The sequence below is a fragment of the Cynara cardunculus genome (genome assembly GCF_001531365.2).
Source record: "Cynara cardunculus var. scolymus isolate 2C chromosome LG 4, CcrdV1, whole genome shotgun sequence".
Classification (NCBI taxonomy): Eukaryota; Viridiplantae; Streptophyta; class Magnoliopsida; order Asterales; family Asteraceae; genus Cynara; species Cynara cardunculus.
In genome coordinates this window covers 11,636,458-11,708,546 of record NC_037531.1, presented here as the reverse complement: position 1 = coordinate 11,708,546, position 72,089 = coordinate 11,636,458, and the positions used below count along the sequence as shown (strand labels likewise).

Sequence of the window (72,089 nt, the reverse complement as noted above, 5' to 3'; positions counted from 1 at the left end):
TAATTAAGTATTCTGTTATAACTCAATAATTATCCTAATTATATTTAAAATGAGATGTTTATCCTGTATTTTATTATGTTTATCTGCAGTTAGTTACACGAATTTAGATATGGAGCTTTAAAAAGTTGTACTTACGCACAATCTACTTGTAATCTTGAGTTTTAAGTAACATGCATTAATAAACAGTATTTTATGTATAAAAAATGGGTTTTAAGAGTTTTTGTCAAATGCTTTATTATATAGTATAGATATTTATAAACTTGATTTGGTGATTTTCACCCTGTAATTGCATAAAGGGGATTTCTCACTAGACCTCAAGGTCTGACCCTCATTTTGGTGTTTTAAAATGTGCATTACGAGTCAGGCAACCAGTTGTTAAGGGGAGAGGGAAATTTATGAAGAAATATATGATTACCTGCATATGGATTTTGGGATAATGTGATGTTACTTGTACCTGCATGTTGTTTATGAGTACAAGTTTTGTATAGAGATTTTGTGGAAAAAATTTGGTAGCTACTATGTAGCTTTTGTATATTGGGACCGAAGTGTAAATTTGTATTTCTTGATATTTGAAATACCTGGTTATATGCAAATGTGGATCTTGGGGTGTTACATCCTATGTACTTTAAACATAAAGTGTCATAGGTACTACTACATACTCAACCTAAAAAACTTAAGAAGCAAATTAAGGAAGAGCAGTACAAGATTATCAGTTCTCATGAATAAAGCAAAAGCTAAATAATTCATAAGATAGTTAATTACATAATAAAACACAGCCAACTGTTAGTTTTAATAACACTTTCCAGACAACCAATAAAAGACAGAAGGCTTTTGCAATTCTAAGCAATAAACACAGCACAACTGTTGTTTTTAATTACTCTTTTTTGCCAACAACCAGAAAAAGACAAGACTTTAGCATTTCTATGTCACTTCAATGATAAGATGAACGTCCAAAACACATGGTGGCAGCCAGAAAAGTACATTCAGATGCGACCTAACTAGCCAAATGCCAGAATTAACCAGTATTATGCCAAGAAAAATAAGAGAGCTCGTGCAAGATACAAAGATTCTATAAAGTAACCTGCTTGGGAAATTTGATCTGAAAGTTTACAAAATGCAAATCACCTTAGCAATGAAGTAGGTTGATTAAAACTTACATTGCTAAGTGCTAACCCTCCTCAATTTCCCCTCTTTCCAAAAAAAATATTTGAAATCGGCCTCCTTAAAATCAAGCTATAACACTGGATTTATATAACCATTCTCAATCTCTCTACAAGTTTCCTAATTAGTAACCTAAAAAAAATCTAAATGTCTGAATGTGGGCCTATTTTTACCACAAACAGTGACTGAGGTACACCTAAATACCCCCAATATATGCACCACCAACTAAGCAACTTAAGCAAGAAAAATTTCTCTCACTTTCACCTGTTAAACTTCAATTCTAGCACCAACCCTCCAAACCAATCCAATTCAATGTAAAAAGAAAATCAAAGTGGGAATTCGAGGTGGAGTTGACTTACATCCTGCGAACCTTCTCACTCATGCGTCTCCTCTTAGCTGACAAACCGTAATCGACTTCGGACATGGATGGCTTTAAGATTGTTGGAGATATTAACAGAAAAACGATCACCGATGTCCAACAACTTCTGCGACGAATCATTGCTCTATTGATCTTACTGATTCGGAGAGAAGCATGTGATTTCGCTCCGAACCAAAAGATCGAGGTGAGGGAGAATCGTGTTGTTCGATGAGGAAACCTTTGGGGCTAAATTTAAGTTGGGATGATACCCATCTTCAAATCTTGTTTTACCGTTGAGTTGGCAGACGTTGATGTTTTCTTGACCAATAATAAGCAGCCAGATGTGTAGGCGATGTGGTCCAATCAGAACAAAACACGTCATATAAATAAGAGAGTAAACACAATTTTGGTCCCTGTGGTTTATCACCAACTACGAACAATGTTCTTAAACCCCAGTAAGTATAGTAAGAGGTTGTTTATTAACCTTTAATAAAAATTTTTTGTCTTTTGATGGTTTTAAATATTTCTGAATGATTTTGTATCATGGATCTTCTTTAATCATTCAAGGTCTTAATTTCATTGTAAACAATTATATTTCATTTTGCACTATATCATGAGAGACTCTTAATTATTATGACAATTTAATCATTTTGTATTAAAATATTCAGCAACTACCAATCAGTCCCTAAATACCACCATGATTTGCATTTTACTTTAAAACCTTCCCTGATACTAACTCTGTTAGTCAAAAGATGGTTACTTGAAAGGTATTTAAGGGGCTGTTTGTTTGGCTCTTAATGTCACCTCTTAATCGGTAAGTGGTAATGGTTGTTTGGCAAAAAAAAATGTCTCTTAATGATTACATTACCCTCTTAACCATTTTGCATCCAAGGCTTACCTAAACTATTCAGACTTCTATTTTTCCAAGTTTGCCCTCTCTACTCTCTACACTAGCGTTCCTCACACCATGGCTGGTCTTCAAATCGCTCCCCCCCCACAGGATCGACGGTCAAATCGCTCCCCCCACACACGATCGTCGGTGTTCTTCTTCCAGCAGGTCACACGGTCGCTGTCTCACGTCGCATTCTTCTAGCAGGTCTCCGGTCGCCTTCTTCCAGGTCTCCGGTCGCCTTCTTCCAACAAATCTCCGGTCGTCTTCTTCCACAGCCATCGTCGGTCGCCATTGTCGGTCCCCTCCACAGCTTCGCCGGTCTGCTCCTCCGGTCGCCGGCCCTACTGCTTCCTATACCTTCCTTTTCCGGTATTTCATCGCCTCCCCTACTGCTTCCCTCTACCAGATTAATTAAGGCTATTTGTTAATTAGGGCTCGTAATTAGGGCTATTTGTAGGATGCGTTTTAAATGGGTATATGCATAGGTCTGTTTGTTGATAAATGGGTATATGCATCATGATTTTGCTGTATATACATCATGATTTTGTTACATCCTAACATGGTAAGCTTGTTCATAACTTGGTGATACATCATGGGTATATGCATAGGTCTGTTTGTTGTGAAATCATAATGATACATCCTAACATGGTAAGATTGTTGATAAATGGGTATTTGCATCACGATTTTGCTGTATATGCATAACTTGGTTGTGAAATCGTGATGATACATCCTAACATGGTAAAATGGTAATATGTAGTTATATTTGTAAAATAATTGTTTTATTCAGATGTCTGTCAAACAGCTCTATTTCATTCAGTACTAAATCATTCAGAGGGTTAAAATGGTAATTTATCGTCATTTAGAGAACAGTTACCAAACAACATTATTTCATCCAGCACTTAACCATTATGACTCTCTTAACCATTCTAACCTCTTAACTATTCTGCACTAAATCATTCAGCAACTGCCAAACAGCCCCTATTGCTTTTTCACTTAAAATAGTATATTCATATAATATGTTAATATTATTACATACCGGGGAAAATTAATCAAAACGAAACCAAATTTCACCTTATTTTTATTTTTGGAACCAACTTTCAATATTATCATTTCAGAATTTGAACCAAACTTTACATGCATTTAAGGATCTATGTATATTTAAGGGTATAGTTGACTTTTTTACGTGATAAAAATGGCATTATTCAAGTTAGTATCAACTAATATATCGTGTTATATTTAAAATTCAAATACAAATCTGAAATAACTAGTTGTGTACCCGCACAATGCTGCGGAAGTCGTGAATTTTAACGATTTTGAAGTTTCACTGGTTTTATTAGAGAAAATTTAACGATAATATAAGTTACACTTGATTTTTACATATTGGGAAAATTGCACCAAAATAAAACCAACTTTCACCTTATTCCTATTTTGGGGAACCAACTTTCAAAATCGTCATTTTTATTTAAGGGTCTGGTTGATCTGTTGAACAGGTAACATGTAATTTAAGGGTCTCTATCAAACTTTTTGTTTGATTTGCCAAATTTGATTTAAACTTTAATATTGATACGGATTGATTAGATATAAAAATATTGAATGTGATATTTAATATTTATTTTTTATTGCATCAATTAATTTTTTTCTATTAAATTGATTTTTTGTTGCATTAGTAAAAAACAATTTTTTATTGTGGTAATTTGCATTTTTTTTTGGAAAAAACTTCAATTTGATATCTGAATTTTAAAAAAACGAGATTTGAAATGAAAAATAGATTTTATTGCATTAATTTTTGAAAAAAAATGAATTTTAGTTATTTTTCTATAATTATTTTGCAAATTGGTTCCCCAAAATATGAATTAGGTGCAAGTTAGCTCTCCAAAATGACGATTTTGAGAGTTGGTTATCCAAAATAGGAATCAGGTGAAAGTTGGTTCCATTTTGGTGCAATTTTCCCTTACATATTAATATAATTTGGATAAATAAAAGTTATGGTTTCAATTACAGTCTATTGATGAAAAAAATTGTATGACAGTTTAAAATTCAATATATTTAGAATCCAATATATTTAGAATCCAATATATTTAAACGACTCCATATATGTGTTCGATATACACCAAGAGCAGGTGGTCACCCTGAGATTAGTCGGCTAGCATAGCGAGTTGGATATCCAGGTTAATTAAAAAAAAGAATTAAGAGATCGAGACCGAGAGTTTTAGAGCAACTGAATTGGAGATGAATGATATAACTTTTAATAACTCATAGTGAATGTTAGTCTGAATCTCACTTTTGGGGGATGGGGATGAGAGGGTGAAAGCATAAATGAAAGGTGTTAAAAGTATCTTAGGAACATGAAAAGAAAAGACAATAATGTGCATTGTGACTTGTACTATATGTTATTTTAATTGTAGATTAAAAGATTTTAAGATTAATTGCATAAAGTATTAGTATTTAATACATTATGAGTTGTTTTTAAGACTTTATGCATAAATGTATAATACTTTACGTATTAAAAATTGTGTCATTTAATACTATGACATGCTACACAATTTTCTATTTGACAATTAAACTTTAATGTTAAATTATAAAATAATTAATATTAAAAAAAATGTTCTTTTAAACCAAAAAATAATTTATCTACTCATCATTTTCATATATTTTTAATTCAATAAGAAATTAATACACTTAAAAAACTTTTTCTATTATATAGTTTTGAAAGTTAAAGACTGTCATGTAACAATTTATGACATTTAGATTGTTTATTCAGCACAACAAGCAAACAATAATTTATCTGTTATCACACAGACAACTTTATCCATACCGGTCTTAACAGAAAACGAACCAAACAACCCCTTGGTATACATATCTTTATAATATGCATAAAAATAAGATTAAAAAACTAAACAACTAAAGAATAAAAATTGAACAAAAAACCTTCAACTAAAACAACACCCACAAAAGCTAAGCTCGTCGCCCCCTAAAAAGAAAGTCCACAGCTCCAACCCCTCTCCAACTACGACGAATCTACAAAGTTGCATCTACGACATAACTACACCTATATCGTCTCCCTTCTCCATCATCTCTATAACTAAACCTTCAATGGCTCCAGCAAACCAACCGGCGTAGGGGACTATCTCTGCACAAAATCTTTGTGGCTCCTTCATCGTGTATACAAGATGAAACCAATCTTGAGGAAGCAATGGTGCAACGAGGACAGTGACAAGATGGCGACTAGAAAGGAGGAGCGTGATGGGGATGGGAGTGGAGGAGACTTAGGAGAGAACAAAGTGGACGTTTGGTTTTAATTTATCTGTCCAATATGTTACGTGTTTGTTTTTTTTTATTTAATGATGTGGCCTTAATATTTTTTTAATTAATAATGCCACATCATACTAAGGTAACTGATTACCTGCTACATGTAAATCGGCCCTCAAATACATGTACAATTTGGTTCAGACCCTAAAATAACACTTTTTAAAGTTGGTTCCTGGAAACAGGAATCAAGTGAAAGTTGGTTCACATATTCGTGCACTTTTCTCTATTTACTGATATAATGTATTATATAAATATAAAGAGAGTTGGTTTCATTTACAAACTCAACAACTAGAACAAACCATATAAATCAATCTCAAAACACAAAAGTCCATTGATTTTTTTTTTTTGGACTTTTCCCTTAATTAAAAAGATGTAATAATTACATATATTTTTAAACTGTATGCTATTTTTATCATGAAATATATGGAATACTTAAAATTGTTTCGCTGACTGGGTAAGCACTTAACGTCATTTACCTTACCGGTTGAATCTAATAAGGATAAAGAATCTTAAGGGTGTTTGGTTCATGGATTTTGAAGGAATTGATAGGGATAATTCATTTGACCAAATTCCAAATCTTATGTTTGGTTCACATCATGAAAATATAGAATCCTTTTAATTCCACAAAATAATGAATTCATCATTCCTTGACCAAATTCCAAATCTACTGTCGTCATCGCAATTGTCCACCCCACCCACCCTACCTACCCCCATCTCCGACCACTAATATAAGCATGCCATTAATATCGTTGTCATAAACTCACAACTGCCACCCTCTCACTCATGCCACTACTATCATTGTCACAACTACCACCCCACCCTCCCTCCAAACAAAGGTCGGAGATTCCAATTCCTCATATTCCATTTCAATTCCTACCAATCAAAAGTGTGGCAAAATTCCATTTCATTTTTTCAAAGTCAAATTCCTTTAATGGATTTCTATTCAACCTAATTCCATCATGCTAACTAAAATCCCCTTACTCTATAAGAGAGTTTGCAAGGACCGAAAATATTACCGGATAAATAAAGAAGAACATTGTTATCTAATAAACGCTTAACTAGTAAAAGACTTGTTTACCTCTTCGTAGTTTCATTAAGAGACAACATCTGAATTGTTAAGAAGTGAATCTTGTTTGGCAAAAAAAAAAGTCTGGCTCTTAATGGTTCTAAAATCATCTGAATGATTTTGTATCATCGACCTCCCTTGACCATTAAGAGCCTTAATTCCATTGTAAACAATTACTAAACAATTATATTTCATTTTGCATTATATCATGAGAAACCTCTTAATCATTTTGACCACTTAAGGCTGTTTACTTGGCCCTTATTACCTCTTACCCAATAAAAAGCTCTTACCTAATTAAGAGGTTGGTTGTTTACTTATCTCCTTTTTCATTAAGTAGGTCTGATCGTGCCTCTTTCCAGGCTTGATTCGGTCAGCCCCAAAGTCAACGCCGATCACAATCAGCATATCCTTTCCTTGATTTTTTCCGATTTTATCCTCACCCCTTCCTATTTCTATCACTTTCCTCCTTCTTCGCCTTACCTACAGTCATCGCCTTCCCTACAGTAATCGACCTACAGCCATTGCCTCACCCCTCCCGATTTCATCCTCACCCCTCCCTATTTCTGTCGATTTCATCCTTGTTGCGGTCGATTTCATCCCTTGTTGCAGTCAATTTCAGGTATCGATTTATCTCTTGTTGGTATTGATTTATCTCTTGTTGGGCCAACATCGATTGACGGAACACCAAACACATCAGAGAGATTTAGGCACCTCAAAAAAATATTTCCGGTATGATTTATGTTATTGATTTGATAATTTCTAAATGTTTTTGATATTTTTTTACATTTTTCTTATAGTTGATGTTTTTTAAAGGAGGCTATAGGTGTAATAGATGGAACCCTGATACATGCAGTTATGCTAGTGATCAACAAACAAGATATAGAGGAAGATGAAGAGGAGAATGCTACCAAAATGTTCTAGCCATTTGTGATTTTAATATGATATTCACGTTTGTATGGGCCGGATGAGAAGATATTGCACATGATTCTAGAGTTTTGAGGGAAGTTGCATTTAACCCAACTTCAGGATTTCCGTTTCCTTCGTCAAGTAAGTATAATTTTCTTAGCATTAAAAGGTTATTAATCCATATTTTTTAAGTTGTAGGTGTAATTATAGATAAATATTGTCTTTGTAATGTCGCATATACTTGTACCCATGGATTTATGACTCCGTATCGCAATATGAGGTATTGGTTAGCAGATTTTCGACGTAGACATGCATTAACAAAAGAAGAAATGTTCAATCATGCTCATGCACAACTTAGAAATGTAATCGAGTGTGCGTATGTTGTCTTAAAAGCAAGATTTCCAATCCTAAAACAAATGACTCATCATTTTCCAATACAAAAGGATGTGGTGATTGTTTGTTTTGTGATTCATAACTTTATAAGAAAATGCAATATTCAAGACCAATTATTCATGGAACACGATGAGAACACCATGTTTACCGTTGTTGAAGAACAACATAAAGTAAGCAATGAAATAGAAGTCGATGAAATGCAGTGGAGTTCTTAAGACAGTGAATATATGACGAGTGTGCGTGATCAGTTTGCAAATCAATTATTGTTTGATATTTTAAATTAAGATATGTTCGACAATTATTATGTTTAAATTCATTTTATTTTCCTGTCTAAATATATTTCAATTATAAAATTTGTATTTTTGCCATGTCAACAATTATTCATGCATAATATTTGGTAGATAGTTGCATTAGCTTAACCACTTCATCACATATAGGATTATAATGGTCATTTTTTATTAGTCAGCACCAAATCCAGAATACTTGATAAGTTTTTTTACAAACCCTTACCCCAGTCAGAGATGCTTACTGTAATCAGACCTCTTATTTCAAACAATGCTTACCGGTACTTGTTGATAAACAACCTCTTAATGATTCTGCATAAAACCATTCAATAACTGTCATACAACCCAACCTTCGAGAATATTGTTGTGCAGTGACTCGCAGGAAAGAAGTGTCATTGCAGTGAATGCTCTTGGGTCCAAAACCACTTCATTTTTGGGCTTTCATCGTTGCTATGAGCCCAGCGCATCCGGAGGACAATTATCATCGCCGTGCAACGAATTCGCCTCTTCCTTCCCTCCCTCCCTCCTCTCACACCTACAGTCCACAGACTAGTGTCGCCGGGGACATGGAAGACATCGAGGATTTGTTGGTCGGTGGTGGCGCAGCTCCACCAGGTTTCCGACTACCCATTACAGCCGCCGTTGGAATAAATCCAATGAAGAAGAAGAAAAGTAATAAACTAGAGCCATCATCTTTGCTTCAAAACTCCTCGACATGTCAAGTCCCTGGCACCCAGGTTGGATTTCTTTCTGTATTCATATTCTGAGCCATGGTTTCTTTCATTCTCCCATCTGCTCTAACTGATTTTACTTTTTTTATTTGCTATCTCCTAATCTTGCAGACGATTTTTTTGAAGACATTTGGGTGCTCGCATAACCAGGTTCAATTTTTAGTCTTATGTTTATCCTTTTCCATGGCACGTATTAGTTGGTTCGTTGCCCACTGATAATTTACAATGATCAAGGATAGATGCTGCACATGTTAGAAAAAGAGTCAAGAAAGAGAAATGCATTTGCAGTATTTGATGTTAAACCTAGGACTTCTTTTCTGATACCAAGTTCATAAGGATTATATTACTACTATACGACCAATGTCTTTCTGTATATGTAGTACTTGCTATAAAGTTTAATGTAATTGTCATTTCTTTTACAAAATGGTTAGAACCCACAAAAGTTTCACACCTGAAAATTTTACCATTTGATCAAGCTGACTATGAAATTGATTTATGCGCATATGTGTGTACATATGGAATAGAGGTACTTGTTGTTAGTGAAAGAGATGCAAAATTTGGTTAAGTTATTTGCCACTAAAATGGAATCTTTCTTAAAAACTATTTTCTCATACAATATGAAGCATAATCTAACATGTGAAATGAAGAGTTTTCATTTCCTAGATTTGTAGGTAGCGTTGAGCATTTGGTATAAAGGTTTGCAGTTTTGGTCAAGCATTCATAATTTGCTGATGACAGATGACAGAAAAAATGTTGTGCCAATTTACCACATTGCATGCTTCTATCTGCTATAAGAATGTGGAACTAAGTTACAAGCACATTTTGTAAAAGTTTGGTGTGTGCAAATTGAACTAATTTTGCGGAAACCATGTTCATCTCTTGTGTGTTTTGTTTTGCATGAATCATGTTGAGGCTATTCTTCGATTCATGTATAAGATGGTCCTGTAAGTGGTAAATATGAATATGAAACTCTTTTTCTTGCAGAACTTTTTGTAGTTTCTGATAGCGTTGCCATTGTTGGTTAAACCAATTGGATTTTCAGTGCTCTAAGTAAGGTTTCCATTATTGTTTTTATGGCAAGTATTGTAGTTATTAGGTGTCAACTCCATTTGTAGTCTGAAAATGTTTGTATCAAACTACCTTTTCTATTTTATATCGAGTTTCTACTGTAAAGTAAAAGTACATTGTGAAGATTATTTCCTCCCCATCATCCTCTTGAGCAGTTTGTTTGTGTTTGTCAGAGTGATAGTGAGTACATGGCCGGCCAACTTTCAGCATTTGGCTATGCTATCAGTGACAATGCAGAAGGAGCAGATCTTTGGCTGATAAATACGTGAGTTTTCTTTCTATGTTATCTCCTATAATTTGCATGCTTCTTAAATGATATAGGAAAACTGTATAAAAGAATATAAGAATGAGAAAAAATAACTTCAATACTTCTTTTTCTCTCAAGATATAGCTTTGTTGATGATCGGTACATTTTTATGAGCACCAATAATTCAAGTCTACTACTAGGAGTTGAATGTTTTAATTCTACAGTAAGCATGATCTTTTTTTCTTGATATGATGATTCGTGAGAGCTAGGAGAATCTCATTTTTGTAATCAATAAGCGAGTTCTTACAAACTGCCATTGCATGCATATATATAAAAGAGGTATTCATAGGCTATTTTCTAGGGATGGAGACCTTTGGCTTACTGTGCGGATTAAATTGCGGAAGATGGGATGGTGATAGCCAAGGGTTCTTTTGTGTATATTTAGATAGATTCACTGGAACATACAATGAATAATGTAAACAAGTCATCTCACTATAGATGTGATGACGAGTCAGTAGGATGTAATTGGTGAGATGACACTAAAGGATTTAATTTTTTTAGAGGCTATGGCATTGGTGCTAGTTCTGTGAGAGGCGTAATGGATTTTTTGGGTTACATTTACAGTTGTTGTTACTGTCAATGGTGTTAGGTTTCATATATTCAAATGTCTATGCCCACAACCCCCACCTTTTGTAGTTTGTAATAAGAGATTATATTATTGCTGAACTTATATTTTACAATGAAAGTACAAGGATATATATAGGCAAGAAATCTAGAAAAAGAGCCTGCTGTAGATTCAACACTTGACCGAGAAACGACATTCTGTTTCTTGCTTTTCCGTGGAACTAGATTCCCACCAACCAACACATAATAGCTTGCTGTAAACCGCGTGTTCGTAGGGTCCCCATTATAGTCGGCATCTGTGAATCCTTCTATGACATGATGACCATGATTTTGGTAAAGGATGCCAAGGCTAGGGGAATCTTTTAGGTACTTTAGTGTATGCCCAACAACGTCCCAATGTGGTGTTCTTGGAGATGACATAAACTGACTTACAACACTCACTGGAAAAACGATGGCAGGACGTGTAATTGTCAGGTAGTTTAGCTTTCCGACAATTCTTCTGTATTCTTTTGGATCCTCAAGTAGATATCCATTGTCTGCTTTCAATTTCATATTTGGAATCATTGGGGCTTCACAAGGTTTTGTTTCAATCATTCTAGAGTCATTCAATATATCCAAACAATATTTTCGTTGAGACAAACAAATCCCTTCCGAGTACGAGATACTTCAATTCCCAAGAAGTATTTTAAAGGACCTAGGTCCTTTGTTTGAAACCGAGACACAAGGAATTTCAGCTTCTTGATCGTAGTTTCATCACTCTCAGTAATCACAATGTCATCAATGTACACCACTAGTAGAATACATCCAGAAGAGAACGAAGTAAAGAACAATAGAATGATCAAAAGAGCTCCTCCATAAGCCAAACTCGGTCACTACAACATTAACCGTCTAAACCAAGCACGAGGGGATTGCTTTAAGCCATATAATGATTTACGTAGTTTACAGACTCTGCCAAACTCCCCCTGAGCAACACACCCACACCACTCAGGTGGTTGCTTCGTATAAACTTCCTCATGTAAATCACCATGCAAGAAGGCATTTTTCACATCCAATTGGTGTAGTACCCAGTTGTAATTGTGGCTAATGAAATAAACAGACGGATGAAGGGTACCTTATCCACATGAGAAAATGTCTCGGAGTAGTCGACCCCATAAGTCTCAGCATATCCTTTGGCTACCAACCGGGCTTCCAGACGAGCCATGGATCCATCTGGATTAACTTTCACAAGTGTAGAGATCAAAGAGCAACAATGTGAAGAAAGTTTATCATATGAAACAACAGAAGAAATAGGGTATGTACATGAGCGCTTACCTTTTCGAAGGGCAATGAGAACATCAAGATCAGGATCTTGTGCATTGGAAGGTGGTGGATCACTCGAAGCAAGATGATCATCATTAGGTGGATTTGCATACGATGACGGAGATGGTATTGGGTCGAGATCTGATGTAGGTCGTTACCGCCTATTATATGCATGAACTATTGGTGGTTTAGTAGGTTCTTGAGGCTGTGTCGAGTCAGAGGGTAGGAGACTCGGGAACAAGTATGGTATATACCAACAAATCATCACTATCTCTTGGGTTGCAAGGAGTGGACACAGGAGAGAAGGGTATATTCTCATGGAATGTAATGTTTCGAGATACAATGTATTGACTAAGTGTGGGATAAAAGCACTTATACCTTTTTTGAAGTCGAGAATAACCAAGAAAGACACATTTCAGAGACTTTGGATCCTACTTAGTTATGTGTGGTCGGGTGTCATGGTCAAAACAGGTACTACCAAAGATCTTTGGGTCGACTGTAAACAATGGTTTTGTAGGAAACATAATTGAGAAAGGATTCTACCATCTAAAACAACGAAGGCATTTGGTTGATGAGAAAACAAGCGGTAGCAATAGCATCAACCCAGAAGAATTTAGGAACAATCATGTGAAATAATAGAGCCCGAGCCACCTCTAAGAGATGACGATTCTTCCGTTCTGCAACCCCATTTTGGGCTGGTATGTGAACACAGTAAGACTCATGAAGAATACCATTTTGAAGCATATATGACTGAATTGTTTGAGACATATTCTTTTGCATTATCACTATGAAGAGTTTGAGTGGAGACTTGAAACTGTGTTTTAATCTCAGCATAGAGTGAACAAAAATGTGTAAATACCTCAGATCGATTTTTTATGAAGTAAAGCCAAGTAGTGCGAGAGTAATCATCAACAAACGTAACGAAATATTTAAACCCAAGTTTTGAAGTAACAAGACATGGTCCCCAAACATCAGAATGGACTAACTCAAATGGGGATGAAGCCTACCTATTACAAACTCTAGGATTTAAATGAATACGCTGATGTTTGGCAAACTGACAAGACTCGCACTGTAGAGAAGGTAAATAAGAAAACTCAGGACACAACTTCTTCAGATTCTGTAAGGATGGATGAGCTAATCAACAATGAACTTCAAATAGAGACGATGAGCTGGAACAAGTCAATGAGTAAGGTATTTGATGTTCAAATGTGTATAGGCCGTTAGATTCCCGCTCTCTACCAATAATCCTCTTCGTCGGCAGATCGTGGAAGACATAGAATCAAGAAAGAATAAGGCACAACAATTTAAAGCATGAGTAATTTTGCTAACTGATAACAAATTGAACGAGATATTAGGTAGGCTCAATTTGGAAGATAACGAAACGGGTAGGGCAAGATCGATGGTGCCAAACCAAGGAATCAACAATGGTGACATGTGATGGGGACGTGTGTTTATTGAAATTAGAGAAGAGGGTGGGACCTATCATGTGATCTGAAGCATCTGAACGAATGACCTATTTGGAGGCAGAAGATAATAGGCATGTACTAGGGATACCTGTCTCAGCAAATGCAACAGTCGGAACAGTGGAGTTCTCAGTCCCTAAAAGTCGAGCATATTCTTCGGCGGAGCTTCTTTGGTTTTTGACCAAAAGCTTCTTACATGTGTGCTTGGTGTGATCGAACTCATGGCAGTAGTAACACTCAACATCATCAGAATCTGGAACAGTAGCCCGTAAGTCAGTTGTTCGGTCACTGTGGCTACCTCTAGAGCCCTCTCTGTAACCCTCACGAAGTCCTCCTCGGGAGCCAACATGGAATCCCCCTCGACTAACCAGGGCACTGTTGTGATTAGAAGTTTGGGAGGACCGAAGATTCTCATTCATTCTGAAGAAGACGGCCAAATGTTTCCTCAAGAGAAGGAATAGCAGATTCATTCAAGAACTGAATCTTATAGAGTCAAATTCTAGTCGCGAACCAATCAAGAAACTTATCACTGCCACTTGTTCCCTCTGAGTTTGCATAGCTTTGACATCAACACTTAATGGAATAAGAGAATTAAGCTCTACATATACCTTTTTGAACTCCATGACATAAGTAGTGAGTGATTGGTCATGTTATCGTCCACGATGAAAGGACTTACAAACACTATAGAGTCGAGAGAGATTACTTTGTCCAGAATATAAAAAATAAAGATAGTCCATAAGTTCCTTCAGGTATTCACATTGACTAACCAGAGACGAAACATAAGGGCTCAATAGTATTGATAATCTGCAAGAACAAACGAGCATCACTTTGTAACCATAAATCACAATCATCACCTTGAGGAGGATTTGATGTGAGATGAGAATCCATTCCCATGCTTAGAGATAGATACAAATAGTTTTGCTCCACTTAAAAAGTTGGAGCCATTAAGCTTGTTGTCGGTGAGTCTAGCATTTATTGGAAGCATCTCGAGTATACATGAACCACTGTTACTGCCAGATGGTTTGTCTTCTCCAGTCATCGTCCATTAAATCACGAACCAGAAAATAAAACGTTGAACTAGGACAAAGGATAGCAAACCAGAAAGAGAATGGCACACTCACAGGGTGCCAAAAAAGCTGATGAACAGAGTGCAAGAAAACCGATGAGTAGCCGCAAAACTGGTGCTTACTATAAAAATTCTCCAAAACCCTAAACCTGGCTCTGATACCATGTAATCAAAGATTATATTATTGATGAACTTATATTTTACAATGAAAGTACAAGGATATATATAGGCAAGAAACCTAGAAAAAGAGAAACCCTAAGGGCCCATGAGCTAACTGAGCCTAAGCAAATAAATACAATATTTACATTCTAATAGTTAATGATATATTTAACTTCTTCCCTTGATGATACTCTGAACTTCAACATATAATATCTAAGATGGTGAAATTGACAACATATTGTGAAATCTAAGACATTGAAATTGAATTGTAGTCCCTTGAAAGTGAACTATAGATGATGGTACGCACGTCGTGGTGTGTTTCATGGAAACTTAAACCTTACACAGTCAAACATTTACTCCACTGAACATCTTCCACCCTTGGATTTGTTGCTTGCTTAAGGAGTCAACACAATTCTTCTCCTTACTGTTGAAGATGTAGTAATAATGGTGCATTTATGCACATTTGCAGTTTTGCATTAGCCAAAGATTTAACGGATGTACACAATGTATCGAGATTGACTGTCATTTGTATGTGAGAAGGTGTTTGTTGGTTGTTAAGACCCTTATGTTGAGCCAATCTTTGTACCTTCAACTTTGTGCTATGCACGTATCTTGTCCATGGCTCTTCAAGAGACTATGATTCATCTTATTTGTGAGAAGTAGGGCATATTTGATATTAAATATCGTCCAACTTAAGTCTTAAGGAGTGTTGGTAGTAGTCAATATTAGTTTGGTTTAATGCATTTGTCTTACTTTATTTTTTCTAGAGTTGGCCCAAATGGTATGTATACATGTATCTACGTATCTTATCTCTTTACTAATAGGTTAATTGTTTGGTCCATTCTTGATATCATATGTCACAATTTTAATGCCTTCTGAAATTACTATCTAGAGGTCAACTCGTATAGGCATAATCGTCAAATGCACATATGGTGTGTCCCTAGCAGAAATAACAAAAATCATTCTCTTGCATAGCCTAACTGGTGTTGACACAGTTGTTCAATGATTCTCGTTTAAGCCGAGTGACCGAGTCCGTCACATTAATTCAGATAATCTCACCATGTGTGCATGTACCAAGTTAGTTAGAGAAGCAGGAGCTATGGGTCGTGGAAGAGCAGTTTATATGTGATGAGAATCTGAGATATCAAGTTTGCTAAAAATAACGTTTTCTGTTGTAAGTTGTACAAACCATGACCTCCAGATTTTGATTTTAGGTACAGCACACACAAAATACGCATGTAACAGAAGCCAAAATTTGGATTTATTTTGCCATATGGCGCTCTTGTAATGCAGTAATTTAACTGTGAGATTAGGTGGATAAGAAGGAGCTAGAGTTCACATCTATAGAGAGAGTGAGATTGAAACCTAAAGTGGAGGATAAATGTAGAACATTGATGTCCAAGAAGAAAAAGCAGATGGACAGGCAAGGGAAAAACAGATTGAGAGTGGATGACTGTCCGCGACTTTGCCTGCATCCACTTGATTTCTGGGTTCAGCCTTTTTTCTGGAGTAGTCTTTGAAGAACAAAGAGTAGTCTAATGACGAAGAAAGAAGATTGTGAACTCTTAACCTATGTCTTTATGTGTGCATTGATTGCATTCCGGTATTATTATGTTACAGTTTCATGTGTGATTCAAGGGAAAACTTTTGTAGCTTAAAATTATATTGGGTGTGATTTCCTGTGATGAAAAAGTCAGCAAATTATCCAAGTCCCCTTGGCTAGTACTGAGATCAACTTTGAAGTTGATATGTGGTCAAATTGACTTTTAACTATCGGTGTATATCACTTTCTGCGGTACACAATAAGCTAATTGCCCCTCTTGAGCAATTTCACAATGCAATATGTGAAGATCCCACTTAGCTTTTTCTATTTATTAATTCTGCACACTGCAATTTTCTTGATTTCCTATATCACCAGAAAGAAAATAATTCAGTGAACATTCATAGCTTACATAAAAGAGAATGTGCAGAATACTAAAAAAACCAAGCAAGTGAAATGTGTGAATGAGAAGAGACGAGAAGAGAGAAGTAAAAAACAGGGATGCAGGTATATAATGTTATTTCATGAGTAAGAATATGAAATCCAAATTGCTCATCATATGTTAGTCATGGCTTAACAAAACTGTTAGTCAATATATGGCATTTTGGAATGTGTACAAGTTCAAAGTCACTTCAATCAATGTAATATGTGAACTTCAAATGTGTAATGTTTTATAATACAGTTGCACAGTAAAATCCCCAAGCCAGTCAGCCATGGACACATTGATATCAAAATGTAAAAGTGCAAAAAAGCCACTTGTAGTGGCAGGATGTGTGCCACAAGGAAGTCGGGATCTGAAAGAGCTTGAAGGTGTCAGTGTGGTTGGAGTTCAGCAAATTGATCGGGTCGTAGAGGTTGTTGAGGAGACCCTTAAAGGGCATGAGGTCCGACTATTGAATCGCAAAACTCTCCCAGCACTCGATCTTCCTAAGGTATTGTTTATCTGTTTGTTAGTTGTTACACTAACATTTACTGCAGGATTTGCCATCAAAGAATAAAATGACATTTGTTTACATGATATAGACAAAGTTCGAATGTTATTTATTTTGGAGTCCTGGGTTTAATCTGCATGACTTCAACAGGTAAGGAAGAACAAATATGTAGAAATTCTTCCGATAAATGTCGGTTGTTTGGGGGCTTGCACTTATTGCAAGACGAAGCATGCTCGAGGTCATCTAGGAAGCTATACGGTTGACAGCCTTGTAAGTATTACCCTGGCTTAACGCCAGTTCATTACTGAGTTACTAAACTGGTTAATTTTTTATAAGGAATCCTCAAAACTGCAGGTGGGACGTGTCAAAAGTGTTGTAAATGATGGAGTCAAAGAAATTTGGTTGAGCAGTGAAGACACTGGGGCATATGGTACCAATTTATGCTCTTTCTTCTTCTTTGAAGCATCTCTTACTTAAGGTCGTGCAACTTGATTACTTGGAGCCTCTTATAGAGGACACATGGGTCTCTTTTAATTGATACGATGAATGGAGTCTCCTATTTATAGAGACATTTCTAGAAAGATATTTTTTTCACATCTTCTTGTAACTGCATGATACCATCTTCCCAATTTATATGGTTCAATTCAAGGGATTACACCTACTACTATGCATTCCCACTACTTTAGGGTTGGCCATTAATTTTAGGGATGTAACTTAGTGGCCACGTCTTTGACCGTGTTCTGGGAGCAAGAAGATGGTGTTTGCTAGGAGACTGAATGAGAATGACTTCTGGACAAAAGATGAAAAATATAATCTCTGATCTATTGAGACATTGCTGTAGTGCGCCACGAGCAATAAACGTAGGCAACAAAAAGTGAAGATTTAAAAATACACGAATGCTTCTTTTTGTGTGCTTGGGCTTTGCCCAATATCCATCAATGCACAACCTTGACACATCACCTTTGGCTGAAGTACATCAGCTTTAATGAAATGTTATCCTCGGCCCCTATGTCGATGACACTAAGGGTTTTCATTGTTTGATGTAAGTCGCAGCAAGGTTCACGGTTCATTGAAGCTGGAGCAGACTGATTTTGCTGCAAGTGTTTAGTAAATCCAGAAATGTTTGTCTTTAGGCCCTTCCCCTTCTGATTTTAAGCATCTTTTTAATTGATGCCTGCTAATAGATGGTTGTTTAAATGAGTGTCAATGATTCTTTATGCATACATACGCTTCAATGCTGTTGATTTTAATAATACAGTACGTGAATAAATTCTAAGTATATCTGTTTGTTCAACCCTTCTAATTAGTCTTTGTATTTTTACCAAATGAAGTATATAAATACTGTTGTATCATTATGGACATTCTATAAAGATTAAGGGTCCTTCATAAGTATATTTGCATTTTCACGCCAAGAACACATATATTCAACCTTTACCATCAAAATATGGCTCCATGTTGATATATTATATAAATGCAGAAGGGGGATGGGAGAATTTTTTGTCAAATATGCAAAGAATCATTTGTGGAAAAACTAGACTAATAAACATAACATAACTACTAAAATCTAATTTTCTCTGAAAACTCTAATAGTTGTAAGAAACTAAGTGTTGCATGGGTGTGCGACTATAGATCTCGTTTCCATTTTTTTTATTAACCTGAATATCCAACCCGCTATGCGAGCCGACTAATACCAGGGCGACCACCTGCTTTGCAGATAGTCCGGAGTCACCGATTTTGAACCTCCGTGGCCACAAAGGGATTTTTATTCCTCCTTGGATTTGTACCTGGGACCTCTTGGTATTTTTGACCTTTGGAGCCAAGCTCAAACCAATTAGGCACCGCCGTTGTGGTTCCTTTCCATTTGAATTCAGAATATTTTCTTTACTTTCCATGTTTAAGCATGACTTCCTAGCAACTCTTTACCTCGGAACGGTCACACATTTCACTTCTTGCTCTAATGTTTAAAACATAATGGTACTAAACGGAGTATGCAAATAATGGCTGAGGTAATTTCTGACCAGCTGCTTATAAAAAGGTCTATGATCATATTCGGCGTTTTGGATCCAAATGTTGCTCTGTTTTATGAAAAGGGTAGGCAGGAGGGGGGCAAGTGGGGAGAAACTTATGATCAATATTTGGAGCAATGTTACTTACTGGACAATTAACTAAACTCATGAGTCATAACCAATGTTGTTTCAGTAATATTCTTCACGTATAGCCCTTAAACAGCAGTGTGCTTTGATTTTGCAGAGACTGTTGAAGCCATCCATCTGTCAGTCATGCAGTTTTAAGCTTATTAATAAATGAAATAATTGTAGTTTTCCGTTGGCTTGTGTGTATTCACAGGTCGTGATATTGGAGTAAATCTTCCAATTTTGTTGAATGCAATCGTCTCAGCACTCCCTACAAATGGGAGCACAATGCTCCGCATTGGGATGACTAACCCTCCTTATATTCTGGAGCACTTGAAGGAGATAGCCGAAATCTTGTGTCACCCTTGTGTTTATTCATTTCTTCATGTACCCGTTCAATCTGGGAGTGATGCTATCTTAACTGTAAGTGATGATACAAGTAGACAGAGATGTAATTGACTTCAATAAGGTTACATCACAAGTTACAAGTATGTGATTACTTTGTTGCTGCTAAATGGCAGGCAATGAATCGAGAATATACAGTAGGCGAGTTCCGGAAGGTAGTGGATACGTTGACTGAACTTGTTCCTGGGATGCAGATTGCAACTGATATTATTTGTGGATTTCCTGGTTAGCATACATATTCCTTTTGTCATGGACCCCTTATATATCCTTTCCATAAAATTGCAATAATAAACTATACATATACAAGTATTAAAAAATAGGTTTGATTACCAGTTGAATGTGCAAAATGCCGTTGCATACTTGAGAAAACACATTCATTTCTGGAGGATATGTTTGATTAGGTACAAGGGTGGTCAGTTGTGAACCACTAAAAGACTTGGGTTTAGTGGTGGCATGTTGTACTTGACTTCCTACATATTAATCAGCGCACAAGGCTCTTGGTTGAAGAATATGTACCTCAAAGTCTGAGTTTCTTTATTTGAACCCAAAATGAACAAAAGAAAACAAAGGCTAAATGCTGCGACTTTCAGTCAGTCTGTGAACAAGATATCAGACTTAAGTACTTTGTTGAATTTCTTTTATAAAACACGGTGTCCTTATTTTATCTGGATGTATTCAACAGTCAATATTTGTGGGTTGATTCAGAACCGAGACCAACTTCTCTTATTCTATGTGATTATCTTATTTTAAATAAATACTACCTACTAGCTTTTTAAAGATTTTACGCCTTTTTTGTATATGCATAACTGCTCCTCAACTATTTGTTGACATATTTATTCTTCTATGCCCCAGTATCTAATAGACCATGTTCGACATGGAATATTGAATTAGACTACCCTGAGAAACCACAAACTAATGGCTACCTGCACCGCACCATGAATACCATGAATTAGGTGACATTGGTTTTAGTTGGTTAACGGAAAAAATGGAGTATCAGTTACCAAAGATGATCAGAACTCCTACTTTGGTCTACTTTACACATATTCACCAAAAGACCAACCTATGAGTTGACTTTCACCAATCTCAAGTTCTGTTACCCCATTAATAGTTGTTTATTGTGCATTCACTGATGAATCATTTTGGTCTTCTTGCGACTGAATCATATTATGGTAATTTATATTGATAATAAGTTCACTATGTTGCATTTTTTTGTCCAAAGCAGTAATAAATGACTTGAATCCTCAATTATCAAAAACACATCAACTTTTGGTTGTGTATATGTCTGATTTTGGAACAAAAATATTCCACATACGGTGCCTGAAGAGCCATGTCATTCTGTGGTGAATTGACCTGGATGCAGTTTATTATAGATCAACTGTAAATATTTGTCAACTTGGCTGCAGAATTTTTGAGTTTTGTCAAATTTGTAAAAGGCGACTTGTAGACTGGCGATTTTGGTAAGAACCCATCAAAGTATACCCTGTCACTAAGTTCTTGGTGTTTGTTTTGCTTTTCTTTTGGAATCTGCCCGGATAATCTCTCTATGTTTAAACCTGCCAACTCTGAGAAATTTGAGCAGAAAAAGTTGATCTCCATTACACTAATTACATATATACAAGACTACAAGGGAACTACACTGTGAAAGTTAGCCATACAAAATCAATCACTCTACCTAAATCCTAATTCTAGCAATCATCTAAAATTAAAATCCTTAGGTTATGGGATTGACTCAATGTACTATATTCACAATAGAATAATATATATTCACTAAATATTCTTCTTTCCAACACTCCCCTCAAGCTGGCTTGTAGATGTCTTCCATTGCCTAGAAGTCAATTTTTCTCTTTTGTAAACCTTCTGTATGAATGTCAGCTGTCTGTTGAGTAGTTGGCAGATAAGGAACACAAAATTGAACCATTCTCAAGTTTCTCCTTGAACAAGTATTTGTGAACTTCTATGTGCTAGACCTATCATGTAGGATTGAATTATAAGCAATCGAAATGGCATCTTTCTTGTGGTAGTGAACTTTCATAGGTATTGGAAAAGAGATCTTTAAGTCTTCTAAGAACCTCTTGATCTGTATTGCCTCACAAATCCCTTGTGCATGAGATCTAAATTTAGCTTCATCGCTATTTCTTGTGGCAACATTTGTTTTTAACTCTTCCAACAAGATTCCTCCAACAAGTATGTAATATCATCATGTTGATTTTATTGTCACAAGTATTACCTACCCAGTTAGCATCTGTATAAACTTCGATCTGCATACTATTAGAAAATGTCCATGTGAACTGAAAAAAATTGATTGGGTATTCAGGTGAAACAGATGAAGATTTTGCTCAAACAGTTGATTTAATCAAGGACTACAAGTTTTCCCAAGTTCATATCTCTCAATTCTATCCTCGACCAGGTATTTCCTTCTCTTATACACTTAAAAACCATAATACTCTTCTATATAGTGTCAAACTTTTACAGACCGGAGAACAATTGCCGCACATGGCCTTATATATATATACCTTTGTCTCATTATGTGGTCCTGTTTAGCTTTTCACGCTCATTAAGATAACAGGTAGTTTCTTGAATTTCTCGAAGTGATTATCTCTCCTTGTGAAGAGGTTTACATGAAAGTCCTTCACTTATGTGCCATGAAATTTGAATGATGCACTCTTCCGTCATGAGAGGAAAGTATTGACAGAGGTTCGTCTAGCTCTATTGTGTTAGAGGCCCGTTTACCGGTGTAAGTGCTTACCGGCAAATTGAACACTATCACTTCCTTACCGGGTAAGATTTTAGTCCACCAAAACGGTACCGTAGGCAACAATTTACGTGGTAAGAGCTAATCATGGTAAGAGACATCGCACTCACTTACCGGGTAAGACTCTCGGTCCTTGCCTTCGCTCTTACCAGGTAAGATTCTTGATCCTTTGCCCCATATTCATCCGGTAAGGTAAGTCCTTGGTAAGCGCTTACCTGGGTAAGCATTTGGTAAATGGCCCCTTAGTGTTGGGTTACCCCTTCGCCCATAATTTCCTTCCTGTCTTCTGGGTTAGCTTCTTGTTATTTCTCTTGTAACAGTTTTTCTTCACTAAATGGATAACCTTGTGCTACCAAGGGAGAATTGTTTCTCATCTTGGACGGGAGTGCTTGGTTGCTGGGCTTTCCTTTTCCTCGACCAATTCGGTTGTGTCAGCCAGACTAAGATGAATTGAGGAGAATGACAATATGCCAATAAAAACCATAAATTTCAATAAATCACTTTTTTCGTTATTAATATTTCTGATTAAGAAAAATAACCTTTTACTGTTTGTAACTGAAGTAGAGAGACATTGGGTATGATACTGCACTAATATCTATGAGCTAGTTTGGTATAAAATTGTTAAGAGGAAAAAGTTGGCACAGGGTTTGGGGAGTGAATAGTGATTTTAGCATTTTGTAAAGGAGTTTTTGAATGTTTAACTAGTGTAAAGCTAAAACCCCTTAAATTTATTGCAGCAAGATTGGCTTTGTCAGCAGAGCAACACCCAAATGAGTTGCATTTGCTTAATGCTGTGTGGACCTTTGTTCAAGGTTGCATTTGCTGATTGCCTTCTATATGTTTCTATGTAAATCCGAGTCATTTTGCTAAATGACCTCAAACTTCAACTGACCTGCCTCTGGTGTTAAACATCTTGCCCTAAAAAAAACTTGAAAAAAGCCACTATAATGCTAGTTTGTAGAAGTCACTTTCAAAGGAGTCATTTAACTCGAAGAAAGAATTTTGTCATTTTCTGAACTCGGTCTTCCACCAGACCAGGCTGTTGCTTACTTTGTTGATTGGGTTACAACTCAAGAACCTATTTGCTACTGTGTATTCTACTGAAAAGTACATTGCAAAGTAATTAGTTCTTTCTATACATGACTATATGACTATTTGCTATTCTGTTATATACTTAAGGTTTTTTCCCATGGTAATAGATAGATTCTTTTGACCCTAAATATCAACATGGCCTAGCCCATCTCACCTCCAAGGGCCATAATTGATTTTGCTTCCACAGATGTATCTCCGGTTTCACAAAATTAATTACGTTACGCACTGTACATAATTACTTCCTGGCTTGAAGACCATCACAACAACAAATCCTCTCCTGATCCAGTTACAAGACTAGTAAATAACCTTCTTTCAACATATTTTTGAATGAAACACTAGAGATGGTAAGCTTGGATAAATATATGGATTCTGGTGATAATTATTGTTCTTATCCCGGAATGTTATTGGCAGTTTGTCTCAAAAAGACGATGCAATAGGAGTGGCTTGTTTGTCTTGTACTATTATCTAGCATCTTTATTGATTTTTTGAGCATTTACTTATGGTTAGTCATCACACGTATTTCTCTCTATATTATGATAATTCTGAATGAAGGAACCCCGGCTGCAAGGATGAAGAAGGTGCCTAGTCATATAGTGAAGAAACGGAGTCGTGAACTGACTTCAGTCTTTGAATCGTTTACGCCTTACGATGCTATGGAAGGAAATGTCGAGAGGATATGGATTACTGATATTGCAACTGATGAAATGCACTTGGTAAGTCTGTACTTTGAGAACATATTTCATGCTACCATTTTGCAAGAATTTCAGGACATCTTTATATAACTAGTTTATCCAACTTGATAACATAAAATCATCCAATCCTTTTTCCAAATCAACAATTCTAGCAATACTTTAATGTGTTATTTCTCAAAGGATGATGTATTATCGAAGAACACAAATCTTACTCTGTTGACAAGTCATTACTTTTATTAATTCATTTTTATTCTCTCTTCAATTAAGTAACGAGGTGTCAGATGTTACTCGTTGGACATGGAGTTTGGGGACATGCGATATGTATTCTAGTTGTCCATATTGGTCGGGGTGAGGCAGGGTCTCACAGAAAACCATTCTGTTGCCATCTCTATTGTCTAGAATTGGGAATTTTGGATCGTGTAGGAACATTTTTTGTATGGGAATCGTAGGGACCACTTTGTTACTTGAGGTTCACATATGTTAGCATACATTAATATACCTTAACATGAAATGTTAGCGTATGTTTGAGTTCTTACGGGAACCCAACCCATTATCTGAACTTGTGTTCCGTTTCTTCATCTTATATGGTGCTTTTGTAAAATTATTTTAGGTCGGCCACACCAAGGGATATGTGCAGGTTCTGGTTGTCGGTCCCGAAAGTTTGCTCGGGTCTTCAGCAATGATAAAGATAACTTCAGTTGGACGGTGGTCCGTTTTTGGGGACATCATCCAGATCCTCGATGATAGAAGTGGGGTCACAAGTCCAAGTGACAAAAAGGATACAAACAACAAAGCAAAGTGCGTAGAAGATACTTGTGGATGTTCATTGGCAAAGCCAGAACCTTGTGCTTGTGAATCTGATGCTTGTGAACCCAATGGTTGTTGCAATATTGCTGAAAATGACTCATACCCAGAAGTTGAAAATGGCCGAAATCTTGGAGGTTTATTGTTGCGAAAGAAACCTTTACGGCCAATGGTGGAATTAGAAGATAATGGGAATCATAAACTTGCTGTAAGCAATGTGCGTGATCGTGATTGGGGTCTTCTTGATAACGTTCTTGTAGGTGGGATTTTTATGAGCTTATTGACGATAGTAGTGCTAGTTTTGTACGTGGGTTCTTGATAACATTTCCTGAACTCGGGATCCTTATGCGGTAATGATTTATCTTCAAATTGTGATTTAGAATGCTTGTTCTGAAACTGGTAGCTTGTTATTTCACATATTTGCATTAAACAATGTACAAGTAGAATGAGTTATTTCAAGGATTCCATTTTGGCTGTAACAAATTCGGAAACTCTCGGACTATTTGATGCCTTAACAAGCAAATGTTTGACAGGTAACTTCAGAGGTCATGAAATTAATGCAAATGCATACAAGCCGGGTTAGATACTCGTGGTACAGAAACATATATCGACAAACTCATTTTTTATTAAGTCCTGGCCGGATAAATTTGTCTGTCTGGTTAAATAAGTGTTGTTGTTTACTTTTTTTATCTGAATCAACGGTCTGAATAACATAAATGACCGATTTACCTCTCAATATTAATTATTTGAACATCAAAACAAAAAATCATAGAGACGCCGACGATGGGGTGTCTCATATGGGACGGAGGTGGTGCTTTAAATAAGGGGCAGGAGTGTCATTTTTGTTGCTGAATGGGGACAACACACCATTTCTATCTGTGCGATTAAGCCATGTTCTGTGCGAATAAGCCGCAAGTAAACAACCCAAATGAGCTGTGCGAATAAGCCAGATAGACCAATAAACCTAATTAAGCTGCAAGTAAACAGCCCCTAAAACGGATTTTCATGGAGTAATTAGAGTTGAAACTTTATACAAGGTTGATTGATGTCAAACTTCTTACAAGTATCGAGTACATAGATGATATCGGATGTATGTCGAGTCAAACTCAATTTTATTTATGCATTAACATCTTTTGGTTAAGAGTCTCTTTCTCAAATTTATAACTTTGTGGAAAATTTTGGAGTTGTTTCTTGAATGAGAATTAGAATTAGATCAAACTTGCTATGAACAAGACTTGTTGAATAATGGAATGCTCATTTTAGCTTATGCTAAGAGCATCGAGTCGTGTTCGAGTTCGACTTGACTTGTTTGTGGATGTAATAACGTGTCACGTTTCGATAAACAAACGAATTGTTTTGTAAAATTGATGATTACTTGACGTGCATGAACCATATATGATGTATCGATATACGGATATATTAGAAACTAAATTACCCAATGAATCAACAATAAATTATGAAATATAAAACATACTATAATCAACTAAAAATAATGAAACACTTTGAATACTAAATCAAATATTTTGTATCATTAAATCAATGAACGAAACTGTTTCACCGTTTATAAAACGAACTCACGTGGCTGCCATTAAAGAAAGACCGATTGTCATGTAGTGTTGAACGATGAAACATTTTTAAAAATTTAATGAGACATTTTGAAAACTGAATATTTTTTTATTTAATGAACGTTTTTCATGAATAAAACGTTCCGAAATATTGTGAAATTGTTTGTTGTTCATTATTGAACATGAAATTAGTTTCACTACTCAAAGTACATATATTTTTTCAATGAAACGGAACACAGATTTCATATTCTACTGCTTTTAAAATTCATATTTTTATAAAATATAATGGTAAAAAATAATAAAACATATTAATGGTAAAACATTTATATTAAGAAGAAATGATTTACCTCATTCTATATGAAACGTTTCCATTATTACGTTTCTAAAATTAACAGTATTTATTACCTTCCAATATTGGGAATTTTACAGATTTGCGCTTTTTTCAATTAAAAATTAAACTTTTTTTTATTTTGTTTCCTAATATAAACTTATTTAGTCTTGACCATTGATCAAGAAAATGGATGGATGAGATTGGTTTGTAAGGTTTTCACAAATGAGGATGGTTTGGAATTGATCCCTCCTCTCTCTCTCTATATATGTATATGTATGTATGTATGTATGTTAGTATAAATGAGGAGTGAGTATGGATAAATGGTTGAGTTCGCATGTTGAATCTTCATGGAGAATACATGTATATATATATATATAGAGAGAGGGGGGTTGGCTCAAATACTAACCCATTTTTTTGTGTTAACTATGCTAATCAACATCAACCAATCATGTTCCATCTTTTAGTTAGGTTCAAATGTAACTCACATATTAAGTGTAAGGGTATTTAGATAATTTGTCATTTTAGCGAGAATGTCGGCTTGAGTAACGCAAACATTGGTGAGAATCCAATGCCCCGAAAACCTAAGGGTTCCTCCGCAAGGTTCGTCCACGGAGGGTGAGTCAGGGCCTAAGATCAGGCCGAAAGGTGTAGTCGATGGACAACATGTGAATATTCCTGTACTACCCCTTGTTGGTCCCGAGGGACGGAGGAGGCTAGGTTAGCCGAAAGATGGTTATCGGTTCAAGGACGTAAGGTGACCCTGCTTTTTCAGGGTAAGAAGGGGTAGAGAAAATGCCTCGAGCCAATGTTCGAGTACCAGGCGCTACGGCGCTGAAGTAACCCATGCCATACTCCCGGGAAAAGCTCCCCAATATTTTAATTGGGAGTTACAAATATTAAAATATCACTAATTGATCTTCATGTAATAATGACATAAAGTTTCACATTTGTTCATCTTACTGATTTTTACATTTCATTATTCCTATAATGGTTTTGATATTGTAAATTTCAAAAAATCCCTTTTGTAAAGATTCTGTTATAGTCCGAGTAATGTGGATAATCATAGAGTAAAACAGATCGATGACAATGAGAATGAAAAAGCTAAAAGCGTCTACGAATACATTCGGAATTCGAATTCCGAATGTGAAGAAAATGATCAAACCGTTCACGCACATGTTCACTCAAACGTCGACATATGTGTTCACTCGTGCACATATGTGTTCACTCGTGCACATATGTGTTCAATTGGTTCACACAATATGTCCATTTGGTTCACACACATGTTTCAATTGTTCATTAGGTTCACACACATGTTTCAATCTTATCTGGATGCCGTTGCCTGGTAATCCTTCCAAATCCTCCATTGTTTTGATGAAGATTATGAACCTAATTTTTAGCTACTGATTTAAGATATTGATCGATGAGATTGACGGTTTCTTTATTGATTGGAAGTTACAGAATAGACTGACAAAATAGGATACGTTAAGATCATTCACTTTTTACAATTCTACCCTCTGAACCATTGTGAACCTAATTTTTTTATTAATATGATAATTAAATAATTAAATTTTTAGTCTCAATAAATGACAACCGTTGGATGTTCAAATCAACGACCAAGATCGGTTAACAAAGTTAACACAATAATCTTGGTTAGTATTTGAACCAACCCATATATATACATATATATATATATATACATATATATATATATATACATATATATATATATATAAATATATATATATATATATATATATATATATATATGCATATATTGTGACTTTAGAGCTCTAATTCTAATGCATGAGGATTAAGTGCTATAATTGGGACAATTATGAATATTGACTGTTTCGAACGTTTGTAAGTAGACACTAAAGGTTCAACGAGATTCTTAAGGTGGAACTTGACTAAAGAAATGGGTAGGCTACTAAGGTTCAAGAGTCCTTTATATGAAACTCTGTGAAGTAGACACTCAAAGTAGATTTGGGTTTAAGGTGACACCATGAATGGGGTGTGCGCTAAAACTGCGTGTGATAACCAGGTTTATTGGTTATGAAGTTTGGGTGGTTTTTTTAATAAAAGGCAGAAAGTTGATGGGGTTGTTTTAATAATGTGTTTAAAATGTTTTAAACTCACCGCCGTCTTATATATTATATGTTTAATTTATGAGATATTTTGTTTATCTCATTGGGGCGGTGAAAAAGTAAGGAAAAAAGAAGGTAAAAATCTTATGTGTGTGTGCTCTTGATTTTATCTATATGATGCGATAAGTTCATGTGTTATGCTATAAATGGTTTATTTGGTTGTTTGAAGCGAAAAATGGGTGTTGTCTCATCTTTTTAATGCGACAAAAAAGGTTTTATGTGATAAGTCATTATTTATTTGTTATTAATACAAATATGAATTTTATAAAAGTATTTTAGTATTTTCATCCTATAATAGCAAATCGAAGGGATTTCTCACTAGACCTTATGGTCTAACCCTCATTTTGGTGTTCTAAAATGTGCATTACAGGTCGGGTTTAATTGATGGAAAAGAGGAAGGGGAAATTATAGAGGGATTCATGATTCCTTGCATATATGGATTTTCATCCTAGTACTAAATATTTATGGAAAATTTGGTTGCTACTTTTGTATTGTAGCTTTTGTATGTATTGAGACCAAATGTGTAAATTTGTATTTCATGATATATGAAATATGTGGTTAAATGTAAATATCGAGGAAATAGTGACTCGTCACAGTAACCCTTTGTCAATCATTTCAGATAGGGATAACCGGTTTACCTCAAAGTTTTGGGAGAGCTTTCAGAGAGCCATAGGATCTTATATTCGGCTAAGTACAACATATCACCCTCAGACTGATGGGCAGAGTGAAAGAATAATTCAGACCCTCGAAGATATGTTGAGAGCATGTATCATCGAATTTGGGGGATCATGGGAGAATCATCTGCCTTTGATTGAATTTGCTTAAAATAACAATTATCATTCTAGCATCCAAGCGGCACCATATGAAGTTCTGTATGGAAAAAAAATGTAGAACGTCGTTGTGTTAGAATGAGGTGGGGGAAAATAGTTGGTTGGTTCGAAGAGATTTCTCACTAGACTTTATAGTCTAACCCACATTTTGGTGTTTTTTAAAATGTGCATTACATGTCAGGCTCAACTAGAGCAACAAGGAAAGGGAAAATCATAGAGAGAGATTCATGATTGCTTGCATATATAGATTATTGGAAGATGTGATGTTATTTGTACTTGAATACTTATTATGTATATACAAATCTAGTACCGAGTATTTATGGAAAAAATTGGTAGTTACTTTTGTAATATAGGCTTTTGTATATATTGGGACAAAATGTTTAAATTTGTATTTCATGACATATGAAATATGTGGTTATATGCAAATGTGAATTTGAGTTGTTGCACTGTGAACCTGAGGTGTAGTTCCTATGACATCATTATATGCCAATACTTTTGTGTCCTGCTCGCGACCTTAATGGAAACAGGTCGTGAGAGATGTTTCTTGTGTATAATGTCCAGGTTGGGGCAACTGTGTTGTAGTGCAGGGTACCGTACTACTATTGTGATTCAGGTAATATTTGAATTATCACTCTTATCTATCTTGTGAAATTATCGTGTGTGATCTCACTAGACTTTTTGACCTAACACTTGTTTTTTGTTGTCTTGTATCTCAGGTTCTAGTGGCAAAGTTGCTAAGTAGGTGTGTATTGTCCCCCTTTTGGATAAAGCTCACATCTTGATATTTTTATACCATATTTCTATTTATCTTCGGAAATTTTTGTCATCCCATTTTTGGGGTGTTACATATCCTCATACGAAACTCGCCTCCAAGGACATCAACGTGATGGAACATTTTTTAGCTCACTTAGCGACTGAGCCTAACGGGGTCCTAAGGATTGAACATGAGACTTGTCTTATAGTTAAGTAATACCGTCATAAACTTTACCAACTAAGCTAGAAACAAGATTGCTATGTTCCATTGTTTGATTATAATTTAAATTATTAATGATGTTGAATGCTGTCTTTGAACTTCTTCTTTTTCTGATTAACCTGGATATCCAACCCGCTATGCGAGCCGACTAATCCCAGGACGATCACATGCTTTGCAGATGGCCTGGAGTCACCGTATCTGAACCCTCGTGGTCACAAGGGATTTTTATTCCTCATTAGATTTGAACTCATGACCTCCTGATACTTTTGACATTTGAAGCCAAACTCAAATCAATCAGAAACCACCTTTGTGGTTCTGTCTTTGAACTTTTACCATTATCTTAGATCAAATGTTTTTTTTAAAACTAAATAACACCAGACACGATACTGTTTTTTGTCATTTAGAATTTCATGAATAACATTTATCTAACAATCATTTTTCATCTGCATTTGATTAAAACTGTGTTTTTTTATTCAAATTATTTCTTTAAAAAAGAAAATAAAATCATTTATCACACTTTTTTTTTTAAACTTGTGGTTTTTGTGTGCATAATTTTTTATAAAAATGAAATCAGAAATCTTATATAACAAATAGATGTCAACTTTTGCAATTAGTCCAATTATGCCAACCTCGTTTTCAATATACACTATTTTCTTGTTGAAAATTAAAACCCTAGTTTTAAACGACTCAACCATTATGATTAAAAAAAACTTCGCATTTGAATATTAGTATTATTCATATTTTCTGTTATCTTGAATTTATCCTTATCTGTTACATTTTGTAATTATTATCAAATATTTGTTATGTCGATACGTCTGTTGTTGATAATGATGTGATAATAATGTGATAATTATATAATTTTGTCGTGATAATAATGTAATAATTATTTGATAAGTTGATGATTTTTTATGATGTGATAATCATGTAATATTTTGTGATTTTTGTTGTAATAGCAATATGATAATGTTGTGATAATCGAAAACCAACGATGATCACGTTTACATTTATGACTTTGTCTGTTCATTATGTGATTTTGTTGTGATAATTATTTGATGCCGGTTAACATATTATCTGTGGGTAATTTTAGAGATAATGATTTCACCAAAATTACAGATAAATACAAAATCATATGATTATCCTTAATTAATTGATTAATTTTCTTTTAATTTTAATTATAGGTTAAATAATTTGAAGACTCATAAATGTTCTTACATTCTCGTAAATTAGGAGTTATATATATATATATATATATATATATAGAGAGAGAGAGAGAGAGGAGCGATCAAATGCAAACCATCCAATTTGTATAAACCGTGCAAACCATCTTCATCCGTCGATTTAATTATTTAATCTTATGAAATTTTTTCATGAAGTTGTTTAATCTTATGAAATTGTTTCATATAATACTTTTTTTTATAAAGTTGTTTCTTATATGGTTATGAAATTGTTTCATATAATACTTAATTAAATTTTAATGAAACTATTTCATGTATTTTTTTAAAAATTAAAATAATGAAGATGATAACATCCATTTTAACCCTCCACAATAAAAATAGTTTATCAACCTCATAATTACAAAAAAATGAACAAAATAAAAAATTATGATTGGTTGAATGAGGTTTGTACGTTTTGTACAAATAACGTGGTTTGCAAAGTAAACCTCATATATATATATATATGCATAGATGAGTGATCAAATGAAAATCACTCCAATTAGTAAAAACCGTGCAAACCACCCTCATCCGTCGATTTCATTGTTTAATCTTATGAAATTTTTTCATGAAATTGTTTAATCTTGTGAAATTGTTTCATATAATACTTTTTTTGATGAATTTTTTTCATATATGGTTATGAAATTGTTTCATATACTACTTAATAAAATTTTAATGAAACTGTTTCATGTATTTCTCTAAAATTAAAATAATGAAGATGATAATATCCATGATTAACACGCTTCACAATAAAAATGATTAATCAACATCTCATAATTACAAAAAAATGAACAAAATGAAAAATTATGATTGGTTGAATGAGGTTTTTACGGTTTTTACAAATTGAGTGGTTTTCGTTTGATCGTTCCCCTATATATATATATATGGTTAGGTTCACGTGAGACCAAATGTTTTTCGTGAGACCCGTAAGACCAATTTATATTAATCGATCAACTTTACAAGCTAATGATCTAACGGTCCAAAGTTGTACGGTGACAATTTTATGATTATTGAAAAGTCTCATAACGTTTATGAATGTTCAGATTGTAAGATTGTAGATCTAATCTAAGAATTGAAAATTAGTGTTATGAAACTCACAAAAAAACCCTTGTTCTCACATCATCCCAACTCTATTACAGATAAAAATCCGAAACATTTCTCTTCACCAAGAAAACTACATGTGCAAGATTCAAGCCTAAACCGAAACACACAGGATAGAGATTGAGATCGGATTGAAATTTCAATTCATGTCAGAATAAGTTGGGTCAGATTAGGTCCAACTTCAATATTTTTTTCCTAAAAATTAAATAATTAATATATTAAATATAGTTATAAAACTAATTATTAAATTAATAATCATTTCAATATAGAATGGTATAAAACATTTGAGCATACTTTAAAATCATTTTTAAACCATTTAATAATATATAATATAATATAATATAATTTGTTTTATTTTTTATATTATATTGGACAAATTAAAAATACCTAATTAACTAAAAATTAGACAAAATGGGAAATTAGGTGGGGAACACACACAAAAAAAAAAACACTTTTGCTTGACCATAAAGTTTAAGCAAGAATTAAAGTGATGATCTAACAACTTTACACAACAAATACCATTCCTCCTAATTATTATTCATAACAAAACTTTACTATTTTATTTTTTTTGTTTTAGAAGGTGCACCTGTTTTATCCGGGTAAGCGATTATTAAGTCACATTACTTTAAATGATGAATATGACAAAGGCTAATAATCTTACTCGGTAAGAATCAAGAGTCTTACCCGGTAACTGAGGGCGACAACTCTTACCATGGTTAGCTTTTACCGGGATAACTTGTTGCATACGGTGCATTTCGGTGAATAAAATCTTACCCGATAAGTAAACGATAGTGTTGAATTTTACCAATAAATGCTTACCAGGTTTACCCCTAAAAAAACATTCAATAATATTTTTGTAACTTAATTATAATAAGGACTTTACTTCCATTTGCATAAAATCTCTTCTTACTCGTATCATTTTTAACATTAAATAATATATTTCAAATATATTTTATATTTTTGAATATATAAAAATAGCATTCAATGAAAAAGATACTTTGTAAGGTGTCTTAGTCTTTACAGGTGTAGAGCTCTCCCCATCCAATGAGCCAACGACCGACACGTAAGGGTCCCTTAAATACTTCAAATTTTGGCTCCATTCGTTCAATAATATTATCATAAATATGCACATATAAATAAAATAATTAATTAATTAATTATTAGTTTTAACTTCAATTTAATTTTAATAATTACAAAATATATCATAATATTTTAATTTTTTTAGTCAATTTAATAATTAATTATGAATTTAAAGCAGGAAAACAAGTGAATAACTTCCAAATCTTCACTGCATTCATACGTTATTAAATGTCTTCTTCCTAAATAACAAAAATTAAATAAATAAAAAAAAAGGAATATTAATACAAACCAGGATTCTCTTTTGATCACATTCTTAACTTGGATGGTGTTTGGTAGCTCATCAATCTGTAAGCAAGATTCTCATTCTCATTCCCATTTTTCCTTTCTGATTCTTGATTTTTTATGAGTCTTTAATCCCTCTACTTTCAGACATCTGTTTTGACTCAGATTATTTAATCAGACATTTGATTCATGTTCATCGTTTCTTCAATCTGTTTGAATGAAAGTTGAAGCTCTTCTTACAGCCATGGATTCTCTGTTCTCCAGGTTCTTTTTTACTCTGTTCTTGAATCTTGGTGTCTGGGAATCTTCATCAGATTCAAAGGGTTTTTCTTGGTTAACAATGGCGGAACTAGCAAAGTTAGGGTTTCAAGTTTCAAGACAGTAACTTTCTCCATTTTTGAATCTTGAAAGTTAGCTTAATGGGTGTTTGGTGTTTACCCTTTATGATACAGATTTCAGATTGGAAAATAAGAACTGGATTTGGTTGTCTTTTTTCTATTTAAATTCTTCAATTGGTTCTTCCCGTTTTGAAGCAATGACATCAGTGCCTGAAAAGGGTGTGTTTATTTCTCGATCTCTTGCATGTTTATTTGCAGTCTCAGTATTGTTCTTAATCCTTTCTTCATTAATCCTATTTCAATTTGGTGACAATTCTTTAGTACCCAGATCAATTTACAGTCTGATTCTTGCTAAAAACATCAAACTAGATGAAACTGGTTTGCCAATTGAGCCTAAATCTCCCCCTTTTGTGCCCAAATCTTGTAAAGAATCGTGTTTTAAATCGGATCCGATTGAACCAGCGACTTCTTGTGATCGAAATCGAGCTCTGCTCAAAGTGTTTATGTATGATTTACCCCCTGAGTTTCACTTTGGATTATTAGGATGGAAAGGGGATCGAAATCGAGTATGGCCTAATGTTAGTAATTCCAGTGAAATCCCTTCATACCCAGGTGGATTAAACTTGCAACATAGTATAGAGTATTGGCTCACTCTTGATCTTCTATCTTCGATTGCTCCAAATGTGGCTAGACCTTGTACTGCGATTCTTGTTCGGAACTCGACTCAAGCGGATGTCGTTTTCGTGCCGTTTTTCTCGTCTTTGAGTTACAACCGGCATTCCAAGATTCATGGGACCGAAAAGAAAAGTGTGGACAAGGTTTTGCAAGAGAGATTGGTGGAATATTTGAAGGGTAGGGATGAATGGAGAAGATCAGGAGGGAGAGATCATTTGATCATGGCTCACCATCCGAATAGTATGCTTTTAGCTAGAAAACACTTAGGTTCAGCCATCTTGGTGCTTGCCGATTTCGGAAGGTACCCTGTTCAGATTGCAAATATTGATAAAGACATCGTTGCACCTTACAAGCATGTCGTTAGACGTCTTGATGCTAACCATTCGCCTTCTTTCGATGACCGGCCCGTGTTGGTGTATTTCCAAGGAGCAATTTACAGGAAAGATGTGAGCTTTTTTGCATTCTTGTTATTTCCATTGTTGTCTTTCTATTCAGCTGCTGTTCAGTTGTTTTTTCATCATAGCTTTCCAACAGAATCTCCAAAATGGATTCTGAAAATAAAGAAAATAGAGATTTTGCTCAAGTTTCAGCATATATTGGATTTGGATACAATTACTTTTTGGAGGTTGGATTAAGCTGTCTGTATGGATTAAGCAGTTGGAGATTGGATTAAGCTGTCTGTATGGATTAAGTTGAATTGCCATCAATATTGACATGTTTTGAGTATTTATCTTGACAGGGTGGAATGATTCGTCAAAAACTCTACTACCTACTGAAAGACGAAAAAGACGTGCACTTCATGTTCGGCAGCGCATCCTCATATGGGGTCCGCAAGGCGTCTCGAGGGATGGCTTCCTCCAAATTCTGCCTCAATATAGCAGGAGACACCCCTTCATCAAACCGTTTGTTCGATGCCATTGCTAGTCATTGTGTCCCTGTTATAATCAGTGACGATATCGAGCTGCCATTTGAAGACGTTCTTGATTACTCCAAGTTCGCCATTTTTGTTCGTGGATCAGATGCTGCTAAAAAGGGGTATCTTGTTAAACGTCTTAGAGGAGTTCGAAAAGAAAAGTGGAGCGAAATGTGGGAAAGATTGAAGCAAATTGCACCACATTTCGAGTACCAGTATCCATCGCGCGATGGTGATGCTGTCGATATGATTTGGCAGGCCGTTTTTCGGAAGGTGTCTTCTGTAAATGATAAGATTCACAGGAGAAATAGGTACCAGATGTCACAGAAGTTCTTAAACTGGTATAAAAGAGTATGAGGTTTGAAATGTTGAAGATTAGGGATGTATATGATAGAATGGTCCCTTTTTCAGGAGTAATGATGTTTACAACTTATAAATTATACATTCAAGATTGTACCTTGGTCAAGTTTTTGACTTTTTTTTTGTTAACCTGGATATCCAACCTGCTATGCGAGCCGACTAATCTCAGGGCGACCACCTGCTTTACAGATAATCCGAAGTCACTGCATTTGAACCCTTCGTGGCCACAACTCACAAGGCGATTTTTATTCCTCATTGGATTTGAACCTGGGACTTCCAGGTACTTTTGATCTTTGGAGTCAAGCTCAAACCAATCAGACACCACTCTTGTGGTTAAGTTTTGACTTTTTGGGTCATAGAGAAAGGTCAGACCAATGCACTCAAAAGAGGGAGGTGGAAAATGTGAAAATATTTATCAAATTGTTGGATTGATTTTGATCAAGGGAAACGATTAAATAATTGGGTTTAAACGAGAAGATGGTTAATATAAAAACACGAAAACATCTACGTCATATGTGATTTCAGTGTATAATCACGTGTGATTACCGGACACAGTTAACACAAGGGTGTGCTGAGGTCTTCGCTTGCGACCTAGTTTGCAGCCATAGTTGGCCGTAACATATGATTTCAGAGTAAAATGGAAGTAATATCGGCATTCTCGTGTTCTATTATTTTGACTTTGTTCTTGTTTGAACCTCCTTTAATGAATAATGTGTAATTTTTATGCTTCGAAGTAGGGGTGCTCATGGGTTGAAAACATTTGAACAACTCAACCCAATGTTTGCGGCTTGAAAAATTAATCCAACCCAATCCAAACCGTACGGGTTGGTCGGGTTGATACTTTGGTACATTAAATTATTTTTCTAACCTTGAATATGTTATTTCTCTACTTATAATTTATTTTTCATTATCAACCATTTGATACAACTTATCCATACTTCTTACGTATATCACATTCAATTAGTTTTCTCAGTTTACGTATATATGTTAACAGTTACTGAACATATATACGAATGAGTTATATAAATATGTGAATAGATTGAAAAGATGTGTATATGAATAGCATGCGTGATAGTGTAATTGTCTAGTATATAATAGAATTTCAACAATCATATTAAATCCAAAAAATAAATGGATATCGTATTCATCGGGTTGGGTTGGGTTCAAATAATAGTAACCCAATATCAAACCAACACCTACGGTTTGAAAATTTTATAACTCGATTAGACATTAGGTTGCTTCGAATTGAGTTATTTCACATTAAGTTGGGTTGGATTAATCGGGTTTTTGAACACCCCTACTTCGAAGCATGTAACTGTAAATTGGATAATTCCCAAAAATTAAATGTTGAAAAGAAAGAAACAGTTTTTATTGTTTTTACCAGATGAAATTGAATATATTATTGTTTCATATAAAATTTGTTAGGATATTAACTTTAATAATATAATGAATTTTGAAATCTTTTTTAAAATAAAAGTTAAGTGTATTTTTTTTTTTTTGGAGACTATGACTTTTGTTTCTTCATTTAAATAAATTATTAATAATTTATTGGAGACGTTCTTATTCCGGACATCATGCCCGTTAGTCGAAAGCGCTTAAATTCGTTTTCTTAAAGCAATATCAAAATTCCACATTTTGTATAAAATATTATACGTTACGTGAGAAATGATTCTAAAACCGTTAAAAGCGAACCTAAAACCGTTAAAACGAACCGCTAATCTTCGAGAGCAAACTAAAACAAAATTACACTTTACAATCTATATATCCTAAAGTATTTACCCTGGCACCAAATGAAATAAACAAACCTACCTTCTATATTCAGAGGCAAGAAATCTTGGCCACTTTCTTGTTGGCATCATCAACACTTGTTATGAATAGGATCCGACCCTCTACGAACCCTTCTTTTGTTCGATTCATTTGGATCAAACATCTCCGAAGGCGTTGGTGCCACCATATTCAGCCGTTCGTCAGCTGAAACACCATCAAGAACACGTCTCAAAGCAAGATCTACGCTTCTAAGCCCGTAAACTCTTTCTGACCGAATACATACAAACACGACAGATACAACCATAAGGGTCATCAGCAGCCTGCAATTAGCAGTGCCCATGATCTTGAAGACTGAAAATGAAGACTGTTTGTGAAGAACTGTTGCATTATATAATGCATCTTTTATGGAAGTTGGCTGAATTTAAAGGTAGAAAAAGCAGAAAGAAGGGTCACATCTTAGATTCATTCAGTCATAATCATGGAAGCAAAAAGGGAAATGTATCCAAGGTTTGAATGTAAAGCACCCATTATGTGAATCTTTATAGAATGTCCCCTGTGCTGTTTTTACTCATTTTTACACTCTTTTTTTACCAAAACATCACACTTCTATATCCAAGTACTTATGTCATCAAGAAATCTTGGGAATGGAGGATAAGTGTTCAAATTTTGGAAGAAAAGAAAAGAAAGATTGAAGGGTGGATTGGCTGCTAAAGCTATGAAGATTGCTACAGATGCAAGAAAGCAAGCAAGATAAAGAAAAAGCAGAGAATTCCAAGCTCTTTTATCCAAGCAAAACATAGATCTGAGTCTTGATTTCTTGTGCTTAATGTACATTTTCTTTATGCTTTTATGTAGGAGTGCTTATGGGTTGGGTTGATCGGGTTGAAGACATTTGAACAACCCAACCCAATGCTTACGGTTTGAAAAATATAATCCAACCCAACCCAAACCGTACTGGTTAGTTGGGTTAGTCGGGTTGGTGGGGTTGATACTTTGGTACAATAAAATATTCTTCTAACTTTGAATATAATATTTCTCTACGCATAATTTTTTTTTTCATCATCAATCATTTGATACAATTTATCCATACTCCTTATGTATATCACATTCAGTTAATTTTCTCAATTTATGTATATATATTTACAGTTACTGAACATATATACGAATGAGTTATATAGTGATGCGAATAGATTGAAAAGATGTGTATATGAATAGCGTACGTGATAATGTAATTGTCTAGTCTATATATTAATAAAAGTTCAACAATCATATTAAATTCAAGAAATAAATGGATATCGGGTTGGGTTGGGTTCAAATAATAGTAACCCAATACCTACGGTTTGAAAATTTTACAACTCGATTAGACATCGGGTTGATCAGGTTTTTGAACACCCCTACTTTTCTATATTTGTTTGAAATCTGCCTACAATCAAAAAGACAGTTTTTAAGATGTGTAATTAAATGACAATTTTACCTTTAATAACAGATAAAACAATTCCCATAATTAAGGGTAAAACTGTATATATTAAGACAGATTAAAATAGAAATGTATCAAGCAATGGACATTCCAAAAATCCATCTATTCAAACTTCTAAACTTGGAACACTTCTTTTCCCACATTCTTTTGATCCTTTGTATGTTCTTTTCTTTTTGTGTTGTCAGAATAAAGCAATCATACTACAAACCCCATTAAAAGCAACCTAAAATCCTTATAATTGTGATTAATAACAGGTATTAATTACCAGATGGGCTAAAAGTAGTAGTTGATCAAGAGCTCTGAAGTATCAAAAAAATCAACAGCAAATTGAATAGAAATCACTGAAGCTTTAAAAGAAGCCACAAATTTCAGCAATATATGCACAAATAGACGGTTAAGATTAGTTTACAGAACACGATCGAGTTGGTAAAAGCTTTTTAGTGACGTATTGGGAAGCAAGGAGAAGAAGATGCAACCCTTCTTAGTTTTCGTCATACTGCAAATTGTGTGGTAAAAAACAACAGGACAACAATTCAGTCGTGGTTGTCTGTGTGCATATTTAAGCTAGTAGTCCAACCTCGGGAAGCATATATACTATTGAAATGGTTCGTGGGTAGGTCCCACTGCCTGAGCCGGTATCACTGCAGGTGTTGGTGGAACAGCAGGCCCTGGTGCAATGGTGACCTGCAAACCTCTATGCTGCCCTGCCTGCATCATGAATGCAACATCAGCGGCTGCCGCCAGTCCCGCCAGTCTCTCAGCTTCCTGTTTATTGCAGTTCCATTAACATTTGTAAGCACATTTCCACAAAGACTATATTTGGCAAGCTAGCTGATAGCCACTAGTTGTTGGTTGATAAGCTAGCTCATAAACTAGTTCTGTTTTGTAAAAACTAGCTGATAAAGCGAGATAACAACGTAAAATGAAAGGGTAGGTTGAAAAATTAATTGGAAAAATACAAGGGATATAATTGGAAAAAATTGGAAGAAAGCCTGAAGCTTATTGAAAAAGCTTATATCTAACCAAACAGGGTTTTTCCAATAAGCTCAAAAAATAAGTGAGCTTATGTTGGCCAAACATGGCCAAAATCTGAAGATGGCTTTATGGAGAAAGAACGACAATATTGAAGTGCTTTACCTGTGCTTGCCTACGACGCTGCAAGATGCTGATTGCCCAGGCCATGATGTAGCAAGGAAGGAGAAAACCAGCTGCCCGAAGCATGAAAAGCTGTCGATAACCAAATCGTCAAGTTGAGCAAGTATAGCGTTGAGTGGAATTGGAGCCAAGCATGCAATAATTGTTATAAATACTCCCTCAGTCCCAAAATAAATGTCCACAATGAAAGAGACATAGTTTCAGACATGTGTAACTTAAGTAAATAATTGACACGGTAATAAATTTCTGCATCTCATAATTAAGGTAGAATTGGGAAGTACGCAGATACTTTTGAAAATGGCACTTATTTTAGGACAAACTAAAATAGAAACATGGACACTGAGTTTGGGATGGACGGAGCAATTAATAAACCACAAACTCCACTTACTGCAAAAAAGGCAGAAGCATCATCACCATCATCATCACCATCTCCGAGTGCGAGAGCATGCCTCAAGAGCAGGAGAGCCATCAACTGCCCACAAAATGATCCAAATCTTAGCACATGTGAAATTCTGGTAACGAATAAATATAAGACTTGCAATGACTTTTCATTCCCCGACATTATCATTCCTTATTATGCCCCCTTAGTAACAAATAAATATTTCATCAATCGATGTAATAAAGTTTAAAGTTTTCCTAATTTATACCCATTATAAGTTACAAGATCAACAGGTTACCAATGAAAATGAGTACAAAATAAGAAATTTTGAAACTTTGTTACATTAATCGAGAAAAAAAAGATTATTTGTTACAATAAACAAGAATCAAGAAAAACGTCGTTGCTTTTTCATGCATTTTGCCCTTCATTACAAACCAATAAAATTGGAGTTATCCATTAGCAATTGGGATTACTGTCTCCTGATAAATTAAGAGACCTAACGAGAGCCCGGAGATTCTATACAATCACAGGTATTCATAGTCACCACCAAGGTATTACGATGACAATAGAAACTTTTCATCAATTATGTTAATAACCAGCCGAGTATTCTTGAAACAATCCTTAGTGCATAATCAAAACAAACTATAATGTTAGAGCCGTCAAAATATGAAATTGCAGCGAGGGCTGTGATTTGAAATTGTTATTATCACGATCGTATAGTGGTACAAAAATAGTGGTTCATATAATAAGTAGAATTTTATATATATATATATATATATATATATATATATATATATATGCATACATAACTCAACATATTATGTGCATTCATTAAAAAGAATATATAAGAATAATGATGTCCAAGACCAGATAAAAATAATTGAACAATGTGGATGCTTTTTATTCAAAGCCAGAGGTCAAAGTGATGGTGTCCAAATCTAAAAGAATAAAAATAATGAAGCGTTAATACCATCGGACAGTCCGGACTAGAATAAAACTCAATGCAGGTCCAAAATAAAAGCCCACAAATTTACTTTTTTAACACCAAAACAGACTAGCTACAAATAGCGGTTACGTGACCACTTTTTTGCGTTCAAAATGAGGTCATTTAGCAGTCAATAATAACACTGCTAGTTGTGGGATCGCTATTTACCAACCGCTATTTGTCCCATGACCGCGAACTGCGATAGCACCGTTATATAGCGGCGCGATTAACAGCATAGTCTACAAATTGCCATCCAACACAAATAACTACGAACTGCACATCATATATGACAGTGGCTTACTATGAGAGCAGCTGAGCGGCAAAATGAAGCTCCGTTGGCACTAGTGTCCTCATATTCATCGTATTCGGCATCCAGAAGACTGCGCTCAGCAGCTGCCATAGCCAAAAGTCGAGGATCATTCAGGTCTAAAGGAGTACCAGCAAGTGTCCAACTTGTACTGCAAAAAGACCAACTATTAAAATTCTAGAACAAGAGCATTTAAAATTACGGGCATTCAAAACTTACATGCTCCAACACCAGAACTATATAAAAAGTTCAAAGCTTTTTACGGTCAACAAGGTTTTCTGAAAAAGGATAAGAAAGAAAGAAAGAAGCATAGAGAGGTTAAAATGCCTGATATCAAGGACAGTGTCTTCTGATTGAGGAGGTGCGGTATAGCCAGGTGAGTAAGCCTGTGTAATAAACATTCTTCCATTATATCCATAGCATGTGTAGTAAAAATGATATCAAGAAATGGTTATTGTTTACAAATATCATGTGGAAATTGCAGGTTATGACCACCCATCCCAACGTAACAAAGAAATAGAATAGCTCAATCACATAATCATAGCGGACGAGGGGCCAAGTATGCAATAACTACAAGCATAAAACTAGGTGAACAAGATAAATGGGATGAAATCCAGGAACGCGAATCACACTGGAGCATACATACAAATACTTCCCCTCACAAAACCGAGGAGCCTTTCTTCTCTAGAGTCACCTTTTTGTTATCTGAACTTATTCTGATTGATCTTATCAAACTGTTATGAATCAAGTTCTACCACTGAAAACACAGCAGATCTGAGAATAAATTCACATGGTTGGGGAATATTGAGCAATAAAAGGAAAGGAAAGCTAGCAATTCGAGGGGATAGTCTCTCCTATTACAGGAGTGAGCATCTGGATGATTAATCCCAATACTCCCTCTCTTATTTATAGCTAAACTCCCACACCAAAAGCATAAAAGAAAATCCCTAAACTGCCCTCAACAACAGAATTGCTAACCCTCTGGTGATGCCATATTCTCATTCCTTGAGGTCCCTCCTCCTTGAGTCCACGTGGACCATTTCTTCTATTATATGTGAAACGTATGGGGGATATTTAACATTACCCGTTCCCAGACATCCACCTTGTCCTCAAGGTGGAAATAAGGAAAAACTTGTTGGATGGTTGCAAAATCCTCCCAGATGGCTTCGAAATCTTGAAGTCCCTTCCATTTGATCAGAACCTCCACCCTTTGCCCCCCAGCCACGACTTTAGAGCGAACCCCAAGCAAGTTTTCCGGCTCCACTTCCAGTTCCAATTCTTCAGTCATTTGTGGGGGTAAACTCTGATGTTCTCCAATAGCTTTCTTGAGCTCACACACAAGGAACACTTGGTGAATACGCACTGATGCCAGAAGCCGAAGCTTGTATGCAACCTCCCCGATACGTTGTATAATCTTAAATGGTCCATAATAATGTGCGGCAAGCTTCTGAAATGGTCTGCCAGCCAATGACTTATGTCGATAAGGCTGGAGTTTCAGATACACCCAATCATCCACGCCGAAATTAACAGCCCTGATTGTCTTATCCGCCATGGCTTTCATTCACTGTTGGATTTGTAATAGCCAGGCACGTAATTAATCCAATATCGCTTCTCTTTCCAGTAGCATGTTTTCCAAAGTAAAGACCCCAGTGTTGCCTTGTTCAATCCTCATCAAACGGGGTGGATCACAACCATACAACGCCTTAAATGGTGTGCATTTGATTGAGGTGTGATATGCCGTATTATGGCAGAACTCAGCCATGGTAGCCATTGCACCCATTTGTTGGGAACCCCTTGAATGAAACATAGGAGATATGTCTCGACCGTCTTATTCACGATCTCCTGTTGCCCATTGGTTTGTGGCCCCGTACTCCGCAGTAAGGTAGTCCTGTGAAGATGAAATAACTCCCACAAAAAATGCTCATAAAAACTGTCACGGTCTGAAACAATGGTTGATGGAAACCGGTGAAGTCGGACCACTTCTTTGACAAACAATGCCGCAACAGAATTTGCGATTAAAGGGATGTTTTAGTGCTAAGAAGTGGGCATATTTGGTTAGTCGGTCAACAACCACTAGGATGCTGTCGAATCCATTGGAGAGTGGCAAATCTTCTGTAGAATCCATAGACACGACCTCCCATTCTTCAGATGGTATGGGTAGGGGCTGTAGACGTCCTGCCGGATGAGTGGTGGAGGCCTTTTGTTGTTGACACACTACACACGCTCTAACATAATGTTGAACAGCCCACCTCATGCCGACCCAAAACCATTCAGACGCCAATCGATGGTACGTCTTTAGTTCCCCCGAATGTCCCCCAGATGCAGAATTGTGGTATTCCTGTAGCAGATGAGGAATGAAAGAGCAGTTGCAAGGAATCACCAATCTGCCTTTATACCTCAGCAGCCCTTGGCCTAAAGAATACCTCACGAGGGTCTTGCCTTCATTCAGAATTTCACTAGTAAGTAGTAACCTTCTTAATGAAGAAATCAACTTCAATTTCCTTTACCAATTCTGTTGTATTAATCGACCATAAGGATACTAAACTGCCCAGCTCTCGATCTGTTGGAAATTCTTGAGACAATGCATCTGCCACCTTGTTAGTCGATCCTGGTTTGAATTGAACTTCAAAGTCAAACCCAAGAAGCTTACTCTTCCATCTTTGATAATCAAACCCTACCACACGCTGCTCCATAAGATATTTGCGGCTCCGTCGATCTGTCCGGCAAAATGTCGACCCAACAAATAGTGACGCCATCTAAGCACCGCGAGGACTATAGCCATAAGCTCCTTTTCATATATGGATTTCAACCAGTTCCTTGCTCCAAGAACCTGATTGAAGTATGCTATAGGATGAGCATTTCGCAGCAAAACTGCTCCAATCCCAAATCCCAATGCATCAGCCTCCACGAAGAATAATTGTGCAAAATCTGGCATTGCCAATATCAGGGTTGACGTCAAGGCGGATTTAATCAATTGAAAGGCTTCTGTTGCCCCGGGTTGTCCACCCAAAACTTTCTTTCTTTAACTGATCAGTTACTGAAGAGGCCAATTTAGCAAACCCATTGATGAAATGTCGGTAATACCCGGCTAAACCCAAGAACCCGCGCAGCTCCCATAGATTTCTTTGGTAAAGGCCACTCTGTTATAACTTTAATCTTCTCTGGATCAATGGCCACCCCAACTTCTGAAATTACATGACCCAAATAGGCCACCTAGGTTTTACCAAATGCACACTTGTTTGGACCGTCATAAAGTTGGTGTCATGATAGTTGCGTTTGGACGGTTGCCAAATGTTCTACATGTTATTGCTCATTTGGGCTATAAACTAAAATATCATTGAAAAATACAAGGACGAATTTACAAAGATAGGGGCGGAAGATTTCATTCATTACCGATTGAAAGGTTGTGGGAGCGTTAATTAGCCCGAATGGCATAACCCAAAAACTCAAAATGTCCTTCATGGGTCTTGAATGCAGTTTTCTCCACGTCCTCCTCTTTGACCCTAATCTGATGGTACCCCGACTTGAGATCGAGTTTGGAGAAAACTTGTGATCTGTAGATCTCATCTAACAATTCATTGATCACTAGGATGGGGTATTCATCCGGTATAGTAGCTTTGTTCAACGCTCGTAATCCACACAAAATCTCCATGAGCCATCTTTTTTAACGAGGAGTACCAGACTAGAAAACGGCCCACTCAAAGGTTGTATAATACCCGCTCGTAGCATGTCTTGAACCAACCTTTCAATCTCTGTTTTCTGGGCATGAGGATATCGATAAGGTCTCACTGAAACTGGTTTTGCTCCTTCTTTGAGTATAATAGCGTGCTCTCTGCCACGTTTTGGTGGCAACTCATTTGGCCATTCAAAAATGTCCCGATGAGTCGTGATGACTTACCTCAAGAAGGCGGGAAATTCCGTTAGACCCGTCAGGGGGAGTTCCCGTTCCACCTCGTTCAGTTGAAGCATATGTCCTCCCCCTTCCTGAGTGATGGAGAGTATCATGTTTTTCAGTGTCACTTTCAAGCGGCCCAAGGAGGGATCCCCTTTTAGCATAACCGAACCTGTTGACCAAGAATTTCATAATTTACGTCTTCAGCCCCAACTCTAACCATTATATTCCCAAAATCACATCAGAATTTCCCAAGATTAAAGGAAGGAAATCTTCATAAACCTCTAATCCTTGGATGTATAATTGAATTCCTTGACACTCTCCTTGTCCCTTAACTGCCTCCCCTATTCCAAGGAGACCTTGAAATCTCCCATGTTGCTCACTGGAACACCCAATCGTTGGATAGTGGCTAATGAGATGAAATTATGTGGGGCCCCTGGATCAATCATACAACCTCTGAATCCCCCAATAATCCTTCATTTTCAGTGTTTTGGATTAGTGATCCCCAACACTGAGTTCAAGCATATCTCAGCCTGTGGGTTCTCAACTAAGCCTTCAATCACCGACCCTTCCTCTTCTAGCTGCTCGTCCTCTTCCCGAATCAAGAGAACACTCAATTCTCAACGCTTGCAGCGGTACCCAACGTTGCATTTTTCGTCACGTCGGAAATAGGGAACCCGTTCTCTTTTAGTCTATAACTCCTTGTAGGAAAAACGACGCACCTCTCCCAGTAGTATTTGTCCCAAACGTACTCGGTGAAAGAGGGATGGTACGAGTGGTGGGTGAAGTCATCAATCGAGATACATAAGGTATTGGTGTTGATTGGAAGAGGGAAGTTCTTGGGCTTGCACCGTTTGATCCAATCAGGGCTGGAGACGTTCGTGACTCAGTTCGCCTCCCTATGGTGGACCTCAACTTATCCTCCAGTTTAATAGCAAGGTCCATGGCCTGGTCCAAGTTGCGAGGACCAAGGACTCGGACCTCAGCCCTCAGTTCTGATTTAATCCCCTTAATAAATGTGCCTAGGGACATTACTTAATAGAGCCGCTAATTCAATGATATGTCTCTGATAATCCACCTCTGAACTAACCTAGGCTACCGCCAACGATTGCTTATATAAGAATTCAGCCGGCCAAAACTGTCGAAGAAGTATCATCTTCATCTCCTCCCATCGAGTAATCGGCCACCATCGATGCTCCCACTGGTATAGAGTAAGGCATCCCCTTCGAGAGCCACAACCGCTGCCTCGAGCTTCTCCAATTCACCCAAACAATAGAACATGAAATACCGTTCAGCTGATAGGATCCATCCATCAGAGTTACTGCCGTCAAACATGGGTATGTCCAATTTACAAAATCTCCAATCGAATCTTCCCGTTTGCGTTCCTCCTCGTCCACCACCACTAAGGTTACTTGGGCTTCCAGTTGGCAAGGGTCCCCCATTGAATCGATCACATTCAAATAACGTCTTCCTAACCTCCTCCCTTATAGAAGAGTGAAGTTGGGAATTCTTCGCTGCCATCTCAGTGAATCGTTGAGTTATGAGCACCATTTGTTCACTAAATTGCTTCTGCAAGGTCTGTTGTAAGTCCAACGAACAAGACTTGACTGCTGCTACATCCTCTTCCACACTTTCCACTTGTTGGGCTACAGGTTCCATTCTAGGGGGAGCCATAACAGGAATTGACGGCTCTGAAACCAATTTGTTATGAATCTACTACTGAAAACACAGCAGATCCGAGCATAAATTCATCAGGATTAGGGAATATTGAGCAATAAAAGGAAAGGAAAGGAAAGCTAGCAATTCGAGAGGCTAGTCTCTCCTATTACAGGAGTGAGCAAATATCTGGATCATTAATCCCAATACTCCCTCTCTTATTTATAGCTAAACTCCCACACCAAAAGCATAAAAGAAAATCCCTAAACTGCCCTCAACAACAGAATTGCTAACCRTCTGATGATGCCATATTCTCATTCCTTGAGGTCCCCCCTCTTTGAGTCCAAATGGACCATTTCTTCTATTATATGTGAAACGTATTAGGGGATATTAAACACGAACCTCCTTGAAACCAGTCGGGTATCCGAACTCGCCTGCATGAAGCCGAAATCGCTAGTACATGGGGACTAATTGAAGTAATGAGCCTCCCAATATACCTCTTCTTTCCTTTATCACTTAGGAGCCTGTAAGTCCTCGAAATGGGATGATGACAGGCAGGATTTTTATCAGCGGGTGTTGTAGCGAAACTGGTCTCTATTTAATAGGGCTTCTTCCTATACCTTAATAACTACAAACTGAAGCATATCTCATAGAATAACAAGGTTTCAGACAATAGCCTCAATAACATTGCAGTTTTGCATACAACATTGCTGGATTTAGTAGGATTTGGAATTGGATTCCATTTCCAATCTCGCATTTGGTTTAAAGGGAAGTCCGGAATTGAAATCCCACAAACATTGCCTTTAGAAATCCCATGGGAGTAGTTGGTATTTCACGGGGTTTCATCGGATTTGTTTGTAATAATGTTATAAAATATGTTAAAAACATTGCTTTTAGTAATAATCAATTAGTTACAGACAATTTAGTTATTTTTAAAATTAAATATAATTTGTTTTCATAAATGATCTATAAAGATTGGAATTCAATTCCATTCATAATCCTACACACCAAACATAAAAAGATTCCAATCCTTCCACAAAATCCAAAACCCCCATAAACATTACATCAAGCCAAACGCCCCCAAGTGGATTGAAGTATCTTTCATTAATATGACAAAACCATAGTGCATATCATGTTTGAACCATCATCTCGTTTGACATCCCCAATAAGTACACATATTACTTTGGAATTAGTGTGCAAAAACACATACTCACCCTTGGTCAGATAAAAACAAGCCATGATTTTAATTTCTAAGATATATCGTGAAAATTGCATTAGCAAGATTTAAGCTAGTTACTCTCCTTGTACGGGTCCACAAGCTTCCCCTAGTTCAGTCATTCTTGAAGGGTATATAGACATCTAGTCTAACACTTAAACTATGTACCAAGTGAAAGGATGCATTTCACATGGGATAAGAGGGAATAAGAAAACCACCAAAACATCAGTTACAACACCAAATCGGAGTGAGACGATAAATGTGATTAAACGGTTGTAATTGCTGGCCGACAGATCATCCTCTTTTCTACCTCCAAACAAACATATGGATCTTGTAGTTCTATATGACAAATAAACAAATGGCTTCTACATATCATAAACGCCATTTTAGTGTTACAAACTACATAAATACAATTACTAAAAACATCAACGAGCAAAGCCTTTAGTGAATGCAACTCTTAACATAAGCAAGATTTTTAAATTGGTATATCCAACAACTATGTTTTCAAAGCTTTCCGGCTAGAGTGTTTGAGAGAAGAGGCTTTATGACCCAAAACTAAGGGGCTGTGTGGTTGGTTTTCCATTAAGTCCTATATGGATAAAGTGATATGTGTGGATTAATCTATTTGTATAGATGGGGATGATTAGGGAGGGTTTTTTCATAGACGAAAGAAGAGTGTTTTTTAATTTGGAGGGACATGTTCAGAAAAAGAAAAAAAAAACTTGGCTTTCTGCATAAAGCTCCCCATAGAAACATACTGAATAAGCCACGCTCTATATCATTAATCCACTACCAAACAAGCTGACTGAATAAGCTGTGAGTCCCATTAAGCTCGTTAAGCTGCTTGCTAACAAACAGGCCCTAACATGGTTGCCCATCATTGTTAAAGGATATAGACTTCAGTTAAAGATTCAATCAAAATAATGATATTTATCAACATAAATCAGTTATCGATTAAATAGAATTACAAGTTTATTCATTTACAGCATAAAAAGTTTCTACAAGTAGTAGAATCAATAGTTATATTTTCTTTCAAATTGAGCTTCCAGATGAGAAGAAGATATTGGGCTTCTTATCCTTCGAAAGACAGAAACAGAAAAGTGGAATTGACAGCAGACATAAGAAAGTAGGCAACCAGTGAGATACCTGATGACAGATTTCACAAATTATATCTCCTTTTTCGTTGCACCATCGTTGAACACACTTCCTATGAGCAAACTGCAATAAATGTGTTCTTTAGAATTCATATGTTCTATAAAAGAGCAGTTAGCAACAATAAAAAGCATGCATAAGATATATATACGTACACTTGAAGAAAAAAGGTGCAGAAAATGGCCCATCACCATTTAAATTTAACAACTAAGAAACATTTTTGTATAATCTATGAAACTAATTGCACAAACAAATTTATAGAGGCCTTAGAAGGAAACAATGCCCTTAAAGAACCTTGAGGCTGCCACTACAAGCACAAGGAACCTCCAGGTTTTTTATGCTATCCTCCTCCTGGCATATGCGGCATTCAATCGACTGAATAAGTGGCTCTTCTTCACCACTTTCATCGTATTCCGCATCTTCCTTCGTGTCAGTTACAGAAATAGACGCACCAGTAGCATGACTGCTGGAAGCATCTGGGGATAATCCTGGAGCATCCACCGATTCTGATGAATGCAATGATTTATTACTCACCAGCTGATCAACACGCAAAACCAGGTGGTCTTCCATCTGCAAAAGCATACCCTAATTAATAATAAATATTCTCAATTTCTCGTCACATGGAAGATTTTGGGCAGTTACAACCATCAAATGTCAAATAGATATAGGAAATGAATTGGGCGATACAAACTCATTCAGACTTGGATGATACAAAAGAATATGCAGAAAATTGTGCAGGGGAAAGCTATTCACAACAAACTGTGGGTTCCAACGTAACCACTACAACTACCATGAAATATCTGAAAAATAGTCACATGTTAGACCCTGAACTATGACATTTTTAGATAACACACCCACAGCTCCACCCTCTATAAGTGGAAAGGTGAAGAGACGGTTTAGAACCCTGAACTTGCTGAAAAAATAATGTGCCCTGGGCCAAAAGATCTGCTAACTGATGTTTCTTTTTGGAAAGAGAAAACACGGTGCCATTGCAAATGCTAAAAGAATATCACAATATATCACAATGGAGAAATGGGTATCAACCTTTACAACATGCAGCATTGAAGTATCCATTTGAATTCATAGCACACATAAGTCAATGCCATGTATTTAGCTTTCCTAAAAGCTTCTAGCCTCCACTAGTTAACAGAAAATCTAATAAAAATGAAAAACAAGAATGCAACACATTACACACATGAGATAGCTGACATATACATACAGATGATGAACAGGAGTCGTGCCAAAATGATGATGAACAACGGGAGCCATGCCAAAAATGGTGAGGATAGTTGTTCAACAGATAGTTAGCCTTGATACTAACTAAGATATATATACACACACACAAACAGGTAGTGATAATAACTAAGAAATATATACTTTATGAGCAATCACCCTACCTGATACCAAAACTCAAAATCTAAAATGACACAAATTGGAATGGTATCCTTGAAATAAGTCGATATATCAATAACTATATAACAAATTAGATTTCGACACACATTGATATTTCTTAACCAAACCAATTGCAATTTTGAATTATTAATGAAGTCTACAGTGATGTTCAAGTTTTCTTAAATCTAGGGTTATGAAAGAAAGAAGATCAGATCAAATTCTGGGAAATTTCAGATGAAGACATGATTAATGAAACTAAATACGCATAAAAAATGGCATAAAATTGTTAACCTTGCTGGTGTAATTTCTTCCAAATTCCCACAATGACAAGGACTGGCTATCGCCAAGAAGTAGTCAATAAAATCGAACGCCAAATAGAAAAATACTTCAAAGGTACATATGTGTGTATATATATAATATATAGAAATCAAGAACACCAAATCAGGACAATAAAGTAAGAAAACCCTAGAATTGAGAACGAAATGGGATTGAAACACATAAATTAGAATGGAAATCAAGAAAAGATGAAACTGGAATGAATCTTGAATACCTCGAAAGCAGTGTGGTGGATATGATCGATGAGGAGAGCTTGGAGATGAACGAGTCTTGGAGAGAAAAGTCGTGAGCTTGAAATTGCGAAGAGGGTGGGTTCTCCTTCTATGTTGATATTATGGATAGAATACAAAAAGTATACATAATTATTACTCCCGACATCTCCTTTCATAAAAGTCTTCAAAACAAATGTCATTTTTATTGTATTCTTTAAATAAATAAATAAAATAGCACGACTAGTCATACAATACAGTAAGATATATCTCGATTTTAATATTTTATTTTTATAAATGTTATAATATGGTTTTGAAAAAAGAATAATATTTTTATTTTTAAATAAAATATAAATTTAAAGATATCATAAAATTTTAAAAATAAATATATTAATATCAGTATCAAATTAACTATTTAAAAGTTTTTGTTTTTTATATAATTTATTTAATTCAGTTTTTTATTACAATTTAATTTATATTTAGTAACAAAGTAATTTATTTTTTATTCAATAATATAATTTTTTATATGGAGAATAATTATGTATTTTGTTAGAACTCAATGATTATCCTAATTATATTTTAGATTTTTTATATTTAAAGTGAAATGTTTATCTTGTATTTGACTATGTTTATCTGCAATTAGTTACATGATTCAAACACGGAGCTTTAACAAGTTGTATTTACACATAATTTATTTGTAATCTTCAATTTTAAGTAATATGCATCAATAAACAGTACTTTATACATAAAAAAATGGTTTTTATGTAGAATAATTAAGTATTTTGTTAGAACTCAATGATTATCCTAATTATAATTTAATTTTTTTACATTTAAAATGAAATGTTTATTTTGTATTTGACTACGTTTATCTGCAGTTAGTTACATGATTCATACATGAAACTTTAATAAGTTATACTTACGCATAGTTTATTTATAATCTTGAATTTTAAGTAATATGTATCAATAAACAATAATGCATGCATAAAAACTGGTTTTTAAGAGTTTTTACCAAATGTTTTATAATATAGTATAGATATAGGTATTTTTTTTTACAATAGATTATTTGTTTAATAAATGCAAGATTTATCATCTTTTGAGTAAATTACAGATTTGGTCCCTAAGGTTATATTTAAATATGGATTGGGTCCCTCTGACAAACTAATCGCTAGGATGATCACTGATGTTTCAATTTTTTTATGAATCAGATCCCTACTTCTAACTCTATTAATCTTAGGTTGTTAAGTCATGGTTATTTAAGTCTTTTTATCTATTACTTTAAAAATCATTTCGGAACACCTAATTATCAAAAGACACGTGTTCCCCTCCATCCTATTCCCTCCCAAGACTGATGACTCTATTTCTTCAAGTTAACCACGGTTTCCATTCTTGAGTTCTTGAGGGATTTTAGTCTTTCCATTTTAAATACCTTTTAATTCAATACATAGTTCCCATTATTGAGGGTTTTCAGTGATTTTAAACATTCAATTTTTAATTCAAATACATATTCTCCATTCTTGAGGAGCTTTAGTGTTTCCTCTGCCACCAGTAAAGAAATGTTATAGGGTTTTAGAGTTTTTGATATTGTATCTTCATCATCGCTAACTAATCATCCAAATTTAACCTAGCAAAGTAAAGAAATATCTTTTTGAAACACAACCAAGCAGAACCATGTTTTAAGAATACATCGTAATCAAAAGGGCTTTCAAGCAATGATTGATCCAGTCCCTCTTAATATGGGGCTCCGGTGGTGTAAAGCGGATGAAGGAAGAATGGTGAGGGGGCTCTATGATGGTTTAACGAAGGCAGAATTTGTGGTTGAAGGTGGAGTAGGGGGAGAGGCTTACTTGTCACAAGCTATGGTGGAATGGAGCAGTGTTCACAGTTGATTTGTTGATGGGGGCTGAATCTGAATGGCTTTCTCAACGGGGAGATGGAGGAGGTTAGATCTGAGTTGTTGGAGAAAGAGGAGGTCGTTGTTGGAGTTGCAATGTGACAGACGAAATCATAGGAGTATGTGGGACGTCGAACCCATATATAGTGTGGGTGGACAAAATTGCAAGAGTAACACGTGTGGAAGAAGGTGGAATTGCCAAAGTTGCAATGTGTGGGACGATTTCGTCAAAAACTTAAAGTGGGGGAAGAAGAGAACATCGAGGGGGAAGGGGGTATCACGAACGATAGAGATGATATGTGTGTAATTTACTCTTTTTTATATACTGATATATATATATATATGTGTGTGTGTGGGGTGGGGGGAATTATATTATTTTTAGTTTTTAAAACAAAAAAGTAAAAAGACCAGAATACCCATAATTTGACGAAACTAATGTTAACAGTGTTAGGGTATAGGACCCAATCCATAACAAAAATAGAACCACGATGACTATAGTTGTAATCATTTCGATTGGAGGACCTAGTCTATAATTTGCATATAACCACGGGACCAAATTTGTAATTTACTCTTATTTTTTTTATCAAGTAAATTACAACTTTTTGTCCATGGGTTTTGAAAAGTATGTGGTTTTGGTCCCTTCAATTTAAAGATTACAAAATTTTCTATGGTTTCACTTTTGATATAATTTTCATCTCTAGCTTTAACAAATGTCCGTTCACCATATTAAGTGACTCCACTTACTCATAACGTAAAGGTATTTTCATTTTGTTCTTGACCTCTTATTTATCTGCTTCTTTCGTCCTTACACTTTCATTTGCTACACTCTCTGTAATGAAGATCAAGCTGAAGCACTTGGTTTTGGCATGAAGAATGTTGTACGTAAGAACAAGTTCTGATGTTTTTGATCCGTACAAGGTGTACAGTATATGCGGTACTTTGTTTTTTTTTCTTGTTACTGATATGAAGATGTCACGTGAGTGTTTTTTATTTTATTATTAGGCTGCTAATCACATTTTAAGATACTTATATCCTAGGTTGATAATAATGAAGAATTTTTATGGTGGGTTGTTCATAAAGTTTCCTAGTAGAAAGTATCTGCGTGGAAATACTACTTTGTAGACTTGGTTGATTGTGATGAACTCTCTATTCATGAGGTAGATGATATAATGAAATGGATAGAGTACCCAGATGCCCGTTGGCCACATAATGTATTATCACTACAAGAAACTAAATAATGGCCTACTTTCGGACTACATACACTCGATAATGATGAAAATGTTTGGATCTCCTCAAATATGTCCATGAATGAAAAGCATCAACTTATTTGATGATTTTACATATTTTCTTATTTTATTTATCCGTCTTAGTTTCCCAATATTCCATAAATTGAGTCTTTTTATTTTATTTTTGCATCTTTTTTATATTGGAGATGAATTGATGTGATAAACATGTTTACTTATTGGGTATGTGCTAATTTTTGGGAGAAAACTGTGTAAATAGGTGATTTAGCAGAAGTATGCTACAGCATGTGTTGCAGGATGATTCCATGGACATTTTAGATAATAGTACAAAGGATCTTTTGATATCTTATCTATCTTTTTGGCAGCTCATCTCATACAGATTTAAAGATTTAATAGCACAAGGATAAAAAATTCTCTTTGTACTGTATTTTGGATAATATGGCTTTGTCTTTTGGGTATTGTAAAAAGTTGGATAATGGTTTTATCTTTTGGTCCTTGTATCCCCTTCTCCTACTATATAAAGGACGTGATACTTGACATTTTTAAGTAAACAATTTTAGAAGTTAACTTGGTTATGAAATTGAAGAATGAAAGTATCTTTAATATTCTCTCTATATTCAAGAAAAAGTCTTCTTTAATCTTTATAATTCTCTTTAACATTAATTTCTTTTATTTTCTTGTACTTTACTTCAAATTAATATGTATTATTATTTATGCAATTAATTTTATTATTTCAAGTATGATAGGCTAAAAATATAGTTTGGATGTTGGGTGGTGTTAAGAGAAACACCGATTCCTTTTGTAGAAAATTAAATAATATGTCTTTCCAACTAGGTCATTCAAGTTTATATTGCAAAAATATCATTCATGGACAAGTTGATCATTTGTTTAAAAGTGTTAAAGTGTCTTGGATTTGAAGATAAACCAACAAGCACATGTCAACTTGAATGGTATGAAAGTAGACTCGAGAGAGCTACTTAGAATCAGACTCGTTTTCACTCCATTTAGCTTATATAAGAAATAGTTTGAGCCAATGTCAAGACTCCAACTTTGCATAGAGATATGAAGACTTAATCTATGACTGTGTGTCATTCTACATCTCGAGATAGTACCTTAAAGAAGCTATTATTTGTAAGGACAAGTTATTTATAAAGCATGCTATAGAACCATGTTGTAGCATATTGTCCACTTAAAAATCGATTGAATACCTTAACAAAACTCTACACCCTAAGCTTTCTTTTATTACTTGTTCAGAACAGTAGTGTTAAACCAACCCACCACAAATATTTCTTCGAACTCACCATCTGAAATCATGTCTTTACTTAGACTTTTTATGAACTTTTATTCTTTTCCCTATGGACGATATTCGGTATTTTTATCACTTCATTACTTAAGATGATAGTTGATTGATAAGTGTATACTTGTACTAATCTCCATTTACTAAAAGTCCGACATATTTATTTTATATAATTCTCGTAACAATGAACACTAACTTATCCACGTATGTCCAAGTATCCTAGGGAGATGGAGGTTGGGTGTGACATACCGGTTCATCATACTCACGTATCTCGAGGTGGTAGGAGGCGAGTGTGAGTACTATTTTGCACGTACCCAGTAGATGAAGGTGGGGGTGGTGCACTATTCTTGATATTTTATGTTTGATTCATGATATGTTTACATGATACGATACTTGAGCCATGTGATAGATGTTTGTATGACACGAATGTTATTTCCTTGTCGAGTTTGTCGGTAAGAACGTATGTTGCTATTGGAAGTTATGCTATATTAATGGAATTCTCCGAGTCATTGGTCTTCGATGTTATAACAGCTTCCGTTTCGAGTTTTCGTTTCATTCTTCGGTTAATATTATTTAAATATAATACATTATAACCATGTACTTTTATATAGTCATTAAGCATTGTAACTTACCCGTTGTTGATTAACCTTTTTACAAAATAGAGGATTGTTGACAAAGGGAAAGATAAGGGAACTTAGTTCAGGTATTGACTCAAGTGTCATCTTAGTTCTTTTGGGTATATATATATATATATTGATTAACCTGGATATCCAACCCGCTATACGAGCTAACCAATCCCAGGGCGACCACCTACTTTGCAGATAGCCCGGAGTCATCACATTTGAACCTCCCCGTGGCCACAAGGAGATTTTTATTACTCATTCGATATGAACCTGAGACCTACTGTTACTTTTGACCTTTAGAGACAAGCTCAAACCAATCAGGCACCACCTTTGTGATGCTTTTGGGTATATTTGTATTTGCTTTTGTTGTGTTATATATATGTATGCATTCCATCAGGTAGATATGTCCCCGGTTGATTGTAGGTAACTTAACGGCAAAAAAGTCAATAGTAACGTTGGTGTTACATTTATATTTTGGACGAACTTTCTCGCAATTGACAATATCCATTTGAAGATTTCAATCATAGTAACAAAGCGATAGTAACATAGGCTTATTACGATTCCGTTAAATTAGTTATGGGACGATTTTAGTAATTTACCATGACAAAAAGTTAGCGTAAATTACAATTTTCATTTCTATGTTTTTGAAATTACAGTTTTCACCCTTGTCATTTACAGCTCATTGTTTTTTAGTTCTAGTGGCTTACAATTCATTGGTTTTTTTATTCATATGGTTTACAATTCATTTTTGTTTCCATCCTACATACTTAACAGTAAACCATTTATGAAGTTAGTCTCGTAAATGAAAACAACGATAAATCACAAACTAAAGGGACGAAAATCGTAATTTCGAAATCATTGAGACGAAAGTTGTAATTATTAATAAACCAAAGGGACTAAAATCGTATTTTACTCAAAAAGTTAAAAACCACTTGAATTTGTCCCTCCCTATAAAACTGCTGTTATGAGAATCAGGGTTTAAAGTTTGGGTTTTTCGTTCCGCCATTGCCAAAGAGAGACGATCTATCAGTCAGCATCCATTAATGGCCGAGGAAGCAGTAGCAGCAGCAGCATCAGCAGCACCGCCGGAGACCACCGTCGTAGAAACAGTAGAAGACGATTCATCAGCAGCGCCACAAGAGATGGATGTGGAAACTGTTGAGGCGACTAACGGCGGTAAACGAGGAAGAGAGGAAGAAGTGACCACTGAATCGACGGAGAACGGAAACGATGCGAAAAAAGCGAAGGTGGATGAGGAGAAGTCTGTGGAAGAGCAGAGGCTGGAGAAAGAAGCAGCAAAGACTGGTCCGGTGGCTGTTGGTTATAAGAGCTTCGAGACCTCTGTGCAGATTTTTGATTACTTCTACAAGTTTCTTCACTTCTGGCCTCCCAACCTCAATGTCAATAAGGTATCTGGTTTGATCTCTGATGTTATTTTACTTTATCAAATTCGTAATCTATCTTTGTTTGTTTGAAACATCATTGTAGTATCGTTTTCTTGGAATAATGGTGCAATTTTGGTTGATTAGATAAGGCAAACGGTATTGTTTATAAGTTTACTGAAGAATCATAGACTACATCACCTGAATGTGAGTTTAATGGGAATAGAATACCAAGATTTGGCTATTGAATAATGTTTTTGAATTTGAAATAGATACCAAAAAGAGGAATTGACATTGATATGGTCATATGGATCCTCAAGGTTACATACTTTCTTTAATGTTCTATCAACCTTTGCACATTTTTGGAGATCTGGATATAAAAACCAAACCAAACCAAACCAAATGGAACGGAATCAATTGAATGGGTAAATCCCATGTGATACATGGTCTAGGAGGTAAGATGTACGCAGCCATTCCTTTAGAGCAAAGAGGTTGCTAAAAGGTTTTGCAAAGAGTAAGACCAACTAATACAGATGTAAAAACCTATGTATCCTAAGTTTTATTTTCTTTGATTTTCGATGAATGGATTAGATCCCTCATGGTAGAAGCCAATTGCGTTGTGTAATTTGATACTCAGAAGTCAGTTAGAAGGGGTTCACCTTTTAGTCATGAATTTTGAGCATGTTATCACTATTGTTTCACATCTCTATCAAGAAGAGTATGGAAAACTGTATCACGATGTTGAGCTTTGCAAAGGGGCTAATACAACACTTCGATATGCAGCAACAAACAATGTTAAGTACTGTCTTGCATTCCATATGGTATGGCAATCTGCATCTTCTATTAGTATATATAATTTTGCCACCAAGTTAACAACTATTAGCTGATGGGATGCTCTCTTTTCTATTGGAATTGTAGTTCATGCTAGAAAGACCATTTATGCTCAGAATGAACTGTTTTAGCACTTTGCTGTATTCACAGATAAACTTTTAGCTTTCATTGCTTATTTTTATAAATTGTATATGATATCCTGACTGGTGTGGAAGAATATGCATATTATGAGAGACAACCACACTAACAAACAAACAAAAAGGCACACACGAATTGTGGCTTACAATGCCAGCTTTGCCTTTTCCATTTTGATCTTTGGACCTTGTTTTTACTGTCCTTTTAACCATTTTTGTCAGTTCACTTGCTTATGAATTCATGGAAAAGCCATATGTTCCTTTCTTTAGCATTTTATTTTCACCCTCAGTTCCTTTTAAAAGGGATGCAACTTTATTTGATTGATGTGTTAACGTGTCAAGGGTTAATAGGACACTAGTGCTTACTTGTGGTTGATTTGTATTGTGTTACTGCAGTATGAGCATGGTATGTTGTTGGACTTGCTAAAGAAAGGTCACCTAGAAGCAGAGAAAAAAATTGGTGTAGGCATCCAAGCATTCCAAGTTCGGTACCATCCACAGTGGAAAAGCCGATGCTTCTTTCTTGTTAGAGAGGATGAGTCTGCTGATGATTTCAGTTTCCGTAAGTGTGTGGATCACATTCTTCCATTGCCGGAAAACATGATGAACAAGGGATTGGGTGGTGGCGGTGGCGGTGGCAGGGGTGGTGGGCGTGGAAATTGGCGTGGACGCGGTAGAGGGGGTAAGCCGAGGAATTGATCAAGTCTCTTACCATTTGAGTGACTTGTGGTAAACCAAGACACAATTAATATATAGATGAGGTGCAGTAGTAGTATGCACTGTTCTTTCTTGAATGTCTGATGGATTTTGAATTATTAGTTATGATTGAATTGGGAAGTTACACCAGCATTCCCAATTTTGTTTGAAAGGGGATTTCAATATGGTAATGTGACTTCACTTATTTTATGTTGGATGTTCCTAACACCAAATTGAATACTTTTGAGGGTACGTTTGATACGTTGGACATGATGAGACATGACATAACAAATAGTTGTCTCATGTTTCGTGCAACACTTAGGTTTGGAAATAGACGGGACCGAGTGGAAAATTGCATTTTATTTGTCCCAACAAAATAGGTGGAACACAAAAACTTGTTCACCTGCCTATCTGAGATTGACGTCTAAGATGGACGGGGAGATGGTTCAGAAACAAAGAGGGAGGGGGCGGGGGTTCACCGGAAACAAAGGAGGGGGGGGGGGTGCTAGTGGTGTCGACGGGAAAGATGAAGAAGGTAAATGGTGTTTGTGTCTGCCCTCCAAGTAAAATGTATACACTTTCGCCCCTGATTTAAAAAGCCTGATTAAAAAAAATGTTTAAATAAGGAAAAGTGTCAAAAGACCATTTTCCCTCGAGTTTAACAGACATGATAGACGGTCATTTGGATCAAAACCGTGAAAAATACGTACCACCATGTAATCTACATCATATATAAGTTTAGGCAAATTGCATGAAAACATAACATATTTTAACTTGATTCATATTTTGAGTAACGTACTTTCAAAACTTTCATTTTAATACCTAAAATGTAAAGTTTTAAATATTTAAGTATTTGATTGAAGCACAAACTCGGTAAGCATCACCCCTGATAGACTCAGTGCCACAACTGTTCACTTCCACCTATGTTGTTCGGCAGTCTAATCTCGCATCAAACATGAAAGGATACAAAAAAAAAAAAACATCGTACCATCTTGTCCCAGATACCCAAGTATTGTTTGACTATTTGCAAAACGATCAATCAACCTCTGTAATCTGTTTCACAGCACCACACAAAAATTGCACAATGGCATCCAAGAACAAAAAGTCATGTTTCTTTTGTGTTTTTTAAAGAACATGAACAACGTTATTCCATGTTTTTGTTAACCCAAATTCTACAACAACCAACTTTCTTGAGTTTGAGAATTAATTGGAGATGAATTGTTATTATTACCTTCTCAAACCTCTCCCTTCCTTCAAGCACTCACTGTTTGCTTTTGTGCAAATGCTACACCCTTCTCTATGCTTCCCTTCAGCTCTCCCTTTAATGCTTCCAAACCTTTCTTCTCATACTCTGTTAACCCTTCGAGATCCGAAGCGATCACCGCCTCCACTCCTTTCTTTCCGAGCTTGATTCTCGATGCGAAAAATGGAAGTTCCGTCACTTGCGACTCGACAAATGCGCACTCGTAAACATCACTATCTCCATCGAGTGCGCGGAGAGATGATTCCAAGAATCTCGCAGCTGCGTACGCCATAGACAGTGTGGCAGACCCTGCACCCGCCTTTGCCTCGACCACCTCTGTTCCACCGTTTTGAATCCTGACCGTTAGATCATGCACTTCCTCGTCCGTGAATGCGACGGACGGTTTCGTTTTTGACAGCAACGGTAGGATCGTGATTCCTGCGTGTCCTCCGACAACAGGGACGTCTACGTCGATGAGTTTCACGTTCTTCTTCTGAGCCACAAACGTGTTGGCTCGCACCACGTCAAGGGTGGTGACACCAAAGAGCTTCTTTGGATTATAGACGCCTTTCTGCTTCAACACCTCGGCAGCAATCGGGACGGTTGAGTTAACTGGGTTGCTGATAATATGGATGAAGGCATCAGGACAGTTATCAGCCACAGCCTCGATCAATGTCTTCACAATTCCGGCGTTAATGTTAAAAAGGTCATCACGGGTCATACCGGGTTTTCTTGGAACACCGGCGGGAATCACGACCACGTCCACATCTTTCAAACAATTGGCAAGTTCGTCGTTCCCGGTGAAATCCTGAACTCGGGAGGGAGTGTTGCAGTGACTGAGATCAGCTGCCACTCCCTTCACATTTGCTATATCGTAAAGGTGGAGGTCAGAAACTAATGGTGACATCTTCACCAAAAGAGCGAGTGGCTGGCCGATACCACCAGCGGCTCCAAGAATAGCCACTTTGAAAGAGGCCTTAACCTGAAGGACGTTTCGTGATGTCTGATGCTGGTTTTGAGATTTCCGGGCAAAAGAGTAATGAAGTGCTGTAGTGCTTTCTTTGCCAAGGAAAGATGATTCGCAGCTTACAGAAGCGGCAGCCTTGAGGCCAGTAAAACTCTTGATATGGTTTTGGGAGTTGAACGTAACACCAAATGTATTCGATTGCATAAGTGGGGTAGCTTTGGAGCCATTGGATATTGTTGATCCAATGGAAAGGGCACTTGCTGATGTTGCTGCCATCTTAGACCCTGAAGAACACAGATCATAAGATGAAAAGTATGTTAAAAGACAAACATGGAGAACACAGATCAGTTGCAATGAACTGCATGGCACCAAATGTACACGCTGTCAGATAAAATTGGCTAGAGATAAAGAAGGGGCGGGGGGCGGCTAAGAGGTCAAGTTTAGGTATAAATCTCGTTCATAGATGCAAAAAAACTGCATCACATGGAAAAATAAGCTTCACAACTGAACAAGGCTTCATTACATGTTCATGATTATATATGCTAATTAAAAAAAGAACAGTATATGGGTGTGTTCACAATAAGACCCTTTCAAAACAACATCAAGATAGAAAAACGAAATTCTTTTCTGCTCTTAGAAATTAGTATTTCAGCGAGAAGGTAGAAAGAACAACAAAAGAATGAAAGAAAGGAAAGAAAATGTGCGATCATGTAGAAGGTCATTTATGTATGAGTATATCAAGTCTTGCTGAATCCAGTTTTGATACACAATTGCTAGTTATCACAAGTGTATTTACCGTAGTGTATAGGTGTGCAATGAGCATGTGATTTGAAGTTTGGAACCGGGTTTTTTGAGGATGTTTGTTTCAAACTTCGAGCTAACGTAGCTCCAATTCCAAGCAAATATATCTATCTTATTAGGTTGAAAAGCAGGTAACTATCTCAATGACTACATGTGCAGCCTTTATGTTGACACTTCCTATACAAAGATTACGTATTCAAGGATAAATATCACATACTCGTATCAGATTCAGATTCAATTCAAGGATTCGAGTAACTGTTTGACATTTTTGATGACAGATAACTAATTGATGCAAATGACACTAATCATATACCAAGCAAAAATAGCATATGTAAAAGTCAAACACCAAGGAAGAATCTTAATGGAACTATTACCGAATGATTCACTATACATTCAAAACTCGACCAAGGGACTAGACTACAAAATCACAACAAGAAGGTTCTGAATTCTAAAATATTTAACTAATCGGGCCTTAGTTTCAAATTTCAATCTCGTGCCTTAAACTTGATCGATTTAAACACACCTATTGACTTCAGCATTACGCATTTCCCCCCCAAATCCATGAAGTGACAGCAAAGCCGGATTAACTTCTTACCATTCAAAAGTTTTCATAACTAGTGGTAGATGAAGATTATAGATCATGTTGGCAAATAAATGATGTCTATAAGCTCGAAATTGCATACATTCACACGAAACTTCGAATCCAAAACCATAATTTGTGAACTTGCTGATCTAAGAAGACTAAACACATAAACATCTACATATCAATTACACACAATCTATAACCATTCGCATAAAAATTACATTACCCAATAATCCATATCATTACCTTAATTGCCTGCTTTAATGCATCTAGAAACTTCAAATTATCAGCTTTAATTGTAGCTTAAAACACAAAAAATCCATCCAAACACATGAAGAGAACATTTTAAAGATCTAGCAGACAGGTGAATAAAACTTGATAAAGCTACAACCATTAGATTCAAAAGAGATCCTATAAAATCATAAAAAGATTTAAGAAAACAGCATCCATATATACAACAAAGTTGTATGTATATCGTACATGTATTCATCCAAACATGTAAAGAGGACATTTTAAAGATCTTGCAGACAGGTGAAAAAAACTTGATAACACTACAACCATTAGATTCAAAAAAGATCGTATAAATTATAAAATCATAAAAAGAATTAAGAAAACGGTATCTATAGATACAACAAAGTTGCACTTTTATCGTACTTGTATTCAAACCAGCTCTAGATCTCGATGAGAGAAATGTGTGTCTACAATTAAATTCGTCATATATGATGTTGTATTTAATTAAACTCATTGGGGTTATACTAAGGTTATACATTCACATTCGCCGGGGATTATACTAAGGTTATACATTCGCATTCGCCGGGGATTATACTAAGGTTTTAAAGCCCTCCCCAGCGAATTTAAAACCTTAGGGTCCGTTTGGTTTACAAGATTGTTTTTGAGGGATTTGGATTGGAATGGATTTGAAATCATTGGTGTGTTTGGTTTGTAGGATTTTGAATGGAATTGGATTCCATTATTTATAAATAATTTATAAAAATAATTGTAAAAATAATTAAATTACATTTTTATTAATCGATTATTACAAAACAAATGTTTTTAACATTTTTTAAAACCTTATTGCATACAATCCTAAGAAATCCCATGCAATCCCACCGTGCACCTCCTACGGATTTCAAATCCGGACAAAATCTTCTATAGGAGTTGGTTTGACAAGCACCACGTCTTCCAAACGAAATATAACACACAACACTCGATGAACATACCGACTTATTGTTTCCCCCGACCTATAGAACCTAACCTGGATAGTTCTATTCTTAGTGTCATATGCTAACCACGAGTTTTAAGCAAATCACGCAAAAATTGCAAAAACATTTCTATCCATATGCAACTCATTTATACAGTTTACATCATATGTCTAATATGTTGTATTTCGGTTGATCAAATTTGAAGTCCAGCGGGAGTTCTTTGGTCCAAAGTTTCTCTTTCATTATTTAGATTCTCCAATTCAATTAACCAGATCATAAGAGACAGCAAATACTCAGAGCATTTGAATGTAAATATTCCATAAGTCAGCGACTACAACAAGTGATTCCGATCATTCACTACAAAATTCGCAAAACAAAACAAAATAGAAAGTAGCTAAAACAAGAAGAAAATAACACCATATTTGGAAAACCATCACTACAAAATTCATTTTCGAGGAACACTTAGACAAGGATTTTCAGCAGGAACTATCTATTGAGTTCCATCTCAATATAAGCATCATACATTCAATGATGAAATAGAAACAAAATCCACAGTTGCATGGAACTCAAAAACCATAGATAACAAAATTCACAGTAGCAATAAAATAGAAACAGTGGAAATCAAAAATCATTGAAAACAAAATTCACACTAGCATCGTCTCAAAATCCATAGTAGCATCCATCTCAAACATATACAGTTGGTCCAGTGGAAATCGAAAACCATGGAAGTCGAAATCGAAGACCATGGAAGTCGAAATCGTAGACATTGGAAGTCGAAATCGAAGAAGCTGAAAAATCGAAATAGAAAACCATGGTTGAAAGAAATCGTACCGGAGAGATCGAGATCGAAGTTGGGAAGAAACGATAGCCTCGAAGAAGTCGTGCCGAATGGAGGCGATGATTTTAGTTTAGGTTTTAATATCAGATGGTAAAGGGTAGGACAGTAATTTAGAACATGTCCAATTTATTTTAGAGTAATGTTCACTTTTGATCCTTAACGTTTGTCACTTTTAATAGTTTTTTCCTTCAACTTCGACGTTTGTCGATTTCGAACGGTTTTCGACTTCGTCCTTCCCTCCCTCTAACGACCGTTTACCTTTTTGGTTAAGTCCAATTAGATGAAGGGTATTATGGTAATTTTATGTTATTTTCTATTTATAAATATATTTTCAATTTTGGTCCTCTTTAAAAACCCAGCCTCAGACCCTTCCCTTTCCCCGGTCCTTTCCTAATCGGTGATCTGCAGCACCATTCACCATTAGGTCACTTCATCTTCTTTAATAGCGAGTAATTGAACATCMAAATCACCTTTCATGGTCTGAAGTTTCAATTATCGAACAAAAGATAGTTTTTTTTCTATTAACCTGGATATCCAACCCGCTATGCGAGCCGACTAATCTCAGGACGACCACCTGCTTTGCAGATAGCCCGGAGTCACCGCATTTGAACCTCTGTGGCCACAATGAGATTTTTATTCCTCATTGGATTTGAACCTGGAACCTTCTGGTACTTTTGGCCTTTGAAGTCAAGCTCAAACCAATCAAACATCACCCTTGTAGTTGAACAAAAGATAGTTCATGCTAAGGGAAAGGGACTGGCATTGGGTTTTCAAATGGGAGGATCAAAATCGAAGTTATATTTTTTAAACATAAAATGACCATAATACCCTTCACTTAATTGGAGTTAACGGAAAAAGTTAACGGTCATTAGAGGGAGGGATCAAAACCGTCAGTAATCGACAAATGTTAGGGACAAATCCAAGAAAACAAAGTTAAGAGACGAAAAACGTTGAAAGTGACAAACATTAGAGACCAAAAGTGAACTTTAATCTTTATTTTATTTTAGAAATTTTAGAGATTTGGGGAAACCTTAGATTCATCTTGTTCCGCCTATTTTGGTGGAACTAAAAATCTTAAAGTTTGGTCCATGACAACTAGTTTTTGTCTTATGTTATCCCATTCAATTTTCGTCTTACTGTAAACCATATTTGTTTCGCTCTCATCCTGTCTGTTCCAATTAAAAATCATGTCAAACATGGAACAATGATTCCTGTTTTATCTTATTCAGTGTACCAAACACACCATAATGGACTAGCTAAGGTGAACCAAAGAGCTAGAGGCTAATGTTCATCCATTGGGATTCGGGGGTAAAATCTGGGATTTGCCAAAGCCCGACTAATCCCCGGCAAATTTGGAGGCTAAACATAGCCCCACTTAAATGTCGCCAACACTCCCCTCTCAGGGCTCGAACTTGGGTTCATGACTATGCCATGCCCAAGCCTTACCACTAGGCTGGAAGGTCTTTGACTACTTGATGGTGCTTGATGCGTACAACAACGGTTAAATAAGATTTGGGACGACATGTATTTAAAAACAACGTCGGATTATGGGGAAATAAGTAGGAAGATACATAGGAAACGTCATCAATATCGAACTTCAATCCAGTACTTATCAAAGGTATATTGTACATATCTAACGGAGTGAGAGATGATGGCAATAAAAGTGACAAGATAATTTCACCGCTTATATACCGTCACTCTACATTGTCATTATTATAATTCCAAGAATATGTGCTTGATTAGCATCTAATAGAATCAGCTTCGAGTTTGATTTTGAGGAATCAAAGTTACGGTTAGATAACCTAATTAATATGGTAGGGGAAACAACTAGGGCTATAAACGGGTCGGGTTGGCATGGTTGAAAACATTTGAACAATCCAATCCAATGTTTGTGATTTGGAAAATCTCATCCGAACCCAACCCAAACAAAAGTACACATATTAATTAAGAATTTGTTTATAATATTAAATCCACGGTATAAAAAGGCATTGGATCCATCAGGTTGGTTAGGTTCAAATGGCCATATACTCCTGATACCTACGATTTGAAGATTTTACAACTTGATTAGGTACCGAGTGGCTTTGGGTTAGGTCGGGTTGGCTGAATTGGTTGAGTCTTTGTGCACCCTTAGTTACAACATACATATTCAACCATTAATTAAGGTAAGTTGCTCATTCATTTTTTGATGATTTACAGACGAGAACTCGATGTTATTTGTATTCTAACAATTCCATCGTACAAAAATAAATTGCAAACTTCAAGTATTCGAAGAATCAAGATCCATAACATATCAAGACTTGTTTCGTAAAATTTGCACCCTCATCCTGCTTACTGTCATCACTGACGTCCGAGCACCCTGTCCTCGGTCAGCCTTCACCCCTAAAAAAACCCAACATCCACAACACCATCATGCCATGCCATTGTACCCATGCATGATTGTTGCACTTGTATACATTTACGTATCATAAATATTGTACCCATGGCGACCACCTGCTTTGCAGATGGCCCAGAGTCACCGCATTTGAACCTCCGTGGCCACAAGGGGATTTTTATTCCTCATTGGATTTGAATCTGGGACCTCCTGATACTTTTGACATTTGAAGCCAAGCTATGTTTATATGTTCCCATTTAGCATAATCAATTAAATATGACGACAAAAATTAATAAAAGAATCTAAATTTTGAAATGAAGAATATGTATACTACATTAAGGTCAGAACTGAGACCGATAAATCACATTGTAGTAATACATTTAATTTTTCACACTTCAAACCGGCAAACTGATGCTTACGTTCAGAACCTCATGCATCCAGTTAACATAAAGTTGTTGTATAATCAATTTACAATACCCAACTGTTCTTATTTCAGAAACCGTTAACGTTAAATTACTTGCATATCACATATCACGTCCCTTGTTACGGACTAGGCGTGTGACGATCGTTTGCACCCGATCCTTGATAATCATTTGTTGTCAAATCCATTCTTCTTGATACAATACTTTCATCCCAACTGTCTTCCAAGCTCCCCTGATATTATTTAGAAAAGAAACTGAAATTAAAGACTCTCAAAACCCTCAAAATGTATAAAATGTAAAGAGGAATTTGAACTCGTAACTTTCGACTGAAGTATGATCATGATTAGATATACGTTAACACGTTAATTACCGAGTGGATATTGCCTGAAACATCAGGTGAATGTTCTTCACTAATAAGATTCCTGATTCCTGAAAGCACAAACGTAAACATACTCTTGTTAGTTACTATAACTTATAAATATTCACGATGCTTTTGATCCCACTACATTCAAAGTTTCAAACCGATGACTACGTGCACGTGTGTTATGTGTTTTTAGTTGGTTATTAAAACACGTATACACGATCAACTGTAAATTAAAAACAAGAGGAAAATTCGAGTTTGAGTACTTGAGATTGGAATGGCATCAAATGTGGAAACAAGCAAAGAAAACCCAAGTATAAAAACAAGAAAACGAGTGCTTAATGCCATTGCTTTGAACATACACACTTGATTTAAATCATATATACATATACATGTGTGTATATATATATATATGTGTATATATATATATATATATATATATATATATATGTAAGGTATGAGTAGCACCCACGTTATATTGTTATTTTTGTTGTTGGTGAGGTTTTACAAAATGTCAACTAGTCTCCTACATCATGAAAAATGCAACTTGTTCAAGGGGCATATTCATTTTGTCCACATACAATTGGTTAGTTGTATATCTATATCTATATTATATTATAGAGTATTTGACAAAAACTCTTAAAAATCATTTTTATACATGAAGTACAAATAAACTGTGCGTAAAAACAACTTATGAAAGCCTCATGTTTGAATTCGTGTAATTAACTGCAGATAGACATAGTGAAATACAAGATAAACATTTCATTTTAAATATAAAAAATCTAAATTATAATTAAGATAATCATTAAGTTCTAACAAAATCATTATCGTTATAAAAATTTGATTGTTAAACCAAAAATAAATTATTTCACTATTTGAACTAAATTAAATTATAATAAAAAATCGAAATAAAGAAATTATACAAAAAACCGAGAACTTTTAAATAGCTAATTTGATATCAATATTGATATCTTTTTTCAAAATTTAATTTTTTATTCAAAAGTAAAAACATCATATTTCTCAACGCCACATAAATCATATTACATCAACATAGACAAAATATAAAACGAAACAAGAAAAATGTATCTCATTGCATTGCGCGAGTATCATTCTAGTTTTTTAATAAGTTATAAAAAATAAATATACTTAAAACATAATTTATTTTATAATATAAAATCTGCAATATGTCAAAATTTGGTAGTATTCGACTTGTTAAGATTATCGATTCATATCATATCTATAATTTACTTATTGTTTAAGCATTGAATTAATTAGATAAGTTATCATATCTATACTATCTTATAAAACATTTGGCTAAAATTCTTAAAAACACTTAAACTCGTTCATCCCTAAACGATTTCATCCCTATCCAAATTCATCCCATATCTGAATTCGTGTAACTAACTGCAGATAAAAACAATCAAATATAGGATAAACATCTCATTTTAAATATAAAAATTCTAAAATATAATTCGTATAATTATTAAATTCTAATAGAATGCTTAATTATTATCTTTATAAAATTTATAATATTAAACCAAAAATAAATTATTTTATTATTAAACTTAAATTAAATTATATATAAAAATATATATTATATATTATAAATCAGTTGACAAAAACTCTTAAAAATCATTTTTTATGCGCAAAGTACTATTTATTAATGCATATTATTTAAAACTCAAAATTACAAGTAAATTGTGCATAGGTACAACTTATTAAAGCTACATATCTGAATTCGTGTAACTAACTGCAGATAAACACAATCAAATATATGATAAACATCTCATTTTAAATATAGAAATCTAAAATATAATTAGGATAAACATTGAGTTCTAACAGAATACTTAATTATTATCTTTATAAAATGTTATATTATTAAACCAAAAAATTATCACTATATTTATTCCTTTTTCTACTTCTTTTTCCAAATGTAGGATAACTCCAAGGGGTTGTGGGTTTTTTTCTACCAATTGGAAAATAAATTATTTTATTATTAAACTTAAATTAAATTATATAAAAAAAAACAATCTATACATTTTTTATGCGTAAAGTACTGTTTATTAATGCATATTACTTAAAACTCAATATGACAAGTAGAT

General features: G+C 35.5%; 6 protein-coding genes across 9 annotated transcripts in view; 3 read left to right on the top strand and 3 right to left on the bottom strand.

The window, feature by feature from the left end:
* Positions 1-1,743, bottom strand: part of LOC112511101 (alpha-mannosidase I MNS5) — a 10,492-nt gene extending 8,749 nt beyond the window's left edge. For both annotated transcript variants that reach the window (XM_025116535.1, XM_025116536.1), the window contains exon 1: positions 1,521-1,743. In XM_025116535.1, coding sequence (XP_024972303.1) covers positions 1,521-1,660 — 140 coding nt within the window. In that variant the 5' untranslated portion in view covers positions 1,661-1,743. The remainder of the gene's footprint in view (positions 1-1,520) is intronic.
* Positions 1,744-8,935: 7,192 nt separating this feature from the next.
* On the top strand, positions 8,936-25,858 carry LOC112511147 (threonylcarbamoyladenosine tRNA methylthiotransferase). Of its 2 annotated transcripts, XM_025116621.1 has the most exons (12): positions 9,063-9,106; positions 9,212-9,250; positions 10,085-10,150; positions 10,342-10,433; positions 17,249-17,498; positions 17,649-17,768; positions 17,853-17,928; positions 19,845-20,053; positions 20,152-20,260; positions 22,350-22,442; positions 24,432-24,592; positions 25,182-25,858. In XM_025116621.1, the coding sequence occupies exons 4-12, from the start codon at positions 10,357-10,359 to the stop codon at positions 25,692-25,694; spliced, it is 1,608 nt and encodes a 535-aa protein (XP_024972389.1). In that variant the 5' UTR covers positions 9,063-9,106; positions 9,212-9,250; positions 10,085-10,150; positions 10,342-10,356; the 3' UTR covers positions 25,695-25,858. The 2 variants fall into 2 exon arrangements, with proteins under 2 accessions (XP_024972388.1, XP_024972389.1); XM_025116620.1 differs by lacking the exon at positions 10,085-10,150 and having other exon boundaries at positions 8,936-9,106.
* Positions 25,859-34,955: 9,097 nt separating this feature from the next.
* Positions 34,956-37,276, top strand: LOC112510777 (probable arabinosyltransferase ARAD1). The gene is made up of 2 exons (XM_025116125.1): positions 34,956-36,351; positions 36,645-37,276. The coding sequence occupies exons 1-2, from the start codon at positions 35,428-35,430 to the stop codon at positions 37,173-37,175; spliced, it is 1,455 nt and encodes a 484-aa protein (XP_024971893.1). The 5' UTR covers positions 34,956-35,427; the 3' UTR covers positions 37,176-37,276.
* A 3,476-nt stretch (positions 37,277-40,752) lies between these two features.
* LOC112511237 lies at positions 40,753-53,195 on the bottom strand. 2 transcript variants are annotated; one of them, XM_025116774.1, is made up of 8 exons: positions 53,107-53,195; positions 51,459-51,734; positions 51,159-51,230; positions 43,576-43,634; positions 43,243-43,399; positions 41,966-42,049; positions 41,560-41,649; positions 40,753-41,187 (listed from the first exon to the last, which is right to left on the bottom strand). In XM_025116774.1, the coding sequence occupies exons 2-8, from the start codon at positions 51,732-51,734 to the stop codon at positions 41,017-41,019; spliced, it is 909 nt and encodes a 302-aa protein (XP_024972542.1). In that variant the 5' UTR covers positions 53,107-53,195; the 3' UTR covers positions 40,753-41,016. The 2 variants fall into 2 exon arrangements, with proteins under 2 accessions (XP_024972542.1, XP_024972541.1); XM_025116773.1 differs by lacking the exon at positions 53,107-53,195 and having other exon boundaries at positions 51,459-53,095.
* Positions 53,196-59,153: 5,958 nt separating this feature from the next.
* On the top strand, positions 59,154-61,371 carry LOC112511693 (protein EMBRYO DEFECTIVE 514-like). Its single transcript, XM_025117404.1, has 2 exons — positions 59,154-59,565; positions 60,900-61,371. Exons 1-2 carry the CDS (start codon positions 59,200-59,202, stop codon positions 61,200-61,202), a joined length of 669 nt encoding a protein of 222 aa, XP_024973172.1. The 5' UTR covers positions 59,154-59,199; the 3' UTR covers positions 61,203-61,371.
* Positions 61,372-62,204: 833 nt separating this feature from the next.
* Positions 62,205-66,906, bottom strand: LOC112511289 (malate dehydrogenase, chloroplastic). The gene is made up of 2 exons (XM_025116855.1): positions 66,827-66,906; positions 62,205-63,693 (listed from the first exon to the last, which is right to left on the bottom strand). The coding sequence occupies exon 2, from the start codon at positions 63,683-63,685 to the stop codon at positions 62,453-62,455; it is 1,233 nt and encodes a 410-aa protein (XP_024972623.1). The 5' UTR covers positions 63,686-63,693; positions 66,827-66,906; the 3' UTR covers positions 62,205-62,452.
* Positions 66,907-72,089: the final 5,183 nt, after the last annotated feature.

What these genes read in the sequence shown, in the direction of transcription:
- LOC112511237 (XM_025116773.1), bottom strand. Translation starts at nt 51,746, where the DNA reads ATGCTTTTGCAGATGGAAGACCACCTGGTTTTGCGTGTTGATCAGCTG. An exon ending in CTTGTAGTGGCAGCCTCAAG is followed by an intron (nt 51,231 to 51,458) that starts GTTCTTTAAGGG and finishes CATTTATTGCAG; the next exon opens with TTTGCTCATAGGAAGTGTGT. An exon ending in GACACTGTCCTTGATATCAG is followed by an intron (nt 43,400 to 43,575) that starts GCATTTTAACCT and finishes GTCTTTTTGCAG; the next exon opens with TACAAGTTGGACACTTGCTG.
- LOC112511289 (XM_025116855.1), bottom strand. Translation starts at nt 63,685, where the DNA reads ATGGCAGCAACATCAGCAAGTGCCCTTTCCATTGGATCAACAATATCC.
- LOC112511693 (XM_025117404.1), top strand. Translation starts at nt 59,200, where the DNA reads ATGGCCGAGGAAGCAGTAGCAGCAGCAGCATCAGCAGCACCGCCGGAG. An exon ending in CCAACCTCAATGTCAATAAG is followed by an intron (nt 59,566 to 60,899) that starts GTATCTGGTTTG and finishes GTGTTACTGCAG; the next exon opens with TATGAGCATGGTATGTTGTT.
- LOC112510777 (XM_025116125.1), top strand. Translation starts at nt 35,428, where the DNA reads ATGACATCAGTGCCTGAAAAGGGTGTGTTTATTTCTCGATCTCTTGCA. An exon ending in GAGCAATTTACAGGAAAGAT is followed by an intron (nt 36,352 to 36,644) that starts GTGAGCTTTTTT and finishes TTATCTTGACAG; the next exon opens with GGTGGAATGATTCGTCAAAA.
- LOC112511147 (XM_025116620.1), top strand. Translation starts at nt 8,936, where the DNA reads ATGGAAGACATCGAGGATTTGTTGGTCGGTGGTGGCGCAGCTCCACCA. An exon ending in GTCAAGTCCCTGGCACCCAG is followed by an intron (nt 9,107 to 9,211) that starts GTTGGATTTCTT and finishes CTAATCTTGCAG; the next exon opens with ACGATTTTTTTGAAGACATT. An exon ending in GATCTTTGGCTGATAAATAC is followed by an intron (nt 10,434 to 17,248) that starts GTGAGTTTTCTT and finishes TTTATAATACAG; the next exon opens with TTGCACAGTAAAATCCCCAA.